This window comes from Hippoglossus stenolepis, chromosome 18 (assembly GCF_022539355.2).
Source record: "Hippoglossus stenolepis isolate QCI-W04-F060 chromosome 18, HSTE1.2, whole genome shotgun sequence".
Classification (NCBI taxonomy): domain Eukaryota; kingdom Metazoa; phylum Chordata; class Actinopteri; order Pleuronectiformes; family Pleuronectidae; genus Hippoglossus; species Hippoglossus stenolepis.
The window spans coordinates 5,196,136-5,266,408 of NC_061500.1; the positions used below are offsets into that span (position 1 = coordinate 5,196,136).

Consider the following 70,273-nt stretch of genomic DNA (forward strand, 5'->3'; position numbering starts at 1 on the left):
TAGAGATTATTATTTTTAAACTCATGTCATTGAACAGATGTTGCTGATGTCGTTGATGTGCACGTACAGTTATAAAGGTTCTTTGAGGGCATGAACTGTGTGTGTGTGTGTGTGTGTGTGTGTGTGTGTGTGTGTGTGTGTGTGTGTGTGTGTGTGTGTGTGTGTGTGTGTGTGTGTGTGTGTGTGTGTGTGTGTGTGTGTGTGTGAGAGAGAGAGAGAGAGAGAGAGAGTGTGAGCGTGTGTGTGTGGGGCCCTTTTATGTACTGTGACAGACCTCATGTATCCAGGTCAATATTTATCCAGTCCACCAGACTCACCATGGATCCTCTTCTCATCTATTCCAGCACTCCTTTGAGACTGTGTGTGTGTGGGTGTGTGTGTGCTTGTGTGCTTGTGTGCATGTGTGTGGTTTCCTCTCCACACAGGCAGAAGCATTGGTATGTGTGTGTGTGTTTGTATGCAAACCCCTGTTTACTCCTTTGGCAAATTCTTGTTGTCGGTCTTTTCCAGGAGCGAAAACTGTTCTGCCAACGCAAATGTTGACGCCAAATTAGTTTTATGAAATATCTCATTAGGAAAACTTGCAATGCTCACATTATAATATATTGTGCAGAATAAAGAAGTTACAGATAATATTGCTTGCAGGGGGGGTGCTGTCCACCATCCATCTCTTTTATCTGCATGGTGGAAATTCAGCCCCCCGTACAATAAAAGTTTCTGTGCTTGCCTGTGGTGGTGGTGGTGGAGGTGGAGGTGGTGGAGGGATCTATAGCCGCTGCCACCATATCAATAAAAAAATAAAACAAAAGGCTGATAGCAACGAATTTTTCTCTCAGAAGAAATGAAACTGCTGGATCTGCCTCCGCTTCTCTCCCCTCTGTAAATACAGCAGTGATGAATGGCTGCCAAAACCTACAGTCTGTTCTCCAGCAGGACGCCGGGAAGCTGATGGATTAAAAAATAACAGCCACAGCTCAGAACTGCTGCACAGCGTGCGTGAAACGGGAGGTAATTAATTAGAAATAATGATTGTGAGAATTATAAAACAGAATAAGGGCTATATTTGGGGGTGGATATTTAGTTCTACAGAGGTAGTGCAGTTTTATTTATAAACAGGAGTAATACAAAGACATGAAGAGAGTAAAACTTTATAAATAAAAGTACAACTATGATGCCGTCAGGGAAGGCTGAATGAAGCCGAGGGAGATGGATCATGAAGTCCACTGAGATGTGTGCGGCACAATGAGATGGATGGAAAAGGCGGAGGACTGTGAATGATAGTAAAATTAAATATATGAATGTTGCAGAAATATGAATGAGAGCAGAAATTCTTGAAATATACTCAAGGATGCAAATCACTTGTGAAATCTTAGACTAATAGTTTCTTACTCTCACATTAACACAGAATACAAAGCGCTGTGTGTTTTTGTGAGAGGTGTCTTTTGACCTTGAAGGGAAAAGAAGAAGAAGGTGAGATCAGTTCTGATTATATTTGTGATAGAAGTGGAAGGTGGAGGCAGGATCGAGTAAAAGGTTCCTCTCCATCAGAGTTTACCCTCGGGGGGGGGGTGATAAAAAAGTTAATGGTCAGATGAAATGATGCACACGAAGCCACAATCACTTTAGTTTCATATTCATCTGCCGAGATGTGGTCAACAAAACCCAGTATTTCTAGAAAAATGGGAACAGCGCACAATGTGCAGCCTCATGAACTGACGTGAAGATGATGATCGTCATGAGTTCACATGTCGTCTGAGCTGAGTTAGACACATTGACAATGGATTAAAAGAAGAGGGATATTCCATTAGAAGGTTTTAATGTAGATTGAAGTTTGGTCAGATTCTAAATCCAGGTCATCTTCCTCACTTTATTAAGCAACACCGCCATCTGCTGTCGGCGTAGTGAGAGCACACCTCATTAAACATGTTTTCATTTGCATGCCACAACCTGATTAACACAATTTTTTAGCAATTCACTTGCAGATAAAGTAAAATCATGTTTTCTCTGAAGTTTCACTCTTTTTGGTGCAGAACTCCCTTTTTGTGTTTCTGTCAATCACTGTCTGCTGCACTGACAGAATGAAACAGCTGATGCTTCGCTTTATCTTCAGCTGGTTTTCATAAAGACATGGAAAGCACCTGTAAAAAGTACTTGGTTTTAAAAACTGAACCCATCCTTTTACATTTTACAAGTTCTGAAGTGTTCATCTCTACCCTCCTTCATTCTGTCATTATTATCCACCTCTATCCAACTGGCAGAACATGATTCATCATCATTTGCGTAACTATTAACAGGTGCAGTGTACGAGAACTTTCCTTTTGTTAACATTTTGGGGATGAGTTGTGTAAGTTGCAATTTAAAAAGCAATAATACAACCACAAAATTCTCAAACATGATAGAAATTTATTATAAATATGTTTTAAGCATTTCAAACCTCGTCAATGGCTTCTTTCCATGTTCAGAAAACCTGCGAGTGCATGAAATAAAACGTTCATTCAGGAAAACGCTCCATCCAACGTGTGTTTATTCATGTGGATTCTCAACAAAACTAAGAATCACAAAGCTGACACAGTTAACTCAATTCAAGAATTGTCCTCCATGTGAAAACCATGTGCAGGAAACAGAGACACTCATTTGAATCACAGATTGCTTTGTTTAAAATCAACAGATGGGACGGTACAGAAAGAGAAAAAAGAAAAACTCATTATCATCCCAAAACATGGAGGAAGGAATTTGAAATGTGCATAGAGTGAGACAACTTTCCCATTAATCAGAATGGGAAAGTTGTATGTGTGATTATGTTTAAGGCACTTTCAAATATCTCTGTTTACAGTTCTTCTAAAACAAAAACAATACACGAACAACAAGTTTCCCTTCGACTTCTATTTCCCTCCGTCTTTATCTTTTCCTCCTCCTTGTCCCTGGTTCTCTCTGGTTTTATAGTGCTCCTCTGGCAGGTTCCTCAGCTTCTCAGCAGCCTTGAAACACAAGAAAACATGGAAACATTTGAGTTTTTAAACAGTTTTAAAGACAAATGCTGTGGACAAAAGGAGGATTTTCTGCAATCCTGGATTTGCATTATAATTTACGTGCTGGAAAGTCAACTTTTTGGGGCCTTTAATGGGCGTCTTATCCCAGACAGTCGGCCTCTCACCGTGTTTTATGTCTGTTTCACCTGTTTGTCTGTTTATGTCAGTCATGTCTGTGTCAGTGAGCCTAACATCAAATTCTGTTAATTCGCTTTTTGATCATTTTAACTCTGACTCTGAAAGTTAATGGCGCCGTTGAACGTGTACAACTAACAACCATCTGTGGCGAGAAGCGTGTCTCTCAACGCGTAACGAGCTTCTTGTGGTCGTTGCATCAATCTTTAGTGAGACCGTTGTTTATTTGTATTTTACTCTAATTTTATTTTATCCATCAGTGTCTTAAAAGTCTTTTATAGGCTGTTTTTTATTGCTCTTTGTTAAATGTCGTACACACACATTACTCACCTGTTCAGGGGTGAGGTCTCTCTGCTCCTGGGCGAGCATCTCATACCCGACCATGAACTTCTTCACGGAGGCTGAGCGCAGCAGGGGGGGGTAGTAGTGAGCGTGCAGCTGCCAGTGGGAGTTATCTTCCTTTAAGTGGGGGCCAGTCGGGGCTCCTGGATAAAGAGGGGGGGGAGACATTAGAGAGGAGCCACGGGACTGGTTTAACTCTCAGTTCAATCTAACTGTTAATGTGTGTGATACCCTGCCCTTCCCTAATCAGACAGTTTGAGGATATTTAAAAGAGTAAAAGTTTAAAATCCTTAAAATCTGTTTTGGTTTAATATCTTGCTCAAGGACACCGGGATTGTGTCAAGGAACCGATCTGAGGACGACAAATCTCAGCTCATCCGCCATCATCTGACTATGAATTAGCCTCCGGGGGGGGGGGCAACAGCCAGAATTCTGGAGCTTCTGGTGTAGACAGCCGACATCAGAGACTCCCTCTTCAATTTGCCGTGCAAAGTTTACAGTCCGACTAGTGTCTTTCATCACTCGAGTTACGTTTCTCCACACAAAACACAAACAGAGATACTTCTTGTCTGTGTTTTTGGCCCAGACGACACTTTCAAAAACTCTATTATCTCTTTCTCCGGGCAACCAACGACAGCTCAAACGTGATTGGGCAAACTAGAACCCAAAACCATGAGTGTACAACTGGTTTGAGATCTGGTGACTGGCCTCAGTATCCATCCAGAAACTCCTTGTCCCCTCATGGAAGCATCTGCTGTCATCAGCTTTTCCTTCTGCCACTATCTGCACGTGTAGCTTCACATAACACTGCATGAAAAATTGCATTATTACACAAGTTCCTAAATGGTCTCAAGAGGGTCATTAACTGAAGATCCCTCTTGTGACTGGTAACTATATTTATCATTTAAATCTCCTCTTTAATGCCTGTTTTGCTTCCTGGTCTCCGTGGGAGGTAACGAGGCAATGAGGTGACCAGGGAACCACAAACACATTCTCAAAAGATAAATAAATAAATACATTAAAAAAATAGATTCCTGGAGAAACTACATTCACCATTTCTCTTAGAGCTGGTTTCCAAACAATGAGGTCTGATCAGGCACAGACAGAGACGACAGGAGGGCGACACAACGGAAGAGAAACAGCAAAGTAAAGACCAATGAGATAAGGACCGAACAGAGATGGATGCTCCTATTACGAGACAATTATGTCTTTTTAAAACGTCACGGTGAGTTTGTTCTGCAAGTGTGTGGCCTCCTGAGCGTGTGAATAATTTACCATTTCGCATGAAAGTTACAGATTTGTTCGTAGATAGGAGTCGACCTCTCGTAACAGTTGCTGGTTCCAGGAGACAAATCGTAATAAGTATTAAGCAGGTAGCTTTATCTAATCCATGATTTCCCCGGCGACTCGGACGCCATCCAACCACTTCTCCCTCTCCGCTCCGCCGCTAATAAGCCTGGCGCTAAAAAAAAAAAGAGTCTAGCTGCATCTAAATGAGCCAAAATAAAGCAGAACCACAGATGGGAGAAGATAAAGCAACTCATTATGCCAGCCAGGTCTGCCTGTGTGTGTGGATGGGAATGCATGTTCCAAATTAGGTGGTCAGCTTGTGCAGTTTGCCTGTGTGTGTGTGTGTGTGTGTGTGTGTGTGTGTGTGTGTGTGTGTGTGTGTGTGTGTGTGTGTGTGTGTGTGTGTGTGTGTGTGTGTGTGTGTGTGTGTGTGTGTGTGTGTGTGTGTGTGTGTGTGTGTGTCGGTGCTCAGCGGCACAGTTCCTTTTCCCTTAATCTCCACTGATAAGGTTCAAATAACACCATTATTTTGGGAGTTGAAAGTTCTCCTAGCAAGTGGGAAAACACTGAGAAAATAATCCATCGTCAGATGTAACAAGAGAAAGGGATTTTTTTTATTTTATTCCACGTTGCCAGAGGATCATGAAACAGCTTTAGGTAGTAAATATTTGGGCTATTTGTTGCCATAGTGGGACGTAATTTCATTTTAATGAGAATTTCTAACTCTTATTAACACTGCAGATGGCATATTACAGTAATTGATCCATCGGAGCTGTAGTGGTGCAGTTTATTCCGAAAAATCACTTTCCTCCTCTCATGGCTGACAGACTCATCACAGCGTAGCATCGTGTCACCAACACATTGGATGCACTCGGACGGATGGATGGTTAGTTGGTTAACTAAGGTTCTTATGTTTTGATGATCATTTTTAGTCCTAACGATAATCAATGCCATTCAATTATTCAGTCCTGAAATGGCACCAAATATTTGATACCAAATATCAACTCTGCTGCTATGTGTGTTAACTACAATGCTCCACTACTACTAATCCAAAAGCTCTATGAAAAGAATGAGGGGAATCCGCTGAATACCGACATATAACCTTCATAACATTGCTGAACATGACCTACGAGTTCAATGTCTTAGAAATAAAAACGCACAAGAAGATTAAAGCAGAAAATTTAGCAGGAGATCTGCACGAGACTTCACTAGAGGCAACTTCACACTGAGATTTGAGTTCAAAGATTTGATATGTGAGAAAATAAAAGTGTATCCTCTGGTGCCCTCTGTTCTTTTCTCCACACGACGGTTTGGGAGGGAATGTATCATCTCTCCTTTTATAAACTGTTCTTCATGCTGCAAGGCTCTGAGCTTGAAGAAGGAAGCAGCAGACTGACAGCAGCAGGTCAGTGACCCACGCTAAAAAAAAAAACTAAAAAGATTTTGATTCTCAGAATAGATGAGGGGAGAAAATCATGGCTTGAAAACTGTCTCTTCAACATCTTAAATTTCAACGAGTAACTTCCTGATTGTGGAGCTGTGGACAAAATTAATTCAGTTTCAAACTCATGGTTAGTTCCAATTGGTCAGAGTGTGTGTGTGCAAGTCACCGGCCTGAGTAAACCTATAAAAAGTTAAACGGATCAGAAAAAGCCAATAGTTTGTATTAATTTGAAGAAGGAGAAAACATGTTAATGACGAAGGATTACCAAAGTGATCAATGTGTGGTGGAAAATGCTTATTTTACTACAAAAGAGTAAAGAACAAAAAGTAAACAAACATTCATAGTTATTTACACGTCAATGGCCAGAAGTTCAATGTGGCATCTTAGCATCACGCTGGAAAAGCTGCAGCGTTTAATCTGCCAAATTAAGAAAGAAGAGTAGGACATTTGTGCAAAGCCGATGAGAACCAGTGTCTTCTACAGGATCGTTTGACTCGGTAGTTATGCCAATTGTCTCCATTACCATTGCAGACAAAAAAACGATGTTAGCAGGTGTTAGTGGAAAACAGGCCAAAGAGGTGAGGCATCCCTGTTTCTGTATCATGTATTCAAGGTTATCTTGAATGTGCATTTACTTCCACTCTCTAGTGTTTATATTTCCAGAGTTGACTCTGAGCATTTACCTGTCAGTCTTATTATGAGCAGCGAAGTTTCCTCTTTCTGAAACAGCTCAGCAGGATGCTGCAGTACGTCTCCCATCACCCGTCTCCCCAGCACTGTCAGGGATTGAACTCGCAAATGTACAGCTTCTACACGAGGATCACTCCGGCCACTCAGCCATGATGACGCCGCTCTCTGTCACATATCGGATCACAGCTCTCTGCTCACCTCTATAACGCTGTAAGAGTGTTTCTCTGACATCGCCTCACTGTCTCAGCGCCGGTTAAAACTCACAGAGTACCAGTGCTGCACTTCAGATGAACGAGAGGAACAGACGGCTGGATGGCAAACTCCTTCCTGAACGAAGCTTGGCCAATTAAAAATGTATTCGTGCATCACTGAAAGAAAATTCACACACTTTGACTGTCGTGTTATTAAGCTATTTCAAGGGAAATGTGTTTATCACTCTGCTGAAAAGGTGTTTCAGCTCTTATTGTAAAGGTTACTGGCACCCAACACTCCCCAGCATTTCTTTAATAATTGCTTGCTCCTCCTCTGACCTCTGGTGTTTAGCTGCGATGGGAGCGACAGGAAACCGAGCGCAGGATCACGATACGTGACGCTAAATTGGAAATGAGATCAAATTGAAAATGTTCAGGATGAGAAACTGAAGTTTAACTACTTAATAGTATGAAATTCATGTTTCTACATAACAAAAACTGCCCGTTTGTAAAAGCGTCTCCCCTGACACTGAATCTGCAGTAAATCTCTGTATACCATCTTTTTTTTCATGCCCTTTAAGATCATAATTCCTCTGCAAAATGCTGCGGCTTCAAAAGAAAAATGCTGACAAAGGAAATACTCGCACAAATCCCCATGATATGTGGATCTCATTCCAACCACCATATAACGTTTCTATCTCTCGCTCTTGTGTCTTTGAAGCACTAAGATCCAGGGTATCTGTGATTTCTTGTTCTATTGACAGATGAAAGCTGATTGTTCACTCGATACAGGAATGTTAACATCCCAGAGACACACACATGAGCTGGAACGACTGATTTGGAAGCAAAGATGTGTGTGTGAAAGAAAAGATAAGCTTGAAAATGTTTTATTATTAAGATTATATTGTAAAATGTAAGATTCTGCCCACAAGTGGCCAAAAACACAAAACAACACGTGACCACTTTCTGCGACAGAGTATTAAGGCCACTTAAGTTTCGATATTAATCTTCTCAATTACGACTTTACTTTCATAATATCACGATTTGATTCTTGTAATATTACGACATTATTCTCAAAATCTCAATATCTTTTTTTTTTTTGCTTCAATGTGATATATTTCTTCAAACCCTTTGTAAGTTTCTCATCTGAAACACGAGTATTGTGCAGTTTGTTCTGTCTCCTCATGCTACTTTAAAAAGCCTGGAATTACACAACGCCCGCTCTTTACCTGTGAAACCTTTACGTGAGAGACAAGACGTAGAGTATCGGGATGTGTCCCCGTGTGAGCTGGAGCGAGTGGGAGGCATCAAAGCCGAGCGTCTCTCGTTTGTCAGTTTATTGCAGCAGAGGTGACGCAAATGGAGCAAAAAAGTGATCTAACCTGTAGACTACAGAGATTCCAGCCCCCTTTTAACCTACATGCATCTTTCCTGTGTCATAAGATGGTCAATATTCACATGTAATATTAATGCCATGTTGCTGCATGATGGGAGCTCATGTAAAATTGCATCAAAAAGAAAAGAGCACACTGACGGATGAGAGAAGAAGTGGGTGGGAGATGTGAGGAGAGCCCCTCTGCATGTAGAATGATATTGATCACACGCTGGCAGCAGTGAAAATTGACTTTGAGAAGAAAGGGGACAGAAGAATAGCAATGAAGTGAAAGAGGAGGATAAAGGAAAGGAGGTGTATGAAGAGAGGGAGCAAAAGAAACAGGGAATGGAAAGAGAGGAGAGGGAGAAGTGAGAGGTGGCGTCTTTTCTGTTGCTCGGAGACGTGTGGATAAGTAGAGGCTGAAGGTATTTAGTGTATTCAAATCCTGAGTGTGAAAAGACTCAATGTCGCCTATTTCAACACTGACTCTCGCAGATTAGTAACATGCACTCACCTCAGACTTCTGTCAGAGGAGCTCATTGAATTGACTGTGTGCATTAGGTTGGAGCCGGCCTGATGCGTTCGCAGCTTCGGCTCCAATCCACATCTTGACTTTTTACCTTTTCGTTAATCTGCTCCTCGCCCCTGTCCGTCACTCGACAGGACTTTAAACCTGTCACCACATTTGAAGCAAAACTTCCTGACTCGTTCACTGACCCCTACTCACTGTGTAGGGGTGTAGAGGTTTGTCTGGTGAGTTCATCTGAAGAAGAACAGCTTTCGGACGCCACCCGGTACAAAATCTCTGCACCAGTCATTACGTAACTGTCGCAGGATGATGACGTACGACAACAACAACCTCAACTGGTTGAAAAATCGCATATTACATTTAAAATATTTATACTTAGGTAAAAAGCCTGTTGAATGACTTGAATGTGTAAATGTAGAAAAAAACTTGTTCCTGCCTTCTCTCCTCTCCACTATATTTCTTCCTCAATGCCGCAAGCACAATGCATGATGGTATATGTATGGCTCGGTCAGTGAAAATTGGTTGTACTTGTCACTATGCATTGTGGGAAACAATGAGTCTACGATATAGGGTATAATAAAATCACAAAATATTCAGACAGAACAAAATGGAAAACTCACTATATAGTGGAATATAGAGATTGGTGAGTGATTTTGGACACAGCCTTTCTTTCTTAACCCTCTTTTGTGTTTGTCTTACCGTGCCAGCCCATGGAGTAAGGGAAGGAGATTTCAAACAGGTTGTCGTATTTGGTCAGCAGACGCTTCATGATGTCAGCTAGACCTGACGAAAGCAGAGAGACAGTCAGAGATAAAGTGGGAAAAAAAATAGAGACCGATAGCAGGTTGTGTTATTGAATATTGTTGATAATGAACGACATGAGGAAGAGGAGCTGGAGAAAGGCGTGCAAGAGTGAAAAGTGAAAAATGAGAAACGACTACATGGCAAAAAAAGAAGAAGCTGTGAATAGAAAAAGAACATGAAACTTGTATTCATCGGCGGGGTGGATGAAATATAAAAGAAACACCTGAATACATGATGAAGAAGTCAGAAGTAAAAAAATAAAGTGCACACTGCAGTTACGTTAAGTTTGAAGCATCAATCATCCTCCACAAAGAATAATCGATTAAGTATTAAAGTATTACAAATTATGAAAAGTAAATTTTCTTGCAAAAACAACTGTGTATTATAAATTAGGGTAATACTGTATATTGGGTATTTGAATAATGAATTGAATACACAGTGAGGCATTGTGCGATATTGTGTAATAAATTGTATAAGATCTTTCGTTTCATATTTTCATCGATCATTTATTTCCTTGTGCCACACATCAGGTGACCTAAAACATAACGAAATAACAACTAGTACCTGAAAAAGGGACAGATTCCATCTCATGGATGTAGTTCAGGGATGAAGTCTGATTGTAAATGATGCTGCAGACTGCTCCTCTTAATGATAATTAACTAACCAGAGCATCAAACTGTTGTTTAAGTGGCTGCAGGCAAACCACAGGTATAAAATATGAATTAACAGCTTGATTTGACTTCAGGCATTGAATCATAAATTGGTTCCGACTTGCATCCTCCTCCCTTGAATCTGCTGAGTGCAGGAGCTGATGTTGGTTTGTTGTTCAGTGTCGATGCCTCTCTCGTGTTCATTAAGACAAAGTGGTGGCACACTGACATATATCTTATTTATCCCGGGCGATCCCGAACCTATACGAGAACGACAGAATCTGCGAGAGGGATTTAAAAATCCATAACGTTATGAAGGGAGGGAACTGAGTTACGATTTCACCGTTTTCATCCAAATTGGCAGAATGTTTGCAGTGGGGACGGACTGGTCCCTGAACATCATCCATTCACAATGTGGCCTACGTCTATTTATTTAAACTTTGATGAATCTTTTAAGAAGGTGATGGTGGATTAGAGGAGCAAACCTCGGAGATATTTTAGGTGATATTATCCATTTTAAATCAGCAGCTCACGGATGTTCTGAAAGAAAATGTTTCCTAAGGTGGGAAGCTTGAACATGCTGTGAAAGAACACACACACACACACACACACACACACACACACACACACACACACACACACACACACACACACACACACACACACACACACACACACACACACACACACACACACACACACACACACACACACACTGCAGGCTCCCCGCTGAGATGCGTCTAGACCACTCCAAATTGTCTCATTGTTCTCTCAGTCACCGACACACTCGCTCACTCACCCTCCCTCTCGGATGTTGTCAGGTCGCCGATTCGGAGGATGTGTCGTCGTGGTAACAGCAGTGTCTGGTAGGGCCACGTTGCCCAATATGGGACCACGGCCAGCCAATCGGAACTCTCCACCACCACACGCTCCTTAGGAGGAGACACACATTTAAAATGTCTTTGAATGTCAGGTGATCAAATACTTTTACTATTAACTGATTTAAATTAGTTTTAAACGTCAAGCCGAAGTGAAACCAGAACTTAAGAGCTGTTTTGTACAGATATATCAATCAAACTGCAGAAATCAAACCTTTTAACTGTTTCAATTTATTCACCTTAAATGTACAAGGACTTCTATGTTTTGAATTGATCGCATGATACTGAATTATCTGGTGTAAGACCACAGACGTTACAGGTTAAACATCAGCATGTTAGCAATATTACTGCCACTTAGAGCAACACAAGAGGTTGCTGGTTCCAGTGGCGTCTACCAGAACTCAGTTAATCCAGTTATTTGATCACAGCTCAACCTGCAGAGGCGTCGTCGCTGACAACAACTGGAACCACCTGTGCAGCTGTGCATGGCCAGATGTTTTCAGACTGAAGACGCTGTCATCTCTAGTTAATCCCTGGGATCACGTGTCCACCTTATGTCAACGCTTTATTTGTGGATTCTGACATTCCACTGCTACATAAACAGAAGTATATGAACTGGGGATTTATCTGCTGTCACTCTTCACCTGGTTTTATGGCCTCAGAACTGGAATCGTTCCAAAAATCCATTTGCACTTGTTTCCATGTGTTTTTTTGACAGATGTTGTTTCATTATCAGATGTCACACACTGTGTCAACCAGGCTCTGTGCCGCTGAATGATGATCTGAGAGATTCTCAGTCTTTGTTTCTCAGATAACTCTGCATGCTTGTGATTCATTATCTAGACTGTGGCCGCCCGCTTCATTCTCATTTCTCCTGCTACTGTTTCATAATGAACCCAAAAAATGTAAACGACTCATAATAACATTAGAGATCTCCAAGTGAGTGTTTTGCTCAGTTGCTGTCTGCTGCTGCTATTTGCCTCATGCTTGCTTGGTCGCTCACTCTCTGATCTCTGCACCTATCACTGGGAATCTGTCGCACATGAGAGCGAACTGCGTGCATGCGGAACTGCATTCACGCTACATATTTACGCAATCGTCTAATTTTAGAAGTCTCTCTTGGGTCTAAATCTGTGTGGGTGGATGAATATTCCTTTCAGTGGGTTTTCTTTCATTTATACAGTGAGTCAGACAATTATATCCAATATCAGCCTGTGCTGTTCTGTGAGAATGGCATGCTCACCCGTTTTAAAAATGTTATTATCAGTTATCAGACAAAGCAGAGACCGCTGGAGGGCTGTAAATCTCCCAGAGGTTTGAACAAACGTGTCCAGCCAGGCATTAGTGCATCATTAGGGACCTATGGGGAATACTGTGGTGTTTAATGAGTGTGGATGAAAACACAGAGCCGTAGTAACAGATTCCCAAAGTTTTCATTCTGTTAATGAACTGTACTTGCCGTACAGGATTCTAATTAGTGCCCATAGTGCAATAACAAATATTTTGAGGAAGAAAATGGAGCCGGGGATAAAAAGGAGGGAACTGTGTGAATATTATGTGTAACTGCAAAGTATGTAGAGGCACAATTATGAATAAGATTATCCATTATTGATTGAATCCATTACATCAACTTGACGTATTGTACTTCCTATGTCTAACTTCTACGTCTATTTTCTTCTGGTGAAGATTTCATCTTTGTCCCCCACAGGCTTTAACAGGATTATAAAGGAGGAGAGAGAAGATGAATAAGAGATAACCGGGATGGAGAGGAAACATTGAGGAGGAGGAGAGGAAGTCCATAAAACATACAGCTCACATACGGACAATCCTATCCAATTTTATTCAATTAGCTCGGAAAATTTTTGTTTCAAAGTCAAGTGCGTCACCTGGGAGCCGAGCCCCGATTCCGACTCCTCCAGACGCCGCAGTGTGCCAATTTACAGTCCTGACCTCAGGTCAGACTGACAGAGGCAAAGAGAGCTACACACAAACACACACACACACACACATACCAGTGGACAAGAAGAAGAGCTCTAAGTCATTCTTGCAAACACACACGTCTGCTTCCACTTTGATTTTATAAAATCCCCATGAGCAGCTGCCGAGGAGAAGTTTCTACTCTGCTCCTCTGAAAACTTGAATGCCAATCTTTCTCTCTCACACGCACGCACGCACGCACACACACACACACACACACACACACACAAAGCTCATCCCCTGAATGAATCAGTGGCTGTCTGTCTGACTTCTTTTTTGCCTTTTCCCTGACTTTGTGTCTTTACTTTACTCTTCTGCTCCTTCTCTTGTTTTTTATCCTCTTCGTCTAACTTCGCACTTAAAACTCTTTATTTCATTTGGTACTTGCTCATCAAGCCAACTCTCGCTGTCTAAGTACTCTTGAAGAGGACTGACATACTTTCTTCTCCAGTTCATCAAAAATAATCAGATTCAATTCAAAAGAGAAAAAGTACAATAACCCTCCTCATGAGATCCTGCCCGGAGCTTCGCTTGTGAAGAGTCTAATCAACACAAATAATGGCTGTAATTTGTATTTTAAAAAGATGTTCTTTTCTTTGTCCAGACGTTTGAGATGTGATTTTGTTTCGTATTAAGACAATCATAAAAAAACCTTAAATTGTTATGATGTAATTCTGCATATCAAATTCAAAATGACATTCAAGATGAATCTTTAGGCACTAGGGCAGAGAAAAAGGTCTTTGAGTTCTGGCGTGGATTTGGACAAAGGGGCAGATCCACGTCCCGCTGATGGGCCTTGATGGAGGTATGTACTCTATAGGAGCCATTCTAGTTGTAGGTCGACTTTATTACCTTATTAGGACAAAGGCACACTTGTCAGTTCCCCTGTTTCCAGTCTTTATATTAAATTAATGAGAGCGTCTCATCTAAGAAAAAACAATTACGGCTCTGTCAAGTTCAATTCTCCTGCAGAAAGTTGGTTCACAGTTTCTAATAAACTGTGTCTGCTTACTAATAAGACATTTGCCCGCACGCTGACTGTGCTCAGAGCCGCTCTGCTTTACACACGACTGTTTCCTTCACACAGGTTGGAGATGTTCGCGGCAGCATTATGCTAATGAGCGTCCCTGCTGTCCAATCACACGATTCGCTGAGTGAACGAGGATGCTGATGGGGAAGAAAGAGAGAGAGAGAGAGAGAGAGAGAGAGACAGAGAGAAACATGGCCGGAAAGCGTGGAGATGGATGGATGATTGGAGAGAGGTGATGAGAAATTATGTATTTACAGACATTTTTATTTGATATCAGTCCTCCAATCTAAAAACCAATAAAATATAATTGTTAAAAATGGCTTGTGCTCCCTTTTACAGGGAACGCTTTTACTCGTGTTCATTAATACCAAATTTCAAAAAGGTAATTCAAACCAAGTACTTTATTATGCCCACCTTTATGGCATATTTAAATATTTACTACTCTGTATTTATCGTATTACCGCTAGACACAGAATGTATTACAGCATTACTTAAATTCCCTGACATCAATAATAAGCTGCTCACCTCACCTTGTCTGGGCGGTTGTAAGTTTTTCTGGGAAATGTAGAACTTGATACAACTTTCTCATGGTAAAATTAACTTTAAATTATATAAATGATCATCTGCCTTTTTGTTTTATACGTGTATTTGCTGCACCTTCTTCTCAGCCTCTCGTCTGGCGTAATGCAGCAGCAGCGGCTCTCCGTGTTTCTGGTAGTACGCTCTCTGACAGCGGTCCGCCAGCTCCGGCTCATTGGGCAGGAAGTTGCTGGCCCACACCTGTAAATCAGACAGGAAACAGGAAGGAGGAGGAGGAGGAAGATGATGATGAGACAAAAACATTTAAAAAATCAATGTGTGATAGCAGGACACTCTATTTAGAAAATTAAAAACACTCTGATTCCAAACGAGCACAATCTATCTTTGATTTGATGTGGTAATCAACACCTCTCAGTGAATAAATGTCCCACTTATGCTAGGTTTGAAATCTCACTTTCATCATTTCTTGCTTCCAGGCTTTTTGAATTGATGAATCAGTTTTTTTCCACCACAGCCAACACTTTCATTTATTTCAGTACAGTGTGAAAATCAACTTGCAGACACGATAATGTGACAGAGGAAGATAATTCATCCCAGTGAACGACACGAACCGAGTCTCTGTGGTTCTCAATCAGTTCCATGTGAGTCAGGGTGCTACAGTATATGAACACAAAATGATCCGTCACAGGTGGAACTTACTTCACATGAGACTGTTTCTGTATTTTGTGTTTTGCCTGTGTTCAGGTCACTGGTCTGAATCAGGAGAGTCATGTCATTCACCTCAGTGCATCCATCACATTGGAATGAAAGTTAGTTTGCGGGCTGTTTGCTTATGTCGCCAGGTCTCTGTCAATCTGACTGCATCTCGAGCAGCTTCAGAGTAAAGACGTAAGGCTGCAAAATCATAATAATATATATATATAATGTTTGGGAATGTGCTTCTACAGTATTTCAGAAAGCTTTTTACGGCTCGTGAACATCTCGACAGGCATTCAAATAATTTATGTTTGCACTTTATGATGTTTTAATGGATGTAAAATCGGGCGGCGGCTGCCAAATGACTCCGACATTCAAGACTCAGCGCTGCATGATAAATCAGTGTTTAAGATAACAGTTACTCAGGGTCTGAATTGTGGGTATTTACTCGACTAAATTAGCTTCCCTGGGGTAAAACCATGCAATGTATATATATCCATGCTCTTATTTCTTTTCATTATTTGTGCATGTTGTCCAGGCTATAGAACTACGAGTAAACTGATACAGTATGTTTGAATTTCCAGATACATTTTCTGCCTTTCACACTATAGTTTTACTGACAGTGAATTATTTATGCCATCGTGAGTCACTTTCTTCCAATTATATTCCGCCCCATCACGAACAGAGTAATAATCAGAGGCACTCGCTGCCGCTTTTAGCAGCACCGCTTCAGGCTGCATGCTAAATTGTTTTCTGATTAAACACCCAGAATTCAGTGCAGGAATCACACTGTCATCGACTCCCATAATAACAAGTGGGAGGAAAAAAATAAGCTGCATTGACTTCATTGAGAAATGCAACGAGATTCCACCTAATGATCAGCAGTTTGATCATTTTCTTATATTTTCCCGCAGTTGACGAGTGTCCTGCATGGCCTCGCCTCGAGGGCACATGTCACGGAGTTGTATCATCCCAGGTTTAGACTCATTAATAATATTCAGTACGTAATAAAGCTAATTTAATAGAGTGGGAATTGTTGCCCTGAGCCATGGTTAGATTATGTACACGAATACAGCGATGACAGTAGAAACCAGATTAGTGTAATGGTAAAAAATTTACATTGTAGGGTTTAGTGACGTGGAGCGATGAGGATGCACATATAGATATAGACGACTCATTCTAAGGTGGTGAAAACACAGTCATTTATACATTCATGTGATTATACCCCAGTGAAAACATAATTATAAATATTATATTCCATTTCTGCCAATAGATCCCTCTGAGTCCCAAACACTGGACCTTTAATATTAATGGATAATTGGCTAAAGGCCGTACCATGGTTAAGATCATGATCCTGGAGGTACAGATTGTGTTAATGTGTATATTTATTCTACATCTGCATCCTTCCAGCCATGTATAAAAGTGTATGGGTATTTCTGCATGCCAGCCAAACTCTGTGGCCATGAGTCTATTTGTAAACTGTTATTTCTTGTGAAATCTATCTTCTTTTCCAGCAGCGGATTCTCAGAGAAAAGTAGAAGAAAGTAAAGATAATCCACTCGAGAGGAAAAATGTATACACACTGAATTCCTACTAGACCGAAGTCCTGACAGCTCTTACTCTGAACAGCTATTGTGACAACGTCCCTCCTCTTAAATTCAGCTGCCAGTGTTGCTCTTAAACGGCAAAAAGACTTACTTGGGGATGTAAGAGTGAACTCAATAACCATCCACTCCTGAGAGGTGGCGAGTGTGCCTTTCAAAAGCACTCTGAACACTTTTCAAAACTGTATAGACTTTGGGCTACTTACATTAAAAAGGATGGTGCTATTCCAGAGGCGTCAGTATTGCACAAAAAATACGTACACAGCTCCGATCCTATGAGACCGAATAAGAAGCAACACTGCCTCCAGACCAAACATTTTCTGTTCGTTATTCTTCAAAGTTTTAACTCTGTGCCTCTTTATTTTATTTGGCCTGAAGGGGTTGTGTTGTTGTTGTTGTACTTACAGACACGCACACATGATCCCTGACATTAACACTTTGTCGTTCGTGGACACTTTCACAAGACAGGGGGAATGTGGACTGCAGGAAACAAAACTCCTACAACTTTCATACAAGCTCCATCAAAGCCTGGAGCCAGGTTTGATTTCAAACTTTTTTCACACACATGAAAACAATATGTTTAACAGCACATTAATATACATGTAAATATTAATTATAGCCATTTTAAACCAAGCTTCTCCCGTTACAGAGGCTGTGTCTTCCTTTCTTGGTTGTAAACTCAAGAGACTAAGACACGACAGCCCTCAGGGAAACAGATGTGCCATTGAACATCTGTGACACAGTGTTAAAACCCTGTTACGCTGAGGTCATACACTGCCCTCTGCTGTTTGTATTGCAGTTTTAAAAACAACTGGAAACACAAATCCAAGAAAAAAGCCTTTAGGTGTCCGAGGAGAGTCAAGGATTTATTTTAGTCCAAATGTCTGAGGTTGTAAAGACAAAGTGTCAAACTACAGCAGTGGATAGTCAAGGAACTCTTAAATGAACAGTTCAACATTATTGGTCCTGATAGTTACATCCTCCAGGTTGGTTTCATCCATTTCTGTTTGGTTAATTTCTGCTGTTTGTAGGGAAGATTACACAAAACCTACAACTTATACAGTTGAGTTTGGTACATGGCTTCCTTCCGACTGGCTTCTACGACCAGTCTTGACTTGTCTTCCATGCTGCGCGGATAGTTCACAAATAATTTAGATATCGAAGACGATATTGCTCCTAAAAATTCAACATATGACTTTATCGCTTCCTGTCCGCTCGTGTTTTTCTGCCTCCTGATTGTGCTCTTGCTCAGCAGCTCACTGAGAGGTGACAGGCTGACAGGAACCGTCTCCGTCTCTCTGAGCTGTTAGTCCTGCTTGAATTACCTCAGTAAACAGACAAACATGATAAGACAAGAAAGCGCCCAGGCAGTACTCCAGGTGTGACTTTGTGTAAAAGAAGCAGTAAAGGAGTAAATAACAGATACACAAATAAATGTGACATATACACAGTCAAGAGTGGGTTGACAGCTTCTATGTTGAGACTTGTAAGTTCTGTTTAACATTCATCAACGTCATTGTCACAACGAATCTGAAAATCCGGCATCTCCAATGTGCAAAATGACAGTTTTTGTTGTGTATTGGTTATAGAAGCACTTATTTTGTGTTATATTGAGAGAAGGGGTTTATGTTTGTGTGTTGATGCATGTGTTGAACTTCACGTTCTCTCTTCGAGGACATTTTCTTGTGTCCATGCAGTTGAAATCCAGACATGACTGGAGTAACGTAGGAACGGAGAGGTGATGTTTGTGCGTTTTCCTACCTGACAGTGTGGATGTGGATTTGAACAACCCATCATGGCTCCTTTATTCTCAAATATCTGAAAACAGTGATGTAGGAAACATAAGTCACCAACAGGGTTTATGACCTATACTGCAGCCAGCCACCAGGGGCTGATCAAGATGTGTTGGCTTGTCGTCCATCGTCATACAATCTATGGTGTGAATACACATTACAGGCTAGCATGATTTTTTTGTTTTTCTTATCGCTAATGATATGACACTGACAATTTGACCATGTTGAAATAGGCACAATAAAATAAAATGTGGATTTTGGATCAGTTCAGCAACTAGACTGATTATGATATTTTTATATATTAATGGGATCTTAACCCGCTGAGCTGATGTAATATTCCTGCACTCAGTTGGCAGATCCTTCTACCACATACCTGCTAATACATGTCTACCAGCTTGTAACCTCAAAAACAGCCTCTCGATATCGGAAAACATTCAAATGCTGCTCGTGTAAACTTTGATTATCTCATCCATATCCTCCTCTTCTCTGCTACAGTTTGAATTTGAGAGTTGCCCAGGGGCATCATTAAAATGCCATCTAATCAGAAACAAGACACGTTAAAATGAAACATTGGAAAGAGCAGAGAACTGGATGATCGGTGACGTTCGCTCAGGAGGTGAAAAGTTGATTTTACAAGTATCCAGGCAGGGAAAGATTTTATCAATAATGTGTGAGTGTAGTTCATACCTGAACCCAAGGGTATGTGGCGCCGAGCTCTTCAACAAGCTCCGTCCACTTGTCGATCACCTTGACAACCTCTTCTTTCTTCATGAGAGGGAGGGTGATGTCAGACCAGGGATGGAAACACATGACCTTACTGTAAAACACACAAAGAAGACAAAAGAGAGGAAGAATTACAGTTGATGCCGTCTACGCACCAAATCTCCAGTAGTGCATCTGGTTGTCGTGGTGCTGAGGCATAAAAAGTAAGGAATAAAGTTAAATTACTGATTACATTTTCCCAATTTAAAAGAAAGGTCACAGGAGACATGCATGGCTGACATTAGAAACACTGGGTTTATGTGGTCAGAGCTTTAATTGTGATATTCAAGATAAAATATGAACAAAAAAATGGGTTCAGGCTGAGAATGATGTTGTAACACCTCAGTGTGTGTTTTCCTCAGCCTTACCTCCAGAACCAAAGGACACTGAGTAACATATAGATGACATTTCGAGCAGCCATCTCTTCCCTCAGGGCCTGAGCAGCTTCATGATCAATACCTGCACAAGTGTTTACGCTCGGAGCAAAACTGAAAGGTTGTATTTATGAATCGCACATGAGTATATTACTGTGTAGGCTCTGCCGGTGTGTGTGAACCAAACCTGCAACTTCCACCCTTGTGAGACCCACAACTTAGAGAGAAACAGATGAGAAAGTGATTTTTGATTTTCCAGAGAAATTTCCTTGAAAGAACTTCACAACTGGAAAAATGGACCATGTCGTCCATTCAATCCAAAGAAATGTTTTCTTGAAAGCAATATCATTTGTTGAAGTTGTAATTATGAGTAGATTCGTTCAGCTTGATAACAAAAGAGGGATTTTCTCACCTCTTCATAACCCCATCTCTCTTTTTTTGTGTCCCATGACCCAGACCCTGCAAATCCCACTCCCCCGTTCTGTTGTCCCTCTAATTGGTTCTTTGAATGTTGCTGCAGGGCAACGACCTTTGCATGGTTCACTTTCCAACTTCCTCTCTCTCTCTCTCTCTGACACGGCCTCAGTGTAACATGTCTATCAGTGCAATTTCTGTGCTTCATTACTGTCTGTGGCAAGACGTGACTAACAGGCTCTATGTAACACGTGGGATTCAAACACGCCAGGTTCAGTTTTTCGACCCACACATGCATCACAATGAGTCGATTTAATCTATTATTCAGCTGCGGGATCGTTCAGGAATGTCTTTAAAAATAAAACATCTACACTAGAGGCTGGCATTTATGTAAAAACATTTTCTCAGCTCTGCGAGGGACGTCATGATTATACACTGCTGTGCATCGTGCATGTAACAAAGCTCCAGCTCTCCTGTTTCTCCTCCAACATTAATGCAACCGTCAATACCTTTAGCTGGAGTGAAACTTTTCACACTCATGACTGAATACAATTCACCCCCAGGAATACAGGTATGTGAGATCTGGCCTGTTGGTGAAGCTTTTATTCCCTGATCACCGATACATAAATATCACTGGATTGTCATTCATGCATCGGTTCTATTAAATAAAGTGTGGAAACATCCCCATCTGCTGGTGACATATTGGAAACACACATCTTAATGTACTATGATGTGTAGTGTGTGTAACTCATGTAGTGCGTTGATTAACAAAATGAGCTTCGCCCAACAGTTGATTATGATGATGATGATGATGATGATGATCACTAATGAATGAATGTTGCCTCACTTTTCTGATTGCACTCATCAGTTCTGATTTAATTGTCACAAATTTGAATGTATCACACTTTTTCAAAAGGAGTTGATTAAGATGCATCCCTCAATCAATTATAATCTTCAAGTCACGTTTTAATTACATCTTGCGTTTGTTAAATATACAGCCCATAATAAAAACTTTATTGTTTAAGTCTAATGGTAAACGTAAGATATCAAACATGTGCACCATCGATCAAAGATTTTAGAATACCGTTTATCCAGCTGTTACTGATATTTACATTGTGTAATGTTTCTGTGTATTCTGAACTAACAAATAAATCAATTTGGTGACTTAACTAAGGCAGATATCAAAATATATAAAATATTTATACCTTAAGACCGTTTACATGAAATATCCCTGAACTGTGCAGTACGTGCCTGACTGTGACATCAAGCTTTATTCTTACCAGACACCCCTCGCAGCTTTAGACTGGAACAACGGGTCTTGACACGAACCTGCAGAACAAAATAGCAAACGTAACTTTAATGTGTCTTGAAGTTATCTCAAAATAAAATGTTTTTTGTGCCAAGATGTAAATAACTCAGGATTACATCCAAGCAGAAACAGGCTCTGCACATGTATGAAGAGGTATAACAGCTAATAACTGAAAAGTCTATCTTTGTGTATTTCACACAGCTTTATTGGTTTTTGTTTCACAGAATTATGCAACTATTCATTTATTTTCTATTACGTGAACCAATAAGTTATTGTAAAATGACACTGACCTGGATCTGGGGCATGTGGCTGCAGAGCAGGGAAATCGTTTTCAAAAGCAAAAGTGCTCTCATAGTCTGGATTTACCTGGAGAGACAGAAACAGACACGACAGATTCTAAATTGATTTTGGAATGAAATACCGTCAACAAGGCAAGATAGGTTTGTTCAGTAGCTGCAGTTCCCTGTGTGATGTAGGACTGAGTTGATTTACAGTATCTTACATCTCCATTTGCACGTGTGCTCCCAGGACACAGCGGGTTGTGGGGGTCATGTCTGGGTATGTGCTCCTCAGAGGGTTTTTCCACTTGTCCCGCCCAGGGTCTCTTCATGCGGTGGGCCGACACCAGGACCCAGTTGTCCCGCAGAGGGTTATAACGCAGGTGCTGGTGGTCTGAGGTGAAGCAGAGGAGCAATAAAGACAAGGAGATAGAATCAAACAAACATGAGGACAACTAGAGGGAATTGATGGGAAATCCTCAGCTTCAAGTTTTATTTGTTATGTGCAAGTTAACACAGGGTGAACAGTACAAAGAAAGGTGTTGGATGAGAAGAAACAGGAAGTAGGAATTATTTGATTGATTGATTGGTTAATTGATTAAAATAAGTCAATCAGATGTCAAAACTTTACGTCTAATGCACTTGTTAAACTTGAAACGCATCTATTTGGGGACTGATGAGTAAAGTGTGCGAGGATTAGATGAGATCTCTGTTTGCTGTTCCATCATTAACAGGAACTCAGGTCACAAGACTTCACCGCTGGTTGTGGTTGAACCAGACTCCATCGAATATTGTGTGGATTTTACCCTCATTCCCGTATCGAACAATTCTGCTTCAGACTAGAATAAAACCAAAGGTGATTTTATGAATCACTTTGACCTACTGGTGAATTCGTCCTGCAAACGAACCACGTTGCATCGCTGTGGTTCGAAATATTATTCACTTTTAATCATCTGCTCGAAAGAGGGATAGATTTTGATTCCAGCAGCTGTCGATATGGATTCAAAAATGAAAGTTCAACAGTGTATCCTGATTATTTGTTAAAAGTCTGACTGACAAAGTGAAGTAAAACAGACAGATTTTAAATGAAGTTTGGAATCACACCCACAGCACAGACGTGAAACTCATCTGCAGCAGTCACCGACCTCCCAATGAATGAAATGAGCTTTTTTAAACGTGATAAGTTGAGTGAATACGAACCTTTGGGATCGAAACTCACTTCCGCTCTGTCGCTCATGTTGACAGAGGTTTTTTTAAAGAGCTGCCACTTCTCTGTTAAATCCCTTAACTCTCTGCTGACTCGAGTTAGCTGCTGTCAACTACTACCCACTTCCTGTTGTTGGACAAGTGGAAGGGAAAGTGCTGTTTGGGACACATTTACGTATGAAGGAAAACCTAAAAAACACCAAAAAAAATGAGATAAAACGACCAACTAAAAGTAACACGTGATATTAAATGTTTTTTATACATAAACTATATAAAATAAATCTGTTTATGTCGTTTTATAGCGTTAAAAAGAGGCGAGTTAGTGTAAGGACACCAAAAGGGGGTTTTGCTCAGTGCTGGCAACCTTGGAGTAGCGGGTGGTTACGCGAGAAATTCGGCGTCTGATTGGCCAGCCGTGACGTCCCGCCCACCCACCTGAGCAGGAAGAAGACCTGACCTGCACATGTAGTCTCACCTCTCTCTCTCTGTGTGTGTCTGCGCGCGTGTGTTGTGTTGTGTGTGTGTCCGCCATGTCCGCACTTAGAAGCTGCTTGCGGCTGCTCGTGCTCGTCGCAGTCTCCGTCCTGGTCGCGCTGCTGTTGCGACACTGGATCGCCACCAAACAGCACGTGTTCGACAGGGAGGAAATCGCCAAATTGGCCAAACAGTACTCAGGTGAGTGTGGTACCAGACACCCCCCCCACTGCTCCTCCAGCTCAAATCCACATTAAAGTCAAACATGTGAGTTTTCTGTTTTCCTCCCTGGACCCTGGATAGTAACTGTATGTGTGTTGTTGTTGTTGTTCTTCTTCTCAGGACAGGATCATGAGCAGGCCTTCTCCAAAGTGGTGGTGGAGCTCAGGAAGAGGTAACTGCTCCTCTGCATAGATGATGCATGAATGTTATGTAAGCAGCTTCAAGCAAGAAATGAAAATCAGTCATGGAACTTGTGATCTAAATCCATTACACACATAGTTACAGGACAGATACGTGTGTAGTTGTCGATATAAAGACCTGTGGGGAATGTTCTGGGAATGCACTCATCTCAAAAGTCGCTGACATGTTAAGTAAACTGCTCAGCAAAATGTGTGATGTCATCAATGTGAATGTAGAAGTTGCCAGAAAGAAGGATCCGGTTCAGTGGTAATATAGAGACATGCTTGCTCAGCATATTCACAGACTCCAATGTCACTGTGATCCTCCTCCAAGGCCCAACATGCTCCTCTGGAATTTAAATGCATTTTAAATAGATCCGGCTTTTATTTGGATCTGCACCAAATTGCAAACACGTAGAAATTTCACACCCCCTAATATGAATGTTGTTCAAATGTCGAAAAACACCATATCTTGCAATGTTAAAAAAAAATCCTGGGAGGATGTCCTAACAAACAGCAATGAAAACCAAACCTTGACCGAGGTATTAAAGCCTGTTTGTCATCACTAATCTATATGATGTTAATATGTATATGTGTGACTATATAGTGTCTAATAAAGTGTGACTGAATTAGGTATCCTGGCCACATCCTGCCGGACGAGGACCTTCAGTGGGTGTTTGTGAACGCCGGAGGTTGGATGGGCTCCATGTGTCTGCTCCACGCTTCACTCACAGAGTACCTGCTGCTGTTTGGTACCGCGGTCGACACAGGAGGACACTCAGGTGAGGAGGAGTGGGCTTAAAAGTGTGGGGAAAGCTTTGAACAGGGTGGTGTCTACACACCTGGGCGTTTTCATGTAATGTATCTCCATATTAACTCCATGTCCGCTTTGTGTTTTCATCAGGTCGTTACTGGGCAGAGATTTCTGACACTATCATCTCCGGCACCTTCAGACAATGGAAGGAGGGGACAACCAAGAGTGAAGTGTACTACCCTGGTAATCCAATTAAAACATTTTATTTTTATATATTATTATAAATGTATCTGACAGGAACAGCCAGTGCATTTCTTCTTTTCTCTTAATTCCCAATCGTTTATCCCCCAGGTGACACCATCGTACATGGTGTCGGCGAGGCGACGTCAGTCCAGTGGAGCGCCGGGACGTGGATGGTGGAATACGGCAGAGGTTTCATCCCGTCCACGCTGGGATTCGCTCTGGCTGACACGCTGTTCAGCACCCAGGACTTCCTCACGATGTTCTACACTGTCCGTGTCTATGCCAAGGGTTTGCTGCTGGAGGCCGGGACGCTACTTACAGAAGCAGGAGTTTTCTAAGGCGAGGTCGAGGCTCGGAGGAGCTGCACACGGACAGTAAACTCACAAAGATCACTGTGTCAAGCTGTTTTTACCCCCAGACAAGTACAATCTGTGCCGGATGAAGTTAAAGAAATCCAAAATCTCTCTCTCTCTATATCTATATATATATATATGAAATTGTAGACAATCGAAAATCGCTGCAGCACAAATGATTCCGTCGTCATTCTCCCCTCTCGAAGGAGGAGAAGGTCTTTTGTCTAAACATTAACACAGTGACGTCAAACTTCTCTAAAAAGGTTATTCTAAATCTAGTCTGTCACATAGAATCCCTTAGCGATCGACATTATCTGCCTCTGCACAACAAACATTACCCTGAGAGCTCAAACTGCCTACATACTTGGTGACGTCTTAATACCCATTAAAAATACACATTGTTCATATTGTTTTAGAATCTGACTTCAGGATTTAATGCCTGAAGAACCTTACAACTAAGACAATGTATGAAACCAGGTTTTGGAGCAACATTTAGAAAAACTAAATATCAGTAACTGTTGTTCATCTTTGCCCATTTAGGGCTCAAATAATCACTCTTAAACAAATGTATGCAATAATTAATTTGGCTTTTAAAACAAATGCAAAATACATGATGCAAAGCCAAAGCCACTATTTTCTTAGTAAATACCTGTTTCATGTTTATATGCATAAGGATTCTCAGTAAATGATGAACTTTTGTGATTCTAGTTGTATTAGGATCATATCCTGATCTTCTGCTGATCTGTTTGTACAATATATTCACTATTTCAGACTGCACAGCAATAGATTTATTACAGTGGAGCAATATTTCTTCTTTTCTCACAATCTCAAGATTTTCAGCTCAAAACTTGTAATTTATAACTATAATGCACTAAATTCACACCACATATTGTACATACTATGTCGTACAGTTAGAAACATACATGTTCTAGAGCCCTTTAAAATGTTAACGTGATTCATTTGTCTGAAAATATTGAGAAACGTACAAAGTATTCTAGAGCTGCTATTCTTTCTGTAACTGTAACTATGGAGACAAGTTCAATCAGAGTTTTGTAAGATAGAGACAAAAGCACTTAAAGAATCCTGAAAAAGAGAAGACTGTCAGGCCCAAGGTGGCAGGTAGATGATATCCTGTCCCCCAATTATCCACTCGTCTGATTCATAACATCTGGGAAACATGTCAAGTTCAAACCATTGGAGTGCAGTCAGCTCTCTCCCCCGTCATCAGGAGCCTGGTCTTATTAACCAGATTTAACAGATGGCTGCCGATTAAGGACTTAGCTTGAATGAGTTTTAGTTTCTGACCGAGCTTGAAGGCGAGGGCTGGAATTTTGCAACTTGCCCAACAAGGGGGAAAACAAAACACTAATCACAGACTAATCTCCACTTTTTAATATATCACTGTGTAGAAATGGAAATCTAATATGTGTATTATAAAGTACTGCTGCTGAATCTCCCATCTACAGCTTCTACTCTCCATCAGTGACCACACACACACACTAATTTACCTTAACGGGAGTCAACAAGTTAACACACAGCAGCTTGCTCGGATGGAAAACAAAGCAAAATGCGAGATTGTCATAAAACCTCTTTGTACCTGACATGCTGACGACCGGATGTGCAATTTACTGTAAAGACTGAAACTGACTGTGGCAGATGAAATAAATATTTCTGGAGGAAAACAACAAGCCTGTTTTATGTATTATTACATTTACATTTAGTCAAGATCAATCTAAAAGAGCTCACTTGTACTCAAACGTAGCTGTGGTGGCTGCACCACTGGTGTTAAGAGGTTGGCTTCTGCCGGGGAAACATCATGTGACTATAATAGTATGCTGTTTCCGGGTTTCCTTATTTAGCATAAGAGCTGATAATCACAGTAGATATTATATTGCATGGGCCTATAATAAATAAAGCACTATAACACAGCATGTAATCCACTAACCCTGTCCTGCAAAACAAACAGACAAACGTGTGGTTATTGGTAAAGCAGAATGTGATTGAAATCACACAACTGACCAAATATGTTCTGGATGATCAATGAAAGTATGGATGAGGTGGAGGGACGGCCAACAGACCCGAAGATAAACACATGGTCCTCATCTCAGTCTGTAAATGTCAAGAGGAGCCAGACGACCAGATGTGTGTTTTTAAAAGGTCTTGGTGATGAGAGAAGTGTGTGTATTTCTACATATCCACTCTGAGATCTCCCTGCCCTCTGCCTTTCAATGCATCTGTGTGTGTGTGTGTGTGTGTGTGTGTGTGTGTGTTTGCTGCCACATTATGCCACATATAGATTTAATGTCATCCTAACAAACTGGCCTGACCCCTCCGCCCTCCTTCTGTAAAGGAGATGTATTCAGAATGGACGACGGGCTCCCCTTGAAGAATCGCTTGACTTCTGACGTGTTTAACTTCTGTTGTCGACTTGTGACGTGTTAAAATAAAGAAAGAAACAAAACCAACACTGTGTTAGTTGATCAGAGCCATGAATCCTGTATCTACATTCAGAAAGACACACACAGGTGGATGTTACTGCACTTTTTATATTTATTCACAAGATTTACAATATTTACATGTGTACAAGTGGGGGACGGGGGTGAGGGGTGTGTTTTGAGGAGGAGGAAAAGATGAAAGAAGACATCAAAGGACTCATTGGTCAGTGGTCATAAAAAATGGTTCAGTCCGCTGTGACTCCTGCCTACTGACGTCATCTCTGTTTACAAACTCTAACCTAACCCGGAAACAACAGACGTGAAGCCGCCACAGAAAAACCACAGACGTGAACTTGTACATTCCCGATGGAGATGTCGTATCAGTCCATGAAGATCGCGCATCAAGCTCGAGAGGCGGTGAGTGGATGAAAGTTTGGTTTTGTCTCCTCTCGACCAAGTAAGCTAACAACTTTTAGCCAACTAGCGATGCTAACTAGCCACTTGGGAGAAAGCGACACGGACTTTAGTTTATTATGAATATATGAATGAACTGTTAACGTCACACAGATCATAACAAGTGTCCTGGTTTCATGTCGGCGTGTTTTTCATATTGTGTTGCGCAGCTAAAGCGTCACAGCTCAACAGTTAGCAGTTAGCATTTGAGCTAATTTCATTCATCCACTTTCAGCGTCCACTGGTTGCCTAGATACCAGGTCAGGTCATGTGTGGCCATTGGTCGCCCTCTACTGGCAACACGTGGGACACACTTAGTTCCTCTATGCATGTTCTTCACATTTATGTAAATATATTTAAAGAAATACACAAACTGTGGGTTAAATATCTAAATCAAGGCAGGAATACTAGAGTATTTACAGTATTAATATATTAGAATCAGAAAGAGGTTTTATTTCCAGGTAGGTTTACAAATGCAATCTGATGTGATGTGTTTGTATTTATGCAATGATGGCGTCCCAGGTCTTATTGACATTAAGTTATTGTGTAAATGTATCATGTGATTTTCCTACATTGAGGAGTTAAAATACCAAATATGATGACTAGAGCAGTTGTTTTCACCTTTTGTCCTCCACACACTTATTAAACCAAACTTTAAAAAATACTGCCGTCGCCAACAGGAAGATCTGCGGACGGCGATGAGGAGGAAGAGTCTACTCATCCTCATCTACCACCACCTGCTGGGGCAAGGGTTAGTAAGACGAGTGAAAGAACACAAATGCATAAATAAGAGGGAAACATCATTAATCTCCATTATACACAATTGAGTAACATCAACATAGAGCCTGTGCCTGTGTGTGCCTGTATATAGAAAGTATAGAAACATGCTATTTATAGATTGTGTGTGTGTGTTCTCCAGCTACATGGAAGCAGCAGCGGCCTTGGACCAAGAGACGAATGGAGATGCGAGGAAGTTCGAGGTCTGCGACAACATCGATCTGGAGATGGTGCTGATGGAGTACGAGAGTTATCACTACGTCAAGTTCCAGAAAAATCCCAAACTTATCAGAAGGACAGCGGAACCAGGTGTGTGACCACCGCCACCCACACGCTGAGCGACACACTGAGCGACACACTGAATACTAAGCTGCTAACTTTTGAAGAGATTCTCATGATTTCTCAACTAAGTCTGTATTTTCTGTTTGTTTTTGTTCAAGTTGAAAACAGATTTGTTAAAAGTGGTGGAGTAAAGAGGTGAGATTCTGCAGCTCTCACACTATTCTTATATAAATGAAGTAAAACACGCAACAAAATTGTAATAATTTATGACAGAAGCATGAGACTGATGTGACCATGATGTTGATGAATAAAGTCTGCTGTGTTTGAAAGTGTAAATATCTCAGGGAATTCGTATGAGCCAATAAAAAAAAGCCTGATTTCCTCCATTGATCGATGCCTTTACATCTCTTGTTGTCCCTCAGGAGTCCGTGTTCAGCTGGGAAGCGTCTTCCAAAAATCAACCCATCCAAGAGACCAGAGTCTGGAAACGGAGCCAAGAAGACAACCACCAGTGTAAGTACACACACACACACACATTAAAAAAACTACCAAAATAGTACTTTACATTAAAAGAAACTATATCTTACATCCTAATGTCTGTGTTTGATTTCCCAGGAGAATGGCTCCTCTGTTCCTCCAGAGATTTCAGACTTTGGTCTCAATGTTTCGTCCATCAGAAGTGGACCAGCAGGGGACGTAGCGGGGGACGTAGCCATGAACAGAAAGGTTTTTATTTATCTCCTTTTTTTTTCTTGTTAATGCTGGGATTTTTCAGCAGTGACCTCCATCCAAAAATAATCTTTGTTTCTTTCCACTTTCAAATCTCTCATGAATAGAAAGCAAATTATCTTTTTATTACAATTTGAAACTGCAGTCTGTTTTTAGTCTAATTTCATCTATGTCCACATACACATGTCAAAAAAGTAATAAGACTACATAGTAATAACTTTGGAGCATCTTGAAAACAGAAATAGCAAAAATCCTCATGATGAGCAGTGGATCCAAGTTCTGTAAAATAAAACGTTTGTTGTTGTTTTTGATGATTTCATGTTGTGTTTCAGGAACGGCTGCTGAAGCCGCTCAGTGGCTTCTCAGGAATGAACAGAGAGATGTCTGAACTGGCTGAAATCATCAGCAGGGTACTTACTACACACACATACATACTTTGTCATATGCACTGATTGAGAAACACACAACCAAACATGTGAAGGAGGCGATGTTCTCCTAAGTGTGAAAATATCATTCAGGTGTTTTTATTTGCGATACCAAATGTATCCACTTGAGGGCAGTGACAGTCCTGGTGTGACTGAATTGATCCGTCGTATTAATGAAGGCCCAGGTTCTATCTATTTCCCTTATGGGATGTTTCATTCTAAAGGACACCTCTTTACGACAACCTAATCGCACCCAAAGGTTTGTGTGTGTGTGTGTGTCCATTTCGAGCTGATATCACATGCATCCCTCAATCTCTGTTTGTGTGTGTGTTCCCCCCTAAAGGACATCTATTTGCACAGCCCCAACGTGCGCTGGGAGGACATCATCGGCCTGGAGGATGCCAAGCGATTAGTCAAAGAGGCCGTCGTCTATCCCATTAAGGTGCGGCCGCTGCCCGAGCACGCTGGTATTTCAGCACCGGTCACTCGTCTTCGATTCTGAATACATCTCCTTTAAAGGGCTTAAAGAGAAGGAGGGCGGCGGGGTCAGGCCAGTTTGTTAGGCTGACGTTAAATCCATATCTGGGATAATATGGCAGCGCACATACACAGATGGATAGATGGGCAGGGAGCACACACGTGGAAATGCCGAGAACAATTCATACACAGCAGCACATTAACACAATCTTCACCTGTGTGTACATAAATTTCACATACAAATAAGAGCTGGTACATAAACACAACAGCACAGACACACACACACACACACACACACACACACACACACACACACACACACACACACACACACACGTTTCTATCATCATCATCACCCAGACCTTTCTCATGGATATGACAACAAATCAGGTTGTCTGCATCCTCTTGACATTTACCGACGGAGATGAGGACTGATGTGTCTTATCTTCTATTCCGCTGCTCCGTCTTATTGAAAAACATCGCCCCCACCCCTGCCTCCACCGTCCCACAATCCCCAACTTCTGTCTCCATTATTATTCATTCTGTGGGATATAAGGTCAGTTTGGTGATTTGAGTCTGCCCCCCCGTCTGTTTGCCACCTAAAAACATTCAGACTGATTTGTGGCGTGTGGTATTTGCAGCACTGACTCAGCTCCACATCGGGCAGATCCGCTCCCTTTGCACACAGCTCACTTTCTTCTTAGTTGGCAAGAAAATGGAAAATGCGTGTTTACGTTGCTGGAAGGTGATAATAAGTTCATATCTATAAATTATTTTCATGCTCAAATATAAAGCGATTTTCTAAAAGGTTAGTTTTCATTTCATTTTTTTCACTCCTCTTTTTCTGTCATATCTGCACTTTTATTTTCTGTCCTTTTACTAATTGTATTCTTCCTTTTGTCACTTGTTTTTCTTCCACTCCTTTGTCTTTACAGTACCCCGAGCTATTCACAGGCATCCTGTCTCCGTGGAAGGGCTTGCTGCTGTACGGCCCCCCAGGTAAGACCTCAGGAGACCTCTCTTTTTATTCGTGTCCTCGTCGTCCTTCAATTTGCGATTCTCCCTGACTTGTAGTCTTGTGACCACCTGACTCAGGGACAGGTAAGACCCTGCTGGCCAAGGCCGTGGCCACAGAGTGCAAGACGACCTTCTTCAACATCTCGGCCTCCAGCATCGTCAGCAAGTGGAGGGGAGACTCTGAGAAACTGGTCAGGGTACGTTCCCGTAAAACAGATGAGATGCAACAAATGTGAATAAAGTGCACTAATGTTGTATATATTTAAAGTTTAGATGTGTGTAAATATATTTATGCATATTCCTGCAGGTCCTGTTTCTGCTGGCCAGGTACCACGCCCCCTCCACCATCTTCCTGGACGAGCTGGAGTCAGTGATGGGGCAGAGAGGAGCCAGCACAGGGTGAGCCCAACTGACGTTCTAGTTGTAGATGTGGCTGTTTTACCTGTGTTGAAAGTTAGAAGTCCTCCGCAGTGCACTCAGCGTTTCTCCCACAGGTTTGATCCTATAGTTACCATCTATTTGTGCCACTGCTAAGAGCTTTAAACGACTCACGTAGATGCCGAGGTGAGTAAACAGCTGATTTGTGTTTTCAGAGGAGAGCATGAGAGCAGCAGCAGGATGAAGACGGAGCTGCTGGTTCAGATGGACGGACTCGTGAGATCAGAGGAACTGGTGTTCGTACTGGCTGCCTCCAACCTACCTTGGTAGATCTCAGCGTGAACACAAAGCACTCACATTTATTTGTTATCATCATAATGACAACTAATTACTGTGTGGCCATTACATTTCTAAAGGAAGATGAAGACGGATATAAGTGTGACACACAAATACAACACAAGACACATTTTCGGTTTTACTTCCTTCTGATTTATTTCACTTTCTCGCACATTCAGTAATTTCCTAAAACAATAACAGACGCCATTATCATCTCCACATCTTCACTTTACTACGATTCAACTCCAGTTTTCAATTTGGAGTCACAGAAAATCTACATTAAAAATAAAATGCATGAAGAATCAAGTTGATAATGACTATTTCACTTTCTGGAATCCGAGAACAGACACTTAATTTTTACAATGTAAAAAATGAGAGTGGTAAAGAAGACGTGAAAGAATAAAGTGCAGTTTGTAACGAGTCGTGCTGCTCGTCTCTCAGGGACCTGGACCACGCCGTGCTGAGGAGGTTGGAGAAGAGGATTCTCGTGGGTCTTCCCTCCTCAGCAGCACGCCAGGCCATGACCTCTCATTGGCTGCCGCCTCTCACCTCCACAAGGGGAGTGGAGCTACGCACTGAGTTGGACTACGAAACCCTGGCAAAGGTGTGTAACTTTTGTGAATTTTGTATCTTTTGCAGAGAAAACATACACAAATGCAGCTTCTCTCAGTTTGGCCTCACCATTGTGTGTGTGTGTGTGTGTGTGTGTGTGTGTGTGTGTGTGTGTGTGTGTGTGTGTGTGTCAGGACATGGAGGGCTACTCGGGCTCTGATATCAGATTGGTGTGTAAGGAGGCTGCCATGAGACCAGTTCGCAAGATCTTTGATGTTCTGGAGGCACATCAGCATGGTACAACAACACATCAAAACACACACACACACACACACACACACACACACACACACACACACACACACACACACACACACACACACACACACACACACACACACACACACACACACACACACACACACACACACACACACACACACCGCAGCTAGGTCATGTCATCTCTCGGGCGTATCTGAATAAAACGCCGTAACCTCACTGTCACTTTCCTCCACAGAAGACGCCCACCTGCCCACCATCAAGCTGGAAACCGTGACGACGGCTGACTTCTTAGAAGTCATCGCACACTCCAAACCCTCAGCCCGAAACCTGACGGACAGATACACAGCCTGGGAGAGAGAGTACGAGTCTCTCTGACGCTCTAACAACGGTTACTGCTGCAAGAGACGGTTGGTGCTTTCACTTATACTCTTCAACACCGTGGAGCTGAAGAGGGACTGTTTAAAGTTACTTCATAAGTATAAATGTTGGTTATTTTTCACTTAACGAAGGAGGAGAATACTCTCGGATGTTCAGGATGATGATAGCTTCTTTCTCTCCAGTGTTAAAACCCACTAGCCTCCTACAGTCATTGCAGACGGCTCCAGTGTTTCTTGTCAAAGTCAATGTTTGTATAATAAAATGAAACTTCAGAGTTCTGCTGCTGCTTGAGGCTCAGAGCAGGTTCTTCAGGATGTGTTCCACAGCATCTGGGAAGCTGTCACACGTCAGGTGGGGAGGAGGCTGGATCTTATTCTCATCCCCGTCTCTGTATTTACCTGAAAGATGACAGAGGAGAAGGTGGACTGATGATGACATCAGACAGTAAAGACATGACGATGGAAGATGATGACCACAATTTCTGGTCACTGGTCAATAATCCTCATGATGATGAAATTGAGAATAAAAGTAGATTTAAATTTTCTTACCAGTTCTGACTAGAATACCCAGCATGCCTGCGTTCTGAGCCCCTCCCACATCATCCCTTGCATCCTGTCAGAAAACAGCAGAGACACAAACCACTGCAGACTAATACACAACAATACACAATATAATGTACAGTTGGAACCAAACTCTCTCAGCTAAATATTTTAAGTTAACTTAATTAACGTGCAGTTAATGAATCCCATTTGACAATTTACTTACATCTCCTATCATGACAGCTTCACCGGGGCTACAGCCTAAATCATGGAGAGCCTATTTGAACAAAACAACCAGAGAAAGAAGCTTTGTTTATTTTTAGTTATTAAAAAAGATAAATCTGAATCCAAATCAGAAAATGCCTTTTAAAAATGTAAAAATGCAAAAAATTATCTTTTATTTGAGGCAGAACAAGGTGAAAAAGTAAATCTGCCTGCGTCTAACCTGAGTGAAAAAAGTCTTCTCTGGCTTTCCCACCACAGTAGCTTTGCAGTCTGTTGCGTACTCCAGTCCCGCCACAAAGGGCCCGGGGCCGAGGGCCAAACCATCCTTCTTCTTGTAGTACCGAGCCTTGTGGATGGCAATGAGAGGAGCTCCATCCAGAATCATGCTGCGGAGAAATGTAGACGCTTAACAGACGACAATGACTGTATGAAAGTAATATTCAAGGGAATATAACATTCACAAAAGCAAAATCAGTGAAAAGCTAAAAATAGTAAATAAAAAAAGCAGATTTTTCTTCTTTTCATTAAGAAAAACGGTTAAATCCTCTAACCTGACAGAAAAACATCTCATGTGACTCACTGACAAACGCGTCTTCTAGATCAGTTTATCACCTGAAAGCCTTGTTGAGTGTTTGGTAGTTGAAGTGATCAGGAGCGAGTCCAACGACAACAGCATTTGGTTCTGACGTGTCGATCCCTGTAAAGAGAAGGACAAACATCGTGACTGTCTGAAAACAGTTATAGTCAATGAATGAATTTGAAAGTTCTATCAGTGACAGCTTCACCAATGCAAACAGCTGCTGTGCGTCTGCGTCTGATATATTATTTTAAGGGTTTTTCCAGTTTTCCACTGTTAATCTCAAGCTCTCTCTCTCTCTCTCTCTCTCTCTCTCTCCAGTACCAGTGAAGTCCTCCAGTGCGCTGTCCTCCACCAGCAGCAGCGGCCGGTGTTGTTTCCGCTCCAGCAGACTCCTCGCTGCACTCAGAGACGTAAAGATTTCCTTTTCCTGCAGAGTTTTCAAAGTTAAAATCAGCAAAGAAACCACATTTACAGTGAACAAAATTAACACTTATTTCCTCTAAATTTCTCGATCATTACAGTAAAAGCATCTGCACTAAATTGAATGACTTTGGTTGTTTCACCTGAAGGTTGAATTTGAGGCGTTGCAATCGTTCCAGTAAGCTCCTCTTACTCTCCTTAGTGGTGTTGGTCACAAACTTCACCGCTACAGACGCCTGACGTAACCTGACAACACAAACACACAAACCAATGATCAATCTAATGTGACCACATAACACTGGACAATTTGTGATCTTCAAAAGAGACAGAGAAACGCTGTCAGTGGTTTTTAGTCCCTGATCTTAAGGACCCAGATTTAGTTTCCATTCATGCAGTAACATTCAAACAGTCCCTGGTCTGGAGGCTGTTTCTTGCCTGTTCAGTGCTTCCTGTGCCCCAGGTACCGCTGTGTCCTCGATGTGCAGAGTTCCACTCAGGTCAATGAGCACGGCCTTCAGAGCTCGTCTGCCCGACATGTTTCCTGCAGGAGAAACGTTTTGTTTCATGCTTTTCACCTGTATTTGCTCTGGTTCCTGACTTTAGTTCAACCAAACACAAAAAGGACATTTTCACCAGGTTTCTGCAGCTTCACCTGCTCAAGCTGTTTGATGAGAGCTGCTTCTACTGCAGTCTCTGATTATGATTTCATAAAACCCCTCAATATGTCCAAGATCCGCTGTAAATGGAGCTTTACTCCGTTTAAAAAAAAGCTTATTCTCTCAAAAATAATGTGTCATTTTAGAGATTATGCGTTCCTAATCATAATTTTGCATCGGTAGTGGCCGAACTGATCAGATTACTGCGTTATTCAAACCTGCATCGGGACGAACTGAGAGGATTATTGACCGGTTTGTCTCAAGTATTTATGGTTTCCTGCCTAGAATACAGATTTTCGGATTGTGTTTTATTGGAATGTGATTTCAGACTGTGATCCCCTTTTATTTAGACATGCTTGGATTTCTGTCATGTAGTTATCAATGGGAGGGTACAATTAATGCTCTTAATGCCCACCCGGCACAGCTTAAACACACACACACACACACACGTTTCTATTACTTGTATTTAGCTGAACTGATAACAGGAAACTGTGAGAAGGGCCAAGCGGAGTAAAAGCTTATTTCTGAGCATCGCAGCAGTTAAAGGAAACTGGGGCTGTAACAAGCTATTTCTACTTTATTCATTCAGGTGGTCCCAGTGAATTATGATCAGATGAAAACTGTCGGAAAACCTGCAAAGACAATAGATGTGTGAAATAGATTTTCAACCAGTTAGACAGAACCGCCCACGTTGTAATAATATTCAATACTATACAGCGACCATGGGTTGTGTGAATAAGCATAACATTTAGTTGATATCCTACAATAAATCCCAAATATTTTCAATATATTGAGTAGGTTTTGTAGGAAATCTTTAAAAGACAGTAATTTAGGTCTTTATCACAGCATCATAACAAATGACAGAGGAAGCCTCCATTTCATTCAAGTGTTATTTAGCTCAGGCCCTGGATCATGCAGCTTTTGTTAAAGTTATGATTCTACTCCAGAGGTTTTCCTACATCACAAGTCAAATATCTGCTCTGAAAGTTAAAGCACAATAATCAAGGTATTAATTTTCATATTTTCCTCATTCACTGGATCTAGACTCAGGTGTATTTGCTGTGTTTTCATCCATTTCTACAGCATCTCTGTTACATTCCTGTAAATAAACCATGTAAATAAACTCTCTCTTGAACAAACGTCCTTTAATTTAAACTCCACTGCTGCAGTTTAATGATTTATGGTTGTTATTTACACTGAAGATAATTGTGTCACTGGGAAATTTAAACATCAAACATTCTTGACTTCGAACAAGTACATGTGACATAAAAACGACATTTAAATGGACGTAAGTTTTTGTACTTACAGCGAAGTAGAGTTTCTGCTTTTAATCTACAAACTTTGGCTCGAAAATGAATGAACTTGTAAATATTTGAACAACTGCAGCTGTTTCCCTGCGCGACTTCCTGTTAGCGTGTTCTTCTTCGTCGGTTAAATTGTGGACGTGGAGCTCACTGCTGCCCCCCTGCGGCTCAAAACACTGTAACGTCCTCTCAAATTCCTTTTGAAATGTGTATATTTTTTAAATATTTTAATATTTTCTGAAGGGGAAAATATTTTTAACATCACTTCATTTTTATATAACTGCCCCATGTTTTCTCTGTTATTTTTTTAATTATTTAAAATTTTTCCAATGTATATTTCACAATCAGATAAGAGGTTTATCCTTAATCACTCATTAGAATAAAAAAACATATGTATCCCATCCCACTAACAAACTAACAGCCAACAGATGTAGCACATTAGTGCGTCTTTCAGATTTAATATGTTTTGGAATTATCAAACGTTTAAAACCTCGTCTCTGCGTGATGCCAGACAGCTCTGATCAAATCCTCTTTTCCTGCTTCCTCCACATCGTGAATAACACCGCTGTTTTTTTTAAGTTACCAATTTTTCGGCATAAATATTTTGTAGCTCTGTTTTGAAAAACATCATGTTGGTGTGTTAGTTTCTTTGTTTGGTCAAAATATCCCAAACCAACTTGGACTTAAAAAAAAAATAAGTGTTGTTTTGTGGTTTCAGATTTATCAAATTTATTTATCACCCTATTTATTAATCTGTTTTTTTTTCATGTGACCTTTTTTATGTGTTTGTATTTATTTGTTTTCATGCTTTCATGAAAACTGTGTCGTATACTAACACAGAACTGTGTTAGTATACGACATTAAAATTACTTAAAACGTCATGTTTTTATTTCCACATAAAAAAGGATCATTTAGCAAACTGTTTTTTAATTAATTCTGTTCTCAAATAGGGTTTATTTAAAAAAAATAAAATGCAGCAAATTTCTTTCTTCAATGTTAAATTTATACACTTATTACATTGTTACTATGTATATATAAATTTCAAAAAAATGTGTCCTAGAATGTCAACATTTTCAAGTTTTTTGAAATAAATCTTACAAGTTGCACAAAAAACAAAACAACATTCTCATGATTTTTTTTTATGACAACAAACCCAAACTCGGCCCGTCCTGACCTGTGAAGAGCAGAAACAGATCCACGTCCGCTCGCCTGTGATCGCTTACAGATTTCACCGTGAACCCGCAGCTAAATTCCGACTAATCACAGATCAAAGTGGCTTTACTGTGCAAATCTCCCCGATAAACATATGCTTCTAATTCCAGCTGATCCCCGTTTTTCCCTCTCACTCCTACTCCTGTGCTTTCAGGATCACATCTAATGTTAATAAAAATATTTGTGCAGCTTACAGCAGGGGACGGAATGGTGATAATTCACAACATATGTGGATTATTAATGAAGTGGAGCAGGGAGACAAACAGTCTGAGTGACAACGGGGGAAATGCTAAAGAAGTTTGTATTTTTATTTGTTTATCAGTGTTTCTAATAAACGTGATTTCAACTCAAGAATTAGTTTTTTCAGATGTTCTATTATCCCCCCACTGCCACACTCACACAAAAAAACAGAGACAATGAATTACAGTAAATAATGATTTTAATATTTCAAGATACCATCTCAGTAATGTCTGTGACATTGAGACGGTACTTATGTGTAAACAGTACAAAGGTAAAATGTTTTGAGTTGTGTTTGGCCGTATTGCTTCAAGTTCACATGACACATTCAATCAAACTCTAACAGAAGAGATAAAAACACTGAGCATTCAACTCTTATCCACCAAAGTTCTGCAGGACGACGAGTAGGAAAAACTTTACAGGAAGAGAGTTTTCCACAAATCGTGAATATCTCCTCCTGTCTGTTAAAGATGGTTTACAAAAACTGTTCAAGTGACAAATATTGCAGGTAGAAATTTTGGCAGCAGCATAATTTAAGATCTCCAAACATCATCTAAAAGCACCTTTAGCTGGTAGGAAGCAGATCTGAACACTGAAATCTGCTTCGTTACAGAGTCAATCTCATCGACACAGTGTGTGTGTGTGAAGTGAAACAGGAAATACTGCTGCTGACATTTGTCATATCTATAAAAAGTAGCAGTACCTCTGTAACTCTAAAATAAAACATGACTTATATTATCATGAAATCACTAAAACAGATTCACTTCAATGTGTCTGTGATGAAACATGTAAAACACACATTACTTTTAGGTCTGGTCCACGTGGCGTCTCGCTGACAACAGGGAGGTCAGCGGCTGATACACGTTGCGATGTTGACTTTGAATCCTCTAATGTTTCAGCTCTGAACATGTTTGTCTCTGCTTCTTCTTTTCCTCTGCTCCGCGCTGCTGAAGAGCAGCAATGGCAGAAGTCTCTCGATTACACACATTTTACTGTGCGTCTGTGTGTAGTTGTTCGTTGGCTCGTGTCCGGTCCACAGATTTGGTGCTGGTGTTAACCAAACAGCAGCAAGAGGACAATGCAGCCGGAATTCACGATTATTAACGGCACTGTTAAAAAACAAAAGAGGACAAAGACAAATAAATAAAAACGACAAAACATTAGTAACAAGATCCTCAGATTCTCATAGAGCTGGACGTCAGGTCTGTTCACATGTGAGGCTCATATATATGTTTGAATGACAGGCAGACTTGTGGAATTAGTAGATTGATTATTTATATAATTTCTAATATTAATGATAATAAAGCAGCTTCCTCTCACCTCTCATGATCGTCCGGACCGAGCGGATGAGATTGAGGATCTGGGCTTTGACTCCTGGATCGTCCCCAAAACCTCCGACTCCCTGGTCCACGCCCCAGCCGACTGAAGGAGGAAGACACAGAAACAAAGAGACAAAATGCAGGTTTTTATTTACATGTGGGAGGGGGACAGAGGAAAGTATCCAAACATGGAAGTATTACTATAATTATTGTTGTAATTATATGCAAATGTAAACTAAACCAGGCAGGATGTTTTAATGGAAGAAAAACAAAGTGTGTTTGTATGAATTTTAAACTATTTTGAATTTCACTAAAGTCAATTTAAGGTTGGAGAAATAACCTTATTCCACAGTAAGTACTTTCTTCCTTAAATCTCAACCTGAGTGTAGCAGCTAGCTAACAGGGCAGAGTTAGCTAACAGAGCAGAGTTAGCTAGCTGCCTTTAGCGCGATAACAACGTGTTTATCTGGTTAAAACACGCAATGCACGTCATCTTAAACATGTCTGCAGACTCACTCTTGCTGAGGAACCGCTCCTCGTGCAGCACAGCGATGGCGTTAACGCAGAGAATCGCGCACTGGATGAGGGAGTACAGAGTAAACGCCATGTTGGCACTTTCTTCTTCTTCTTCGTCTCCTTCTGCCGACACGCCCAGAGGCAGCTGCCGTAAAACCAGCGGCAGATGTCGTGAAAGAGGAGAACTTCAAGAGTGCGCACTTCAGAGTGTTCTTCTTTCCCTCAGAGATCTCTGCTTCCTAATATCCGCTAAGAAGGAGGAAGTCCACTTTAAAATGATCAATGGGATTCATTATTTATTCTTTTAACGACTTCTCGTGAAAAAAGTTTTACTTCCATTCAAATATTTGTACTTTCTGGAATTCCCACATTGAAACAACATATTTTGTGTATTTTCTTGAAACTACTTTTGGTTTTCAACAGTGTTTAATCATCAAAACTTTTCTACTATTAAAATAAAAAATATTAGGTTTTCATTTTCACAAAACAACAAATAGTCTTCATCGTGAAACCACTTTCTGGTTATTGTATAGACTTTTAATTTACACATAAATAGTAGAGAAACTACAGGAACATATTTAAATACATCTGCATTGACAGTTTATAATAACATTTCTTTTCTCAGTAAATGACAACTTGATCCATTCAGTCATTTCATTCGGTAAAGAAGATGAGGGCGAGTTCTCCTTTTTTATTCACATCATCATCATCATCATCATCATCACTGTGTCTCTTTCTTTTTAACACTGTAATAAATTATATTTTCATAATCAAGGTCTGATACTCAAATAAATAAACAAACACATAGACAGACATGACGGTTTATACAGTTAATGAAATAATTTACAGGCAGATCTACAACACTGACAAACGTTGCTCCTTGTGGCCCAGACTTTCCTTTGGAGAGCAAATAAATACACGGAATTGGCCTTTAATTATCTGTCCGTCATCCGCCGACACCCCAAACACATTTTAAAGGCCAAGTTAGCAGCTGATGGAGGCGATTTTAATGTTCAAACTTTGGGTGGAAGTGCCGCTGACGGGCGGAGGTTGAAAAGTACCTTCAGGATTCTCCACGTAGAGGTGAACAGCACACGACTGTTTCCTAAATTCACACCATAGATGTGACAGGATGTTGTTTTCAAAGTAAAATGCATAATCTAGCAACACCTGTATTCAACATAATACTGTAGTTTTTTTTTTTTTATACATTCAGAAATTACTCCCAAATACAAAAACTGTTCAGCCAGGTGACAGTTTAAATATGTGCTACCACCCTGTATTAATACTGGTGGAACAACACCGTTACTCCCTGTGCTCTCATCCCTTTATTTTGTTCTTCTTCTGGCATCGTGAAGTTACCAACTCAAAGAACGAGCTTATTTAAATGAAATCTCCACCGATGTCTCTTCAGTGATTATCGACTGGGTTGGTCATCGTTTGTTTTCGATCAATAAACACAACTGGGACGTGATGAGGAGAATTTCCCTTTGGGATCTAATGTTGACAATAAATAAGTGTTGGTGTCTTTAGTCCACATTTCAACAACGACAATGACAACAGCAAAAAAAAAAAAACCTTGAGAAGTCCTCATCCCCAGTCCGGTGTGTGCACTGTACAACTGGGCCGGCAGCGGACAAAGCCACAGACGTTACACCCGCAGTCTTAAAAGTCTCATTTTTTTTTTAAAGAACATGGAAAAGTTCAGAGGTTCTGTTTTTTGAAGAAGAAGAAGTAAAAGTTTATAACTGCCTTCCTGGTGGTCTTCAAACGCCCTCAAAAAAGGTTCAAGGGGCAAAGAAAGGCCATGGTTGCTTTGGTCCTGTTTGGGTAAAGCTTCGAGTTTGACTGCCAGAGCAGCGACGAGGAAAAACCTGTGTCCCTCCCTTTCAGTTCAGTCGGTCCGGGGAAATGAACTCGACGGAGTGTGCACACGGCAGCAAGAGCTGGTCCATGTGAGCTCACCGAGTTTTTAAGTGCTGGGCTATTAACAGAGATGGTGCTGAAGAAGAAGACGAGTCATTCTTCTCCAAAGATAAGAAATGTACAAAGTCTGAGACCGGTTCCCCTCGGAAGGGGATGGAAAAGGGTGAATGGTCCCGGCTGTGTTCTCTATTTATATATTTACTTTGGAACATTCCCAGAAATCCAAGCAGCTTCTTCCTCTTAGAAGAGAGGTTCTCGACTCTGCCTGTAAAGACAATAAAGAAAATTCAAAATCCAACATTAGTGTCATGTGGTTTAAATCAAATAAATAATTACTGATAAAAAGGTGAAAAAAACAAATCCGATTGAAAAATCCGTTACCTTTGTTTTAGCTACTTGTTGAGATGTGAGCTGATCTTTTCTTTTCTGATGATGTTTGCGTAGGGAATCTGAAAGACAGAAGGTTTATTATATGGTTAAGATGGATCAACTTCGACACTTATCTGCACTCAGCCTTAAAATAAATACATTCTGTGAGGATTAACAAATTGATTTGTCTCAAAATTAATATCTCAAAACCACATTTGACTATTTTTGAAAAGACTAAAGTGAAACAGGATCCGGATAAAGATCTTATTGAAAATATAGATTAAGAAATATGCTGCAGCAACGTTACTGAAAATGATGAATTAATTTGAACGTCTGTGTGAAATGAATGTGTCTTTACTCTCAGTCAGTTCCATCTGCTTTGTCTAGAGCCATTTGTCAATTTTGAAAATTTTTCACACGTGTACGAACGAGCTTGAATGCACATTCACTCGTGTGACTTTGTGGTTACAAGAATGCAGCACCCCCTTTTCTGTGTGTGTGTGCGTTTTGGTGTACGTTACTCGCAGGTTTTTTTTTGTTAAAGCGATCGTGTGCACACAAGCGTGCACAGTTGTTGCATGTGTCAGAAAGCAAAGACAAACAGCGTCTGTCAGCGTGTCTGCCAGCTGCTCGGGTGATTGATGTGGACGGAAACAATCAGACGGCCGCAGAGGAACTTCTCACCCATGAAAGACAAACTAGATGATTGCCTCTGCCTTTGATGGACAAATAAGCAACAGCGCGAGTTGAGTCCTGCTGATTTGTCTTTGTTTCGTCTTCATTTAATCTCTCTATTAGAAGACGGGGCTTCAGATTTCTTATTTAATGTCCGTCTACAATGTTCTTCTTCTATTTCCTGATTCATTTTTAATTTCTTCTTGAAAATGGTATATTATTGAGACAGGATTTATATTTCCTCTCAAAATCAGTTGTTAAATTAAAGCATCTATATTATGACATTTTATTTGTCATATAAGTGCAGAGCAATGACGTTTATTTTCTGTCAGGGTTCAGCACTGATTGGATCATTAGTCGTCTTACCATCTGTAGCTGTTGGACCATCTCCTCTCTGTAGGCGAGCTCTCGCTTCATCTGGTCTTGAAAATTATCTGAAATCGGTGTAAAACAGAATTATGATCAGTCAATAATTTGAGTAAGTGATCGAGTTAAAAGATAAAGGACAGATATGTTTTAAAAAAATATGAGACATATACTGAGGAGAAATAAGCTGTGAATTGTGTGAAGGAGCGGTGAGGTAAAAGAAGTGACTTACGGAAGACAGGAAACGGCGAGGTGCCCTTCAGAGCGTGAAACTCCTGCTCCAGTCTCCTCCTGAAGTCGATCTGCTCCAGCAGAACCTTCTGAAGCTCTTCTGAACGAGAGAAGAAGAACAGAGAGATGAAAATACTGAAATACAAACAGTAAAACACAGCTAGTCCTGTGTGTGTGTGTGTGTGTGTGTGTGTGTGTGTGTGTGTGTGTGTGTGTGTGTGTGTGTGTGTGTGTGTGTGTGTGTGTGTGTGTGTGTGTGTGTGTGTGTGTGTGTGTGTGTGTGCTATGATTCCTCTATTCAATATCGAGCAATGTAGAGGGAATGTTTAATAACCGGCGATTCTCAAATGAAAGAAAATTACCTTTCTCCATGTTCTCAACGTCCTTCTTTAGTGGAACGGGAGACGATGCACCTTGTCGCTGATCGCCTGAAAACATGAAGAGATTTAAATTGTGAGTTTTATTACACATTACAGTCAGATGTAGTTACAGGATATTACAGTTAAAGAGTAAGATCCTTAATGTATTTCATTTTTAGATCCATGAATATATTCTCGTCCTCTTTGATTCCATTTCTGCATAAACGGTGTGAACTCCTCTCCCTCCTAATGCTCTCTTTCTAGTGAGTATGCTGTAATCCCTGCTTTGTCCTCTAGGTGTCAGTATAAGCTTGTTCTAATAGAGACATTTACTGCGTCCTCTTGTTATCAGATAAACAAAAAGGATTGTTTTATGAAAAAAAAAAAGGAGGAAAACAATAAGAGCGTTCAGCAAATGAAATAAACACAAATGGATTTTGTAGCTTTCAAAGATGTGAAGTCTGAGATGATGAGTTAAAGTTTAACTGGACGTTCCAAAGATTTTTTTTCTCAAAACATAAATTATATGGCATTATAATAAAACATATATATATTTGTTGTCTTTATAGCTGCATTAGAACATTATTATTATAGTTATATAGTATATTGTGTTATATATGTTTTGTTTTTACTGACGTGATCTTACTTGTTGCTTGAAAACTTCAACATCTTCATCACACGTTCTTTTCAAATTGAAAAGTGTGTGTGTTGTTTTCTGTGTGTGTGTGTGTGTTTGTGCGGACGTCTGAATTGGTATTGAACGCCTTAAATGAAGCAATCCAGCGCCCTCGATGTGTTTATCCTCCTCCAGTCATTTCATATCTTCGCTCGCTCCTTAAGCCCCCCTGTGCTTCTCTGTGTCTCTCTCTCATTTAGCACAGAGAGAGAGAGAGCTCTCCTCGCCTCTCTCTCTCTCTCTCTCCTCCTCCTCTCCTCTCCCTCTCTCCCTCTCCTCTCTCTGTCTCATTTGACAAGCAAATTTGCAGACAGTGCCCGAGGATAACAACCTCGTTTGACAGTCAATTAACCGTGAATAGTCAAAGCCAAGGCGGTTTGCATTACATAAATGGAAAATTAGATTATTTTTTCTCCCTAGAAACAGAGGGAGAGTTTAAAGACAGTGGAGGGGGGGGTGACGGCGGTGGTGGGACTCGGAGGAATCAGGCCTTCTAATCACGTAGAGCTTCCCACCGCCCAGGGAGACGTTTGGCAATCAGGGGAAAGGTGGTCTCATTTAATTTGTTTCGTGTAATTTTTCGAAATACATTATACATTATGCGCGGGGATCATTACGGTGTGTGTGTGTGTGTGTGTGTGTGTGTGTGTGTGTGTGTGTGTGTGTGTGTGTGTGTGTGTGTGTGTGTGTGTGTGCAGGGGTTGAGGGAGTGGGGGTAGATATAAATGTTGGCACAGATGTCATAAAGCACTTTTAATGTCTTCCTGACAGATATAAAAAGGCAATAAGCTGTGATCTTTTTCGAAAGAGGAAAGGGTTTTTTTTTTTTTTTACGCTGAGGAAGGGGAAAAAAAGGCAATTATGTCGGCAGCAATATGGGTCTAGAATGAAGATTGCCAGCACGGCTGCTTATCTCTGAGCTGATGTTTTCTTGTTGAACTATAACGGCCCCCCTAAGAGTAACAGCCCCGGCGACAGCGCTGCTAAAGAGAGCAGCTGTGGTGGAGCGGCTTTCTGCTGCTGTTCCATCCGTGTGTGTGTGTGTGTGTGTGTGTGTGTGTGTGTGTGTGTGTGTGTGTGTGTGTGTGTGTGTGTGTGTGTGTGTGTGTGTGTGTGTGTGTGTGTGTGTGTGTGTGCGTGTGTTATTATTACGAACGCTTTCACTCAGCGTCTGATATGAGGAGGAGACTGAGGTGGATGGAGCTTTTATCTCACTGCTTTAAATACTGAGTCTCATTTGTCTGATGAGAGGAAACGTCGCTGTAATTTTTGTATTTTTTAAATCAGTTTTATTTTCTCAGTCTGTTATAATCTGCACTGTATTCGCTGAAGGAAATGCAAAGTGTATCTTTTGATGCCATTTAGAACACACAATACACATTTTATTAATTTGCTTTACTTTTAATTATCGTTTAATGTTGATATAATTTCACGTCAGACAGCAGATAAATTAAATTCCTGCCCCGAAAATAAGTTATGAAAGATTTTAGCTCTGATTTGCAAACTTCTATTTACAGTCACTTATTCTCTTTGAGGTGTTTTCATTTAATTTCACTGACCTCAGTTGCTCTGCGATTTGAGATTCAAATTACTGAGGAGTCACAACTTTAAATCGACCTATAAATCCTAATAATTCTCCTTTGGCCATTTCAAAATCCTGCTGTTGATTCTTTTGTTGTCTTCCATCTATGTGCAGACACTCAGAAAAGAAAAAGAAATGAAATAATACCTGAGCTCTCCCTCCAGTAGTCCGGCGCTGACGTCTCGCTCTCTGGTGCAAAGAAACTACTCTGCTCTTTGTTTTCGTCTGAGAGAAAATGAAGGAGAGGAGACAGGAGGAGAAATTCACTAAGGCCCATTGGCTGAGCTGGTTATCCGGACACATGGAGATAACTAAGTGTGGGCACGGTGTGTGTCGCCTTTGTGTGCATGCGTATATACACCATGCGTGTGTGTGTGTGTGTTTTGCGACGCCACAAAAAACATACACACAAGACATTTTCCAAAAAGGGTCAGAGTGGGAGATGAGAGGAGCAAATGAAACGTCACGATAATATGAGCCTCGCAGGGACAGAGAAACCCTATATAACCACTCACTCAGACAATAAATGAAACAAAGATGCTATAACACAACCGACTCTGACGTCTGATGGAACAGATAGCGTGGAACAGTTTGCCGAAATAAACTGCGTGATGCTATTTGATGAAACGGCGTAAAAAAGCCCGTTCAAACGTTCGGTGAAACTAAGACGTTGTGAAAACGAGGGTGAAAGAAGTAAAACCCACACAATATATTTGAATGGAGAGAAACTGTAGTTTAGTTTAACAAAAGCTAAATGAAACAAATGTGGTTTATAAAGGATTTAAACTTTTGCGCAAACACTGAATTGCACAAATTAATTTGAATACATTTTAATCATGTTTTTTCTCTTACATCTGGTGTCTTTAGGATTTTTTAAACTTAACGTGAGAGACATCAAAAACGTTCGAAAGCAACAGATTAAAATGTCCAACGCTCACCGGAGATGCTGGAGTTGTCTTTGGTCGCGTACGCAGGAAGTCCTTCGTCTCTGTTTTTGTGGATCTGGAAAAACACAGAGAGTCCGTCAGCATTTATTACTTCTCTTTATGTTGTACAATTAAAACACAGTAAAATGTAACTCATCACATGATGCATGTAATCAAAAATACGTTTTATCAGTTAATGATAGAATTCCGTTGTAATAATCTAAACTGCCGAGTCTGTTTTTTTCTCCCTCTGCGTCTCTACAATCAGATGTATTTGCAGTACGCTGCTCAGTGAATCATTTAACTTGCACCAGTTTAAAATGCTCATAACTGTGTGTGTGTCGCTCCCTCCTCCTCCTCCTCCTCCTCCTCCTCTGTCTCTCAAAGGCCTGGTTAATGTGGGAGTCGACAGGTTAAAGATTAGAGTTGCCCTAACAGGCTGGGGTGACAGAGGGAGAACAAACACGCCATGGACATTAAACAATCCACGCCTGGGCCTATTAGCCGGGATCAGAGTGGGGTGACTGTTTCAATTTCTACAGGGAGAAACCAGCCTATCAATCTGCTTATGCAGATCACATCACTGCCTGACTGCAGCACCATTTAAATAATAATTAGCTAAAGTGGCCTGGGGGGATATTTACGTTTTTGTAAGCGGGGTCCTCTCGGTGAGGTGGGTTGGAGCTGGAGAGTGGCAGGCTGGCTGGAGGGGACGCAGGCAAGCTGGGGGACTCCTGCTGGATGGGGTCCGAGGAGGAGGGAGGGGAGGCGCTGGGGTACACGGCGCCAGCCCCTCGCTCCTTCCCCCTCTCCTCTCCGGCACTGTCGCTCAGCACGGGGAGGTACAGGTTGGTTTGAGTCTGTGTTGGCTTTCTCGTGAAACTCCCTTCCTCCTCCTCCTCGTCCTGCTTCGACGACTCCACATCCACCTCCCCCTCCTCCTCACTGTCCCCTACATCGGCTTCGCCCTCGCCCCCGCTTTCACTTCCGTAACTACAGCTGCTGGTGGGCGATAGCCGCTGGTGGCGCTCTGACCCGGCAACCACGACCCCAAAGTCCTCATCCGCCGCCCCGGTGACTCCTCCACCATTGCTGTGAAGTTTGGCAATGCTCTCCACATCTTTGATGACAGGGCGGAAGGCGGAGCCGTAGCTCGGCTTCCTGGTTTGGAGGGTCGGGTTGTCGAGAAGTTTGAGCCAGCCCTCTGATGTCACAGGGCGAAGGTCAGAGGTTACCGTTGTGCAGTCTGGGTCAAACAGGCCCGTCCGTGGTGCGGCGGCCCCACTGCCAGAGGCCATGGTTGCACCAATGCCATTTCCACTGCCGGCTACAGCTCCGGGCTCACCGGGATCTGAGAGATCCAGGAAGGCCTGTCTCAGAGAGGGGTTGTCTGCTAAGGAGGAGAGGGCACTGGGCTGAGGCTGGAGATAGGTGGGGACAGGGATTCCTCCGGCGGCTCTCGGGGGCCAGAACATGCAGAAAGGAGGATAGAAAGTGTCTTTGCGGCCGGGCCATAAAAGACCAGACAACCCTGCTGCTTTCTGCCCGGCTGAGACGTCACTGTCCTCTTTTTTCTGCTGGCAGAGGCCAAATGCTGGGAAGGGGTAAGGTGAGGGGAAGAGTGACGTGGGAGGGAACTTCTGCAGCATGCCGAAGCTTTTGCTGGGGACGGGGATGACGGGGTAGCTACGCTGCGTCTTACGAGGAGACAGATCTCCATCCAGATCATCGTCGTCTTCGAAGCGGCCTCGTTTCTGACCCATGTCGGGTCCCATCATGTGAGAACCCACCGAACCTTGGAGAGACTTCATAGACCCCATGGAGGAACAATGGGATGAAGAGGGAAGTGCTCTCTTCCGGCTGCCTCCATTGAACATGGCTTTAACGTCTTCCCACGCGAAGACTAACTCATCAAGCGGTACTTTGTCAGAGAGTTTGAGGTGTCGCCGCCAGGAGTTGAAGTTAGCAGCATCGGGTTGGGTGTACTTGGCTTCGGGTGTGCGGTGGGAATGGAAAATGAACTTATTTGGGGAGAAGTACATGTTGCAGAAGGAGCACTTGATGCATTTGGCCCTGGAGCTGTTGTAGCGTGCCGGGATGAAGTTGCCGCGGCAACCCCAGGCGCATTCGTGTGACACGTCGAAGGCGAAGTTGTCAGGCAGTTTCGGCGGCGCGTTCTCTCCCAGGAAGGACTTGCACAGGCGCTCGGCTTCGCGCTTGGTGATCATGCCACAGCGGCGTGACGAGATGGGCATGGCACCAGCCCGACGGAGGATCTCCAGCTGGACCGGCGTGCACTGGACGCAGGTGATGCCCAGCGCCACGCGGCGATTATGAATCTCATTGTAGCTGTAGTTCTTGAGGAGCGTGTTGGAAATCTGCGCCAGGCAAAGTCTCTCGTTGTTATCGATGACCAGTGACACGATGGGAACGCCGTACAGGATGACCTGGCCGACCTGGTTGGGCTTGAGGGGCGAGGAGGAAGAGGAGGGCGAGGACGAGGATGAGGAGTGGTGGTGGGCGGGTCTGGGTGGAGTCAGGGGTTCCTGCTGGTAGGTGCCTGTTGAGCTTGTCATGATGATGTCATTAGAGCTGGAAAGACGGGCTTTGTCCATTCTTGGTGAAAAACTGTGGGACGACCTGAGAAAGAAAGAAAGAAAGAAAGAAAGAAAGAAAGAAAGAACAATGATTTATGCTGTTAAAATTCCACAAATAACAGAATTAGTTTACCAGTTTACACAAGTCTCTGTATTAAAGATAAAGAGAAATAGCTGATAAATCTGTATGTGTTTATTCCACCGAATACAATTAATCAGAAATATGTTCATCATGAGTTTAAAAAAATGGTTTATTAAAATGTATTAATATTTAAAATCACAGACATTTATACTGAATCTATTTAATTCTCAATTTACAGCCAAGCACCACACTGCTTTTATTTTCTATATGTACCAAATAAGTCAAGTGTGTAATCTGAACCAAAACATTCTCGAGAAAGTATTTTTTTTTATAGTTATGATGTTGTTTTTTAAATATTAAATACGAGTTAAATATGTTGCTTTTTTAACAGAAAATGCAAAGGCTCAATTTGTACGTCACGTTTCTGTATTTATTCCTGTGTGCATTTTCCAAATATCACATCCTGCAGTTCAATTAATTTTTTTAAATATCAAGTGTCTGTAGGATTTTATACAAATAAATAACATTTCTGAGGGTGTTTGCCTGCCTTCAAAAATAAACCAGGATGATAACACACAAATGTTTAAAAAAATGATGTGCTGGTGAATAGCAACTTTTTATTTTAGCCTAATTTATTATTTTTTTTTACTTTATTGTTAACATCTGCTTAGTGAATACAGATTTAAAATTCTATATATGAAGGCTACATATCAGAATTTCACAATAACACCTAAACTCTTTTTGTTCCTCACATCTGTGGTATGTTTATGATCCAGGAAAAACCGAGGAATTACTGTCAGATTCTTCCCCCAAGGAAATGTTTGTTTTAACAAATAAACTACATTTACTACCAATTATTCACAGATTATATTCAAGGAAGCAGTACTGTAATAACACGGAATAACAAGGTGTTGATTTGAAACGAACTACAAAATGAAACAAATCGAAAAAAGGGATTTTTAAATTAACTTTACAACAATTCATTCTAGTGGACTAATCTGGTTTAATTGCGTGAGCTGAGCAACGTCAATAACTCCATTAAACAAATCAAGCACTTATAGAGAAACGCTTTAACAACAGATCTGAGTTCACTGTGGAAACAATATGTTGAAAGAGGCCGTTTGGTATCGTGATGGAAATCTGAAAATACAAGAGGCTGGAACACCACATGTGTGTATTTGAATCGCGGGCTTTCTGCAGAAAGGATCCACACAGAGAGTCACAGGGATCTCAGAGTGAAGATGGAGAAACAGTCAAATGCAAGGATCGTATATAGGAGAACTAAGGCCAGTTCGGACTGGTTCTGTAGGCGCAGTTTGAAACAGGAATCAAAACCCAGAGAACTGATTTACACGTGTTTCCTTTGGAGATACAGCAGACATACACTCAGTTCTTTGGAGAGTAAATAAGTGATAAAAAAAGGTCTTAAAGTTTCCAGGTCACACAGTTCAGATCATAAACAGTTCAGGTCATGAACGTCTTTAGACAGGTCTGCAAAAACTTACTTTTCAACTACAAAATAGGTTTCAACCACACTTAGTTATTTTTCCACTACAATAATTTTAGAGATTTACTTCAGACCGAGTTACACTCAAGGCAGAGGAACGTGCAGGCCTGCGTCAATCAGACATCCGGAATAACTTCACATTATTAATCGCTCTGTGTTTTTAGTGACTCAAATGAACTAATAATACTACTAATAATATAATTAAAATAGTAATAATAATAATAGTAATAATAATAACACGACATTAGAAAAGCAATAGCCTCAATTTAAGGTAGAGTTAGAATAGCAATAAAACGCGAGCTATTCAACAAACATCTTTGCGTTAACACGCGCGTTCATTTTTACAACATTTCACTCAACTTCAGCGGAAACACTTCTTACCTGTGAATCCCGGGAATAATCCCAAATGCGTCAAAATGTAAAAAAAAGGAAAAAAAAGTGAAACCCGTCACGAGAGGAATCGATTGATCCGACACACTTTTAACAAACTCATTTTTATGACGCGAACGAACCGTTTTCACTCGGTTAGATCCGGTAAAACGTGGAGTTCGGAACCGATCGAGCCGCGCGTGAGGTGTGAGTAAACTGCGACCGCTCGCGCCGGCTTTATTCGCTTCTCAGAGGCAGCACGCGCCGTCCTAATCTCTCTCTCTCTCTCTCTCTCTCTCTCTCTGTGTCTCTCTCTCTCTCCCTCTCCCTCCCTCTCTCTCGTTTGATTGGCGTGTTGCGCGAGCTCAGCCCACAATTCACGGAACACACGCACACGCGCACACGCACACACGCTTTACTTGTCGTCTCGCTGGAGCTGCCACTCAAACGCTGCAAAAAGTCAAAGTAACGGGCACGAGCCTGGACTGCTGCACGCCACATTTGCGCGTGCATGAAATGACCCCTTCGGAATTACACCCCCCTCCCACCCCACCCAGAACTTTAACGTTAGCTAAAATCATGTTGGCCTCTTTAGTGACTTAATTCATTTCAAATTTAACATGAATTTTCACAAAGCACACACACACACACACACACACACACACACACACACGCCAACCAGCAGCCAGGCGCCTGCACGCCTCCTCCCCATCACACCCGGAAATACCCTCAGACAACACAGTGATGTGACTGTTCACACACACACACAGAGTCAAAGAGGTTCATAGTTTCCAACAATGTAAGAGAAGCAGCAGCACTGACAGCACACACGCGGCCGTGCAGCAGATGAAAATGTGCCTTTTAAACACAGACACAGTGGAGAACAGCGGCTCGGACCACAGGGGCCTGCAGGAGGAGGTGGAGGAGAAAGAGAAAAGGCTGAGGCAGCAGTCAGACAGACAGTCTGGGGATCAGAGTAATGTCTGTCAGTACAGCTGATACCACCGTTCAACATCTGAGGAGGCCGTTTGGAAACACGACTCTGGATACATGTGCAGGTTGCTCCCAGGAGATGGGAGGTGGAGCAGGAAGCCTATATACCGTCTGGTGTGAATGAGGGTCAGAGGAGCTCCCAGCTAACAACATGTGCTATAAATGCCAGTGACTATTCACCTGGAGAGGGCCCTCAAAAGTTGCAGGGTAGGAGTATTTAATATATCAGAATGGGGGGGGGTATCTTCTCTGGTGGTGCAGGTGCTCCTATCCATGCATGGAGCTCTTAAACCAGACGTGTTGCACATGATGCTCCATCATTCTTTCAACAGCCGAAACATGGAATCTAGATATTAGCTGCCTCACAGGAAGTATTTAAAGGAAGCGAGCGGGGCTGTTGTTCAGCTCTGAGTGGGAACAGAGCGAAGTGTCCCAGATCCTGATTGTCCCTGTTAATTAAATCAACTTAATGAAGTTTCTTTTTTTACAGGACAAAATGGTTTCACGGAGGAGACCTTACTGCCACAGGTAACAGACGGTGGCTGCTCATGTGGGACGCAAGTGCACATACGTCTAAAATAACATGTGGACATTAGACCGTTGACTTTATATTTAAGCTCATCTGCCTTAGTTATAGACTTTTATACTCATATGTCAGCTTTTACGTTCCTGCAAATGTTACAGTGGAAGAATAAAGAAACTTAGTTGTATATTGATTTTAAAAAAGTGAATTTAAACTAATATATATACCAATAATACTCAATCCATTGTGTTTTTTCCCCCTGTTCTTCTTTTTTGTACACATCAGTCAATCTGGTTAACCCGGATGTGAGACATTGACACTGGCTGTAATTTATTCTTAACCAATCTTCTCTTATAGTCGCGTCTCGATAAAGGCTCAGTCCTTCAATGCTGTGCACGTGTGCGCGAGCGGGACGGGGGGAGAGCGCGAGCCCCATCTGCTCCAACTCGAGCCAATTTAAGGCTGGTGTCACACGCACGCGCCTTTTTTTTTTGTGTCTCGCGGACGCCTGCCACAGGGGGGGGAGAGAGAGAGGGAGAGAGAGGATGCACACGCGCGAGCTGCAGCTGACGTCACAATAGAGAGATGAGAGGATATAATAGAAAATCAGGTGAATTTTTAAATAATAACAAACCATTTTCCATACATGAACATTTATGTAATTTACATATAACTCATTTTAAATATAATACTTCAATGTTCAGTTTATTATACTACTGTTGTTTTACAACATATTAGGCTCTTTACCAGTATCTGGGAACCAAACCTATATGTTTCTACATTTAGCTGAAAGATATATATCTTATAAAGTTTATTTTATGAAGTTCTTAATTGATTGGTTTTCTTTGACTTGCTGACAGGCCTGGGTTTCCTTTCTTTTGAACCATATGTGGGATTTTTATTATAACACGAACTAAATGAAGCTGAAGTCTTGAATTCCCTGTGTTTTTAAACGACACTAATTTAAAGCACCTAATTGACGCACAACGTAAAAAAAAAAACAAGACGCGTGTGACATGTTATCAGAAGCGGAGCAGATCTAAACCGTGTGAAGCGGGAGGAGAAAGGGGCTCTTATTGGAATACAATAGCGCTATTAGCCCCTTTGGAATACATTTCACTTTCTTTCTTTCTCCATCGTGCATTAGCCGGGTCGCCCTACTGAGAAATTAATCATGCGTTTAAAAAAAGAATTGGCTGCGTGACCTGGCGGGGTCACAGCGGAGAGGAGGAGGAGGAGGAGGAGCAGGAGGAGCAGGAGGAGGAGGAGGGAGCTGCTGCTGCAAACATAACAAATTAAGAGCTACAACACTAAGTGAGCCTGAGACATTTAACATCAAATCTGTCAATAAACGAAACGTGGCCCCGGGTGAGCGATTATCATACTGAGATACATCGCCTCCTTCTCTCAGGACGCACTGGATCAAGCCTCCATCAACCAAACTTTACCTATAAACATGTATTTATAAAGGTTTGTTATATTGCCTATAACATAAACGGAGTATTTGCACGAGGCAGCAGCTGCACCAGTGCTCGTATCTGTGGGTTTAAAGGCGGACGCAGGAGACAACGTGCTGCCCAGTCGCCCTGCATACGTGCCCCACTTTAAATCCTTACTTAATGCTGCACGTCTTTTACTGAATGAGACTCTTCTGCAGAGAAGATTTACCGCAGCACTACAATTAACACGCATCTTAATCACCCTGCAGGAAAAAACACAAAACAATTATTCTGATTATTTGCGTTTTATTGTTATTTTCTTTTTTAAATCCGCGCTTTCTCCTTGATAGGGTTGGGTGGGGTTGGGGGGGTGCATTGGGTGCGCACGAGGGAGTGGGTCGTGCATGCATGCGCGCACGCTCTGCTGTGTCACCATGCACGCGTCATTAATCTCTGCTGTTGTGTGTTTAATTGCGGTATAAATAAAGTTGTAAAAGCACTTAAAACATGATTGCTGCATTATTAATAACAACAATAATAATTATAATATTAACATTTACACATTAGTCACTTGACAGCCTGTTATTGGGCTACCTTGATATCTGAAAGCAATGCATAAAATCAGAGCTTTTGCAATTTTACCTGAAATCTGATCACTTTCGTTTACTTTACTTCACATCAGTGACTGTCACCAGCACAAACAACATATATGAAATATTAATAGCACGAGTAAAGGTGGGTATATATAGTCATCTGTTCTAATTTACCTTTTTTCCAGTCGTGCACGTGAACGATGCTGCAGTTCTGCTGGATGGGAGCTGGCCTGAGGCGCTTGTACCAATTAGCGCAGCGCAGCCTCCACTAAAGATCCTCATATTTCACCACAGATCTGCAACATTAGTCAGAGTGAATTATTAAGAAATGATTATTTCACTAAATGCATATGATGTTCACAGAACCTGAGTGTGTGTTTTTAATCAGATGCCTTAAATCGTTTATAATTGAATGTATATATATATATATATATATAGGCCCCACAGGAGTTTAGTTATTTCTGTTTGTATTATTCAAGAAAAAGTAATGAGTGTTTTCCTCAGGTCTCTGCGTCATAATTAATTTGACCATAATGTAATGAAGGTAACCTATATATTATAGAAAAGGCTGAAGATTATTTGTTTTTTTTCTCTAATTCATCTAATGACTTAAAAATCCGGGCAGCAGATCTGATTTATTTTGTCTGTGGGCTACAGAGCTTTGTGTGTGTGTTGTAATGTTTCCTCTCCAACCAGCTATTACCAAATGAAAGGAGATAAAAGAAGTAAATTAAAAAAAAGAAGTAAAAAGCTGTTGTGATACAATAATAATAATAAAACTCAAAATGAGAAAGCAGTGATCTCACTGTCATTGGAGCAAACAGTTAAAAAAAAAAGATAATTAATGTTAATAAGCATTTATATCCCATATTACATATTTTATTATTAAGCATTTAGGTGTGCACATGCATTGAAAACAGTTGGGTCTGAATTCACAAGTCTTATATATAAATATCTATTTAAATGAATGAGTTTATAGATACTGATGATGGCTTTAACTTTGCTGTTGTTATTGAGATTTAAAGTGTCTGTGTTGTAGTCAATAGTGAGTTCACAGTGACCTTATAATAGGTTTTAATGTCTCGTCAGGATTATTCCTCCGTGATCAACTTCAATTTCCCTGTGACCTTTGCATCTTTGCAGCGTTTACTTGGGGATCACCACGGCTGTGCTTCATGAGCACTCTCATTTTTGCGAGGGAGTGGATCAGGGAAGCAGTGCACTGCAGACCTGCTGGGAGATGCAACTTTACTTACTGAATGATCCGGCTTTGTAATTAAAGGCTTGCTTGACTTTTAATGACCCCGGCACACAAGCAAAGTTGTGCAAGTTATTATTATGAGTGGGAATGAGTAATGAGACGTTAACGGTGAACACTGAGCTGCAGCCAATTAGCTCCGGTGTAGACAGACTGCTGGGCGCTACAGTGCTCTTTAAAGGCAAGCAGAGAGCCTACAGGGTCAGGGGGGGCAGGGTAGAGTGAGAGAGAGAGAGTGTGTGTGTGTCCAGAGTCCATGTTTACAGTAGATTAGTTGTCTCTTTAGGGTAAGAAAGCAAAAAAAGCAAATGACAGCATCTTATTCAATTTGGAGTTAGGGCTCTAATTCCTCTGTTGTCTTCGCAAGTCGTTTAATTCTCACTCCATTACTTAAAAAAGTAGTATTTCTTATCACATAACAAATTGCAGTGAGGTTTAGAGTCAGAGATCAAACTGTTGTGGTTGTTATTTCTACATGTATCTGATCATTACAACCAAAAAACTAGTCCTTGGCTTTCAACAGCATTAAGTTGTTAATATTGATGATAGAAAAATACGTTTTTTTAATACATGAAAGTAAATATAAGGAGCTTGTTTGAGAAGGGATTGTCTGAATCAGCCATCACAGAACCATGAAAAGATCCAGGTATATAACAGCTGTAAATCAGCAGGTGTTTGAGGTTAGTCACATCATTGAATACACCTTTCAATGTTGATTGACATGGGAATTCCATTCCAGACGGATTTAGTTTGACAACACTTTCTACATCCTCTATGTTAAAAAAGCTCCGTTATCAATCTAAGCCTTGAAATCTATTACAAATAATAAAACTAACACGCTATAGAGAACTACGGGCAGTAATGTATACAATACAATTTGAGGTTAATGGGCTAAATCATGCAACACCACTGATATGGCTCTTTGAATCTGTTATTATCTCAATATAGATGTGTGGAGTTTATAATCATGATTTCTTTATAACATTAAAAAAGGGTTTTGCTGTGTAATTTTTTATATTTTATGTATTTATCTGATATCAAACTGGTAAATACATAAAAAAAGTCAATGGGGGCTCAGTGTTCATCTGTTCAATCTGATAATAGTTCATCTGCTGCGGGAAAGGTTTGGTTAAAGTTACTGTAGCGCTCATATTTACAGTCTTTTGTTTCAACCTCAACAGCATCATACAACACGAAACATAGAACTTCATTTTCAGGATCAGGTTTGAAAAGACAAGGAAAAGGCTGTGTGTGTGTGTGTGTGTGTGTGTGTGTGAGGTATCTTAGGCAAGCAACACACAGCATAAGACTATTATCCCTCGTCCAAGAGAATCATTCAGTTCTCCGCGGGGTGTCAAAGCGACACATCTCGGCGGGGAGAAGATAACTAACTGAGATGATCTCACAGTATTTCAGCTTAATTTTCTTTACTGGGGAATATTCGGCGGTAATGTAACTTAAATAGGCCATTGTGGAGCTAACTGCATCGTTTTATATGGGACATAAAATCATGGAAACTCACCAAAAAGGAAGATTGGCACTTAGGCCCGCTCAATGTGTTAGAATGGATTCTGAATGAATTACCACAAATGTTGTCCCATAAGGCCTCTACTCTCTAGTTTCCCGAGGTGTGTATGTGTGAGATTTTTTTTTTTTTCCCCAAACAAAAACCTCAGTTTCTCATTGTTATTAACCTTGTACTCATTGTGGAAAGTTTTCCTGTTTTTAAAGCACTCGTATCATAATAAACACACAAAACTCCGGTGGGTAAAGGATTAATTTATTAAAACACCTCATCACCGCTTCTTCATCGTCTCGAATATGAAAGGAACGCCGCCATCTTGTCCATTTGGAGCCAGACTCTGAGCCGTAGTGATCAGAGAATGGAGCCGCGGGATTCAGGCTCTACCCAAAACATGCTCTCGACCAATCGTGAGTCAGTCTCAGCTCTCAACCATAACGTTTCACCCTGTCTTTATTCCAAAAAAGCGAAGCCAAATTGTTTTGATCGCCACCCGGTGGCTGGCTGCAGAAGAAGTCATACATCCAACCTCCTCCATGTTAGCTGATGGGACAAGGACCAAACTAAAAAAGACAAAGTACACATCAAATGAATGAATCAATTCTGTCATTTTAGGTAGTTATCATCACTGATTTATGTTCAAGCGTTAGAACGTTTGATTTTAATTAATAATTTGATGCTATAAAAACCTGTCAAACCTTATGACTGACATCAGAGACTGACTCACGATTGGCCGAGGGCTTGTTTTGGTAGAGCTCCGTCCGCCAATCGCTACCGTGCAGTCTCCAAATCTTCAAGATGGCAGTGTTCATATCTGAGATTATTCTGGCTTCATCTCCGGACAGTGGGAGGAAGTGGAGACTCGTTGAGCAGGAGACATTCTGGCAACTGCTGCGACTAAGAGCAACAAGAGCAGCAGCTTGGATCCGATCCATGTATTGTGCAACATGTGGATAGATAGTACGTGGAAACCCCTTTTGCATTTAGTACTTTTGTTCTGAGAGTCCTGAGCTGAACCTAATCCAACAGAGTTCCTGCAGATCGGCTCCAAAATACTACAGAAACCTCTCCCAGAGGACATGGGACTGACAGACACTTAGTTTGGCCACATAGTTTATATGCAGATAAATTATTTTATGATGATTATGTGTCCCGTCTTTCCACTTGTCCATGTTTCTGACTCGTCCGTCCGTCTCCAGAACACAAGAGCTACGTTAATGTGAACGTTAAGGGCTCTATTAGTGCTGCAGACAGGAAGTGGACAAACCAGGGCTTTTTCTATTCGTCTATTATTAATGAGGACTGGAGGTTAATCTACCTCTTAATCACCAGGCAACATAGAGAGTGATGCAGGGAATGGAGGGACGGGGGACAGGGGGGGTGAATAAAAGGAGCGAGGGGAAAAGTTTTCTGCAGAAATTAAACAGAGGAAGCCATCAGTGTTGATGACCTCATCATCTATCAATCAGCAACGACTTTGGATGTGTAAAAAAAAAAAAACCCTCTGGTTTAAACATGAGATCATCCATTAGTGCACAGTGGAGTAAATGTTGTCTCACCTCAGTTGAAACAGTCAGGAAATCATACAGGAAGTGTTGTGTGTTTGATTACAAAAACTGGAATCTCTCTCTAGGATACATATACGAAATATCTATATATAATACCAAAAATTATTTAAAACTTTCTCTTCATATCACTATCCTGTAACTGTTCTTTTCTTATTCGGTTTGTCACAGAAAAATATGTCTTATTTCAAAACTTTAAAAAGAACACTCAAGAAGCTTGTCCCCTACATTGGCAAAAAAGTAGTTTAACCCAAAATGAAAATAATACAGACGACAGGTTAATCATAAATGTGCCAAAAAACGATGTAAAATGGTAAATTACACGATGTTTAAAATTTAAGGCAGCAGTGTATTGTGAAATCAATTTAGAAATGGAGGCCGTTGGAGCTCAATCTAGCAACAATAACAACAAACCTTTATTTACACTGTCAGGAAAGACATTGAATCCCAGCATGAGTGTGTGTGTGTGTGTGTGTGTGTGTGTGTAGTACCTGGTGTTTGTGTCACATCAGCGTGGCCCCCCTCACCCCCCGACAGGCTGTAATTGTGTAATCCTGTGATTCTGCTTGTAATCCCCTCAAACATACAGGAGAGTAGCAGAGATCGCTGCCAGATTACACTGTATGGAGTTGATCTGCATTTGTTGTTTGTATGTTGCTGAAAAACAGACAAAAAAATAAAAGTTACGTCAAATGATTAACAAATATTTCCCTACTGGGACACCATGTCAAAGTAAAAGCAAAAAAATCATTTTTTCATCTATACTTAATTGAGATGACTACACACAGGTACACTTAACTGCACCGCAAGTCATTATAAATTAAATATGGCTTCGCCTTTTTGACAAATACTAATCATCGTATATGGAATAAACAGAAATAAGCTTCTCTTTGCTCCCTGTCAGTCTAAAACATGAATTTTTCAAAATAAATGTGTAAAAACATGAAATCTGATACCAAAACACAACCAAGAACATCCTGTGGGACAAAGCAGCTCACATGTTTCACTGGCAATTAATGTTCAAACACACACACACCCAACACTTTTATTTTTCAATTATTTGATTTTTAATTATTTGATATTTGTGTTAAACGCAGTTCTGCTCAAGGGCTCGCCATTATAGATAGAGGCTGAGGTTTAAAGAGGGGCCACCAGGCAAAATGGTAAACAACAGAATTAAATGGTAATAATTATTGTTCCAGGAAATAATTATTGTTCAGCTGCCTATCTGCTCTGTTGTTTAAATAACAACGAATATTAGCTGTCTTTTTTTTTCTATAAGACAACTGTGTGTATATGTGTGTGTGTGTGTGTCTGTGTGTGTGTCTGTGTGTGTGTGAGGATGATGCGGCTTAAGCTGATTCACATATACGAGGCACAGATAGACGCACACATGAGGCGAGAACAATAACACACATACACATGCAGCTGGAGATTAAAACACACAGCAGCTTTTGCAGATAAATAATATATATGCTACAGGTTATATGCTATTATTTTTATAACTAAATATACAACTCAAACTCAGTAATAAAGTTTTTTTGATTACTTTAAAGTTACGTTCTGGTTAATAAGTAATATTTCTACAGACTCAGAAGTAATTGTACACATTATTGACCAATTTGGGGGAATTTATTTCAGTTTTCAGGAAGAAAATACTTGTATATGTATAAATATGAGTGACACAAAAAATTTGTCAATTTACAATTCTAACTATGATGATTTTCCACGAGAGTAATTCTGCATATTTAAGTGCAAAATTACACAAACAGAACTTTCTGCTCCGTCTTCCAAACAGGAGCCTACGCTGCACTGATCTCACATCTGTATTGTTTTTGATGTGTTAATCCCCCCAAGTTAAAACTCAGCATGAAAACAGCTCTCATCCTTATTATTGTTATTATTATTATTATTGTCATGATCTCCTGCTGAATTACCGCTGATCCACTGGTGCGTAAATACCCTTCTACCACAGTGTGTGAACGGAGGGATTAGCAGCGGGGCTGAAAGAGACACTGAGCTCACGGCGCTAACGATCGCAGAAATGTGAGCCTTTGTTGTTTTTGATGTCATCTGAGCAGAACGCGCAAAATTCATAAACACGCAAACAACGTATGCTTCGTGACGTCAGGACACAAACCAGCATACTGTGCTTTTTACACCACAAGATGTTTTTCATGTTCAGGCTGGATTAGTTTCCCCTTAAAATCATTTTTAATCTATTTTTCTGTACGTGAGGACAGATGTTATGAATAAAAAGAGACAAAAAATATGTAAAAAAACATCTTTAATACTAAGCACACTGGAGAGGTGCTGAGGTTCATTCATACACAAAACATTATCCTTTATAATCACGAGACTTATTTTTGAGTTTGATTACATTTTATCTTAATTATCAGGGGAGTTCTCACACCATCATGGATTTTAATATAAATCTGTTGTTACACAATGTGTTGTATTCAAATTGTTAGTTTAAAGTAAAGGTTACAGGTGTTATAACTTTTTTGTTGTTGCTCTATATAACACTATTAAAGCTACAGTCGTATACAATACACACAGGGCAAACTAAAGTTGTGTGCTTTTTAAAACAAGCTCCAACTTTGTGTTATTTCTGTTTGACTGGACCGGCGTCTTGTGTGTGTATGTCATTATGCAGTACTTCTGCTAACAGTGAGTTTTAGTGTTATAGTGAGTGAAATATTTTATTAAAGATTAAATTTCAAACTGAACGTCATATTTGCAGTAGTTATACAAATCAGTATTATTCAATTCTGCACTTGTTCTTTGCAAACCTTAAAATTCCAACCACACTTTTGTCAGAGTCGACCCAATCTTCAAGCCAAAGTCAAACTTGACTTAGACACTTGTTGCACAAGTTTTCTTTCACCTCGACAAAGCCCCCTGTAAACTGTAATTGTAAACTGTCTTGGACGAGTTGGTGAATCTCTGACTTGAACGTTAAAGGTCAGTCAGACTAAACTCGAGGAGAAAACTATCTGCAACTGGAAACGTATCTTGTCATCCTCTTTGGAAATATCTGATCTGAAGCCTTGAGGACTCCTGTGGTTTCTAAGAGTAAAACCAATCACACCATCAGATCATTTCCTCATACATCACCCACCAGTGGATTTTCAGGAAGAACTGTTTATTTCTGTGCAACACACAACACACAGAGAGAAATCCGATCTTCTTAGTTCCCGTTGGCCTGAAGTGGCCTTGCTGCCCTGCATCTGACTCTTAAAATACTCTTCCTTCAACGGCTTTTACTCTAAAACGTGGATTAAAAACCACGGCTGAGAGCATAACTATGTTTGTGTCTGTGGCGTGTGTATTTGGTTTTTATAAAATCCCCACAGCATATTACACTTACAGGGGCTCTGTGCGCTAAGTAAGAATCACTAAGTGTAAAATTGACAGATGGGGCTATTTGGTTTTTCTTAAGTGCTCGGGGACACTCGCACAGTTTGGGTGGGTCTCCTGTCGTCAGTGGTACTTTGGTTAATGATGACAGCTGCACTCAGTTGTGATTTACTTATTTTAAAAGAGAGAGTTATCCTCCCAACTCCACCCACCTCGCTCGCCCCGATCTCTCTCTCGAATGAAATTAAGAACAACATGTTGACTTCTGAATCTAAACATTAAAAACATATGCGGTCCATTAGCGCGGCCCCCAGATGTTGGCGGCGGTAATCCCCCGGCCTTCTGCCATTCTGATTGGCCCACAACTTTAATCACGAGATTGTTAATGCAGAGCAGCGGAAACAATGAAAGTGTCCTGCGTGGCGGGAGCAGGCGGAGTCACACGCAATCACGACTTTTCAAAACAGATTAACATCGAAAGTGGCACGAGGTGACAGGACATGTGGCCAAAAGTCGGTAAACATTTTAACGTGTACTTTTGATTCTCGGGTGTCAGCCTGTGGGAAGCTAACTTTAAGTGTGTCCTCATTTGATACTGTTTTGTGGTGTTCCTCAAGGTTCTGCCCTGGGTACTGCTCTGATTGCCTTGTATTTGCTTTGGGTGGACAACATTAAATAACTACATTAAAGGTGTCTCCCACCTCTGTTTTATAGATTATGTTCAATTGCCCATTTCATTTAAATCTAAGCATGTAGAAAACAAACTTAATATTTATTTATAGCTCATATCTTATTTCTGCCACAGGTGGCCTTGATCCTAAAGGTGATAGGATGCCCCCCCCCATGTTAAATATATCATCTGAAATCAAGGTGTCTCAATGGACAAGACACTAACTCGTGAAACTTAATTTGTGTAGTTCCCCAAAGTAGTTCCCCACTGGTTAAAGTCATGTGAATGTCATCTCAAGTAGCTAAAACTACTTGGAAAGTCAGAGAGTCGTCGAGCTATTGACGTCATCACTCATAAACCAATTAACATCATTTTACAATCGACTGTAAATAATATACTGTAAAGTAAACTTGTCAAATGTTTTACTTTTGTTTGTGACTTGCAAACTGCATGTCCATCTCTCACAAGAGTTTTTCCACATTCCAAAGTCAAAGCCCAAGAACACATCCAACTGTGAACGATGACTTCACAACTCGGGGACATTGGTTCAGTCCTGCTGTTAGATTAAAACATTGATGTCAACCCATCTAGACTATTATAACTCACACTCACACTAACTCAAGCCTTCCACTTGGAATACTCACTTTAGCCTTTTTAGTAAGGAGGGGCTGGTATAGTACCTATTGCTTTGGAATCAGGTGTTCCATGTACTTTTGGTCATATTGTGTATGTAAGTATTTGCTGTATATACTGTATGCACAAGTTCAGGAAGGAAATACAAGGTCGCATGGTGTAAAAAAAAATCTTAAGAAGATTTAAAATGGGTTATTTTTCAGATACATTTTTGAGTTGATCCTCTGAGTGTCTGATCTCTAAATGAACGTTACAGATTTAAAGCTCTCTCTCTCTCTCACTCTCTCTGATCCCAACCTGCTGATGCTAAACCTCTGACTTGTATTTTAAACCCAGAGGCCACAGACAAGATATTTAAGAGGAAGCAGATCTTTAAATATCTCGTCTGTTGCAGCCATTTGGTGACATTTTCTGACAGATTACAAGCTGCAAATGGAGCCCGACAACAACGAAAGTCCTTTAATAACTATCAGTATTAATATATAATAAAAGATGTTGTTAAGAACCTGCAAAGGTCTTTTAATATACTCAACATTTGTAATCAGGGACCCGGAGGATTCTTTTTAAAGCTTCCTGTTCTACAGAGAAGAATCAGACACACAAAAATGAAAATTCAATATGCTAAGAAATGATTCAAGCTCAATTTCTGCTCCCAACTCAAACCAAGAAGGCTGTAACCTTTCATCCATACTGTAAATATAAAGATTATGCTCATTCTCATTCTTGCTTTTGAGCAGAAGCACGATTAACCTCTGATTTTTATTGGAAACACAAAAGGGCATACACTCTGTTTAAGAGCCTGTAAAAGCATGATGGATGGAGATCATCCAAAAGTAAATGAATACCAAATGACTAAATGAAGTGTTCCTCAATTCTCCTGAAACATTAAAAAATCCCTCACCTAGTGTGAATTGAATAGTTTCTTAAAAACTGTGATTTAATGAAAAGAGGGCTTCTGTAACGTGGGTTTTTTGAGACTGCATGGCTCTGTTCAGAGATTCAAGATTCTCGTGTTAACCTGTAGCCTGGAAACATGAAGCAAATGTAACTTGGTGTGGTGATGCCAGGCTGGTGTACGAGTTGACTGTAAACAGGAAACTATAAGGGAAAGAAGTAATCCCATCATGAAATACACTTAGTTATACAAACAGAGGCTGTGGGGCTGTGAATCCTTCACTCCACAGATGAGGGATTAGTTACATATGGCTGCCGTCTCTCTCCAGCTGATGCAGGTCTCAGTTTTATAAGCCCCTGAGATGTACTTGAAACATAAAGTTCACCCTCGGCCAAAGGTCGAGCACATTGCAGAAACGTCTGGGCTTTATTTCACATTAGAACATGTATGCATGTACACACTGTGCAGTGCATCATGTGCAGCAACACTGTATGTGGAGTGTGGAAAGATAGACTGACATTAAATATTAACATCACACAGCATCTTTTGAAGTCTGGACTCTTAATTAATGTGTTGTGATGTTCACTGCGTTCATCTAAATCTCATTAATTAAACGACAAAGATTTCCATTCTGATTATTTCTTACTTGATTAATAAACACTGAGAATGAAATGTTGCCTCGTTAATAAATACGTGTGCACTCCCTTCCATGTCGTGCCCCCAATTACAAGTCCCAGTTCATAAACACGCACGTGCACACACATGCTTGTCTGTGTGCGCGTGCACACACATGAACAAAGACCTTGTGACCTAATCAAATTCTCCTATTAGAGAAAATAAGTGTGCCATCAAATTGGCTTCTAATTAGGGCTGAAGTAATTAATCGATTAGTTGATCAATAGCAACATCAGCCCTCAACTATTCAAATAGCTAAAAAATGTTCATCAATCAACTGTCACACACACAAACACACGTAAGTGGACAACACACGGCTTCAAACATATGGATGTTCTCATTAATAAACCACACAGTTGCATTAATACAGCTTATAGGTGACTAAGGTTAAAACTTACTGGAAACTTACTTGTAACTAAGTAAGTTACAAAGTAAGTTTTCTTCAGGGCAGCTGAGGTTCTGTACACGAAGACACGGTGCATTCCACAGTAATACGTTCATATAGGCCAAATAGACATCAAGTCACTTTGCCGCGGTGCTGTTTAATCTGTAATCACCACATATTTACCAAGGACGTCACATCGCTCTCTTTCTGTCTCTGTACATTAAGACTCTCTGGTATTAACAGCAGCTTTAACTTGCAGCGGGACATCTGTGTATGAAAGTAATTGAGAGCTATAACAGGATCAGGAGGTTCGTCCAGTGGGGGATTTCAGTGCCAAGGGGTCAGAGTTTCAAGTATTTCTTGACCTTACGAGATGTAAATAATGGCAGAGTAAGAGTTTCTGTTTCTGTAATGTTGCTTTTTGCAATTAAAATGTTCTTTGGTCAAACTATTTTATAATTTTGTATAATTATCAACTGGAGTCTAGCTTGAGAAGCAGAAGATTAAGCGTTTGTATACGTATGCAAAGGATCACATACATAAATATGCGTGACCACAGCTTAGCGACACAAGTTAACTCTACAAATGTAAGTAGAACGACATGGGAGTTATTGGCCCCAGATGTTTCCATTATGCTCTTATTGTTATATGACATAGGTTCTCACAATTAGGATTAAAAACATATGCACCAGCTGCTGATTTCCATACATCTGCGAAAAACAATGAATTGCTTGGCCAGTTTAAAATACAACATTTTTAATTCGGTGTTAATCTTGGTATTCAAAGTATAACATTATGGCTGAAACGCTGCAAACCACACAAAGAAATTACAGTCTTACTCTGCTGTGTTTTGTATTTCAGGACCATGGACAGAGACAAATGCATGAATATGTAAGACTTGTGATAAGTGACAATAAAAATGTACAAAATTCAAAATCTGGAATTTTCTGGAATTGGAAACAGAGATTTGATTGGCTCACACTTTGATCATCACGGCTCTGACAACATATGGATCATGGCTTGTATGGATCAAAGTAGCAATGGCAGCAGGTTCTCACTCACAGTCAGACCCTGTTTAGGAGTTAGGTTCCAAAGGCCATACAGCATGTGGAGGTGAACTCAATATCCAGCTGGTACTGGTTCAACTGCCATACTGGCTTCAGCCATTCCCCATCCCAAGAAACCTTTTAAAAGCCAAGAGTCAGCACTTGAAGGTTATCGATCCGGAAATACACCAAACCTTTATACCTAATGCTGTACAGGAGACTCCAACTTCAGAAAAACACTGGCAAGAGGAATCTCTATGCTAAAAAAACTTGGCTCACAGAATGAAGCTCAATTTAGGTAATTTGAGTGTTTAAGTTGAAGTAGAAGGTGGTGTACTGAGATGATTCAACTTTTAAAATGATCAGGCAGCGATAATGTTGTTATAAAATGCGACTATGTCCGGAGGATAGAGGATAGAGGTGAGAGAGAGGTCCATGACCCAGTTTACATCTCACTGCAAAGGGATTATAACCAGAGTTTAAATGAATATGTTTTTGTCATGATTCCTGTGGCTACACTATGAAAACACTTACAGATTCACTACTTTACACCAACTTTTAAGAAATCCTGCAGAAAATCCAACCATTTTGTTCCCAACAACACTTCTTGAGGGATGTTTCTAGTCTCTCACTCCTTCCATCTGTGTCACTGGGCGTTTCCCCCCGAACCCTTGGAGAAGACTGACGTATCACATCCCATTTCTCTCCCCCCCTTTTTCATTCTCTCCCTCCCGCCTCTTCTCCGTCCGTCCTCCGTCACGTCATACACGGTGTCCTGCGGGATCCGGGAAATGATTAAGGAAGACAGTTTCAAATACCTTTCAAGTCTCTCCCTGATGGCACCACAAAGTAGGTGGGCATGGCGAAGGTGGGAGCCGGCAAGAGGAGCAGGCCACGCTGCCGGGTAGAGACACGAGGTGAATATTTGATTGTACGGGAATTTGTTTGTGTGTAGATACTTGTGGGTGTGTTTGAGAGAAAGGGGTCGTTTGAGCTTTCATGACTTGTGAGCGCAAGTGGAGGTCGGGAGGGAGAAAAGATTACTGATTGGTGTCTGTAGAAAAGCTTGTATGTTCATGTCCCTGGTGTTTGCAAGGTAAATATGTGTGTGAATGTGTGTGTGTGTGTGTGTGTGTAGGTAAGAAATAAATTGACACAGCGAAACAGACAAAAGACCCAGAGAAAGAACAAATTGGACCTTTTGAGCCCCCGTAGCAAAATATACTATCTCATTTACATCCGAGTTGTACTTTAAAGAGTGTTTTGTTCGGGAGTGACATACATACAGGATCCCTCATTGTGACATGCTGCTCGTTGTGTCATGCTGGAGCGTGTGCGTGAGTAACTACATATCTCGTGTGTGTGTATATATATGTGTGTGTGTGTGTGTGTCTGTGTGTGCATGGGTCTTTGTGAGGGAGAGATAATGAGATCTTGCTCAGCTGAGGCCTGGTCTTGATCCCCAGAAGCCCTGGACTCATTTCAGTGAGAAACCTCTGAATATACGAAACTGAACACCTCTGGCGGAAACACAAACCTGGTCTCAAGTACAGAGATCCGAGCAGACGGTAAGCCCTGTTCTGCACCGTAAAGCCTACACATGGCCCGTCTTTGTTCCTTTTTTTGGGGAAGGTTCAAATGCTTTCCAGACTCTGTAGGATTTCTGTGTGTGTGTCAACAGGGAAACTACCTTTTCTGAGCTGCACAATTTCATCTGAGCTTTGTACCAGAGAGGAATGGAAGGTCGTGAAACTTGTTTTCATCAGCAGCACAAGTACAGGTCAGGAGCGGGGGGGGAACAGCATCTAGTTAATCCAACATTTGAAAGCACAAGAGCCTTGTGATTGTATCTATGTCAATCAACGGAAGATCCCGCTTTCTCCAGGACAGATGAGCAAGAATAATAAGAAGAGCTGCTGTCATTGCCAATTTTTAAAAGTATTGATGATCCCATTCA

At 41.0% G+C, this 70,273-nt stretch overlaps 6 protein-coding genes across 6 annotated transcripts; 2 read left to right on the forward strand and 4 right to left on the reverse strand.

The window, feature by feature from the left end:
- Window positions 1-2,380: 2,380 nt before the first annotated feature.
- galt (galactose-1-phosphate uridylyltransferase) lies at window positions 2,381-23,473 on the reverse strand. The gene is made up of 11 exons (XM_035141467.2): window positions 23,335-23,473; window positions 22,359-22,528; window positions 22,147-22,222; window positions 21,828-21,876; window positions 19,685-19,814; window positions 18,966-19,022; window positions 15,022-15,144; window positions 11,279-11,411; window positions 9,725-9,808; window positions 3,495-3,649; window positions 2,381-2,978 (listed from the first exon to the last, which is right to left on the reverse strand). The coding sequence occupies exons 1-11, from the start codon at window positions 23,369-23,371 to the stop codon at window positions 2,883-2,885; spliced, it is 1,110 nt and encodes a 369-aa protein (XP_034997358.1). The 5' UTR covers window positions 23,372-23,473; the 3' UTR covers window positions 2,381-2,882.
- Window positions 23,474-23,765: 292 nt separating this feature from the next.
- Window positions 23,766-27,250, forward strand: sigmar1 (sigma non-opioid intracellular receptor 1). The gene is made up of 5 exons (XM_035184892.2): window positions 23,766-24,015; window positions 24,157-24,208; window positions 24,849-24,997; window positions 25,120-25,212; window positions 25,321-27,250. The coding sequence occupies exons 1-5, from the start codon at window positions 23,871-23,873 to the stop codon at window positions 25,548-25,550; spliced, it is 669 nt and encodes a 222-aa protein (XP_035040783.1). The 5' UTR covers window positions 23,766-23,870; the 3' UTR covers window positions 25,551-27,250.
- Window positions 27,251-28,265: 1,015 nt separating this feature from the next.
- Window positions 28,266-37,634, forward strand: katnal2 (katanin p60 subunit A-like 2). Its single transcript, XM_035141646.2, has 16 exons — window positions 28,266-28,417; window positions 29,134-29,204; window positions 29,373-29,539; window positions 29,671-29,707; window positions 29,935-30,025; window positions 30,128-30,238; window positions 30,574-30,651; window positions 31,010-31,108; window positions 32,079-32,142; window positions 32,239-32,357; window positions 32,468-32,559; window positions 32,754-32,864; window positions 33,316-33,478; window positions 33,621-33,723; window positions 33,944-34,115; window positions 35,749-37,634. Exons 1-15 carry the CDS (start codon window positions 28,367-28,369, stop codon window positions 34,081-34,083), a joined length of 1,497 nt encoding a protein of 498 aa, XP_034997537.1. The 5' UTR covers window positions 28,266-28,366; the 3' UTR covers window positions 34,084-34,115; window positions 35,749-37,634.
- On the reverse strand, window positions 33,005-37,960 carry hdhd2 (haloacid dehalogenase-like hydrolase domain containing 2). The gene is made up of 9 exons (XM_035141647.2): window positions 37,813-37,960; window positions 36,286-36,391; window positions 35,994-36,096; window positions 35,752-35,857; window positions 35,463-35,547; window positions 35,071-35,236; window positions 34,852-34,902; window positions 34,635-34,698; window positions 33,005-34,484 (listed from the first exon to the last, which is right to left on the reverse strand). Exons 2-9 carry the CDS (start codon window positions 36,384-36,386, stop codon window positions 34,381-34,383), a joined length of 780 nt encoding a protein of 259 aa, XP_034997538.1. The 5' UTR covers window positions 36,387-36,391; window positions 37,813-37,960; the 3' UTR covers window positions 33,005-34,380.
- Window positions 37,961-39,443: 1,483 nt separating this feature from the next.
- On the reverse strand, window positions 39,444-41,253 carry ier3ip1 (immediate early response 3 interacting protein 1). Its single transcript, XM_035141790.2, has 3 exons — window positions 41,095-41,253; window positions 40,580-40,681; window positions 39,444-40,368 (listed from the first exon to the last, which is right to left on the reverse strand). The coding sequence occupies exons 1-3, from the start codon at window positions 41,183-41,185 to the stop codon at window positions 40,313-40,315; spliced, it is 249 nt and encodes an 82-aa protein (XP_034997681.1). The 5' UTR covers window positions 41,186-41,253; the 3' UTR covers window positions 39,444-40,312.
- Window positions 41,254-41,593: 340 nt separating this feature from the next.
- On the reverse strand, window positions 41,594-52,984 carry skor2 (SKI family transcriptional corepressor 2). The gene is made up of 9 exons (XM_035183971.2): window positions 52,772-52,984; window positions 48,849-50,844; window positions 48,217-48,280; window positions 47,426-47,503; window positions 45,024-45,089; window positions 44,663-44,761; window positions 44,431-44,498; window positions 43,402-43,469; window positions 41,594-43,285 (listed from the first exon to the last, which is right to left on the reverse strand). Exons 2-8 carry the CDS (start codon window positions 50,817-50,819, stop codon window positions 43,413-43,415), a joined length of 2,403 nt encoding a protein of 800 aa, XP_035039862.1. The 5' UTR covers window positions 50,820-50,844; window positions 52,772-52,984; the 3' UTR covers window positions 41,594-43,285; window positions 43,402-43,412.
- Window positions 52,985-70,273: the final 17,289 nt, after the last annotated feature.

Bases quoted from the DNA above. Each gene is read 5' to 3' on its own strand.
- galt (XM_035141467.2), bottom strand. From the start codon at position 23,371: ATGAGCGACAGAGCGGAAGTGAGTTTCGATCCCAAAG. The intron at 15,145-18,965 runs GTAGGAAAACGC...TCTGATTTACAG, and splicing joins ATCCACATCCACACTGTCAG to GTGTGGGCCAGCAACTTCCT. The intron at 2,979-3,494 runs GTGAGTAATGTG...TTGTGTTTCAAG, and splicing joins GAGACCTCACCCCTGAACAG to GCTGCTGAGAAGCTGAGGAA.
- ier3ip1 (XM_035141790.2), bottom strand. From the start codon at position 41,185: ATGGCGTTTACTCTGTACTCCCTCATCCAGTGCGCGATTCTCTGCGTT. The intron at 40,682-41,094 runs GTGAGTCTGCAG...TTCCTCCTTCAG, and splicing joins GGAGCGGTTCCTCAGCAAGA to TCGGCTGGGGCGTGGACCAG. The intron at 40,369-40,579 runs GTGAGAGGAAGC...GTTTTTTAACAG, and splicing joins GGTCCGGACGATCATGAGAG to TGCCGTTAATAATCGTGAAT.
- katnal2 (XM_035141646.2), top strand. From the start codon at position 28,367: ATGGAGATGTCGTATCAGTCCATGAAGATCGCGCATCAAGCTCGAGAG. The intron at 29,540-29,670 runs GTGTGTGACCAC...TTTTTGTTCAAG, and splicing joins CAGAAGGACAGCGGAACCAG to TTGAAAACAGATTTGTTAAA. The intron at 32,143-32,238 runs GTAAGACCTCAG...CACCTGACTCAG, and splicing joins GCTGCTGTACGGCCCCCCAG to GGACAGGTAAGACCCTGCTG.
- skor2 (XM_035183971.2), bottom strand. From the start codon at position 50,819: ATGGACAAAGCCCGTCTTTCCAGCTCTAATGACATCATCATGACAAGC. The intron at 47,504-48,216 runs GTGAGCGTTGGA...ATTTTCTCTCAG, and splicing joins AGACAACTCCAGCATCTCCG to ACGAAAACAAAGAGCAGAGT. The intron at 43,470-44,430 runs GTAAGACGACTA...TCTGTCTTTCAG, and splicing joins TGGTCCAACAGCTACAGATG to ATTCCCTACGCAAACATCAT.
- hdhd2 (XM_035141647.2), bottom strand. From the start codon at position 36,386: ATGTCGGGCAGACGAGCTCTGAAGGCCGTGCTCATTGACCTGAGTGGA. The intron at 35,858-35,993 runs GTGAAACAACCA...AAAACTCTGCAG, and splicing joins GCCTCAAATTCAACCTTCAG to GAAAAGGAAATCTTTACGTC. The intron at 34,903-35,070 runs GTTAGACGCAGG...TTGTTCAAATAG, and splicing joins AGAAGACTTTTTTCACTCAG to GCTCTCCATGATTTAGGCTG.
- sigmar1 (XM_035184892.2), top strand. From the start codon at position 23,871: ATGTCCGCACTTAGAAGCTGCTTGCGGCTGCTCGTGCTCGTCGCAGTC. The intron at 24,016-24,156 runs GTGAGTGTGGTA...TCTTCTTCTCAG, and splicing joins ATTGGCCAAACAGTACTCAG to GACAGGATCATGAGCAGGCC. The intron at 24,209-24,848 runs GTAACTGCTCCT...TGACTGAATTAG, and splicing joins GTGGTGGAGCTCAGGAAGAG to GTATCCTGGCCACATCCTGC.